General features: G+C 35.3%; 5 protein-coding genes across 8 annotated transcripts in view; 3 read left to right on the top strand and 2 right to left on the bottom strand.

Annotated features, from left to right (window-relative positions):
- Positions 1-7,950, top strand: part of MsrA (methionine sulfoxide reductase A) — an 11,534-nt gene extending 3,584 nt beyond the window's left edge. The window contains exons 2-5 of the mRNA XM_089730931.1: positions 1,885-2,045; positions 4,289-4,409; positions 5,405-5,541; positions 7,137-7,950. Coding sequence (XP_089587057.1) covers positions 1,885-2,045; positions 4,289-4,409; positions 5,405-5,541; positions 7,137-7,371 — 654 coding nt within the window. The 3' untranslated portion in view covers positions 7,372-7,950. The remainder of the gene's footprint in view (positions 1-1,884; positions 2,046-4,288; positions 4,410-5,404; positions 5,542-7,136) is intronic.
- Positions 7,951-13,919: 5,969 nt separating this feature from the next.
- On the bottom strand, positions 13,920-36,565 carry LOC114249274 (uncharacterized). The gene is made up of 2 exons (XM_028182780.2): positions 36,160-36,565; positions 13,920-15,066 (listed from the first exon to the last, which is right to left on the bottom strand). Exons 1-2 carry the CDS (start codon positions 36,315-36,317, stop codon positions 14,754-14,756), a joined length of 471 nt encoding a protein of 156 aa, XP_028038581.2. The 5' UTR covers positions 36,318-36,565; the 3' UTR covers positions 13,920-14,753.
- A 19,655-nt stretch (positions 36,566-56,220) lies between these two features.
- Ppt1 (Palmitoyl-protein thioesterase 1) lies at positions 56,221-61,102 on the top strand. 2 transcript variants are annotated; one of them, XM_089730922.1, is made up of 5 exons: positions 56,221-56,475; positions 56,702-56,939; positions 57,957-58,121; positions 59,635-59,911; positions 60,022-60,822. In XM_089730922.1, the coding sequence occupies exons 1-5, from the start codon at positions 56,394-56,396 to the stop codon at positions 60,043-60,045; spliced, it is 786 nt and encodes a 261-aa protein (XP_089587048.1). In that variant the 5' UTR covers positions 56,221-56,393; the 3' UTR covers positions 60,046-60,822. The 2 variants fall into 2 exon arrangements, with proteins under 2 accessions (XP_089587048.1, XP_028038589.2); XM_028182788.2 differs by lacking the exon at positions 60,022-60,822 and adding an exon at positions 60,875-61,102 and having other exon boundaries at positions 56,223-56,475.
- Positions 61,103-62,444: 1,342 nt separating this feature from the next.
- LOC114249258 (arylalkylamine N-acetyltransferase 1) lies at positions 62,445-66,460 on the bottom strand. The gene is made up of 6 exons (XM_028182755.2): positions 66,325-66,460; positions 65,589-65,754; positions 64,499-64,611; positions 64,344-64,436; positions 64,133-64,263; positions 62,445-63,147 (listed from the first exon to the last, which is right to left on the bottom strand). Exons 1-6 carry the CDS (start codon positions 66,433-66,435, stop codon positions 62,943-62,945), a joined length of 819 nt encoding a protein of 272 aa, XP_028038556.2. The 5' UTR covers positions 66,436-66,460; the 3' UTR covers positions 62,445-62,942.
- A 187-nt stretch (positions 66,461-66,647) lies between these two features.
- On the top strand, positions 66,648-68,990 carry LOC114249289 (uncharacterized). 3 transcript variants are annotated; one of them, XM_089730925.1, is made up of 2 exons: positions 66,648-67,352; positions 68,114-68,990. In XM_089730925.1, exon 2 carries the CDS (start codon positions 68,125-68,127, stop codon positions 68,668-68,670), a length of 546 nt encoding a protein of 181 aa, XP_089587051.1. In that variant the 5' UTR covers positions 66,648-67,352; positions 68,114-68,124; the 3' UTR covers positions 68,671-68,990. The 3 variants fall into 3 exon arrangements, with proteins under 3 accessions (XP_089587051.1, XP_089587050.1, XP_028038597.2); XM_089730924.1 differs by having other exon boundaries at positions 66,648-67,532; XM_028182796.2 differs by having other exon boundaries at positions 66,648-68,044.
- The last annotated feature ends 3,099 nt before the right edge of the window (positions 68,991-72,089 follow it).

The following is a 72,089-nucleotide window of genomic DNA, read 5'->3' as shown; positions in this document are numbered from 1 at the left end:
GGCTTCGCTTCGATTAGTTTCTCATTGCTCCTGTAGATAGCAGTAACATAAATTACCTATCCTATATTTTATTTTTAATGAAGGAGTTTGTAAAATTTCAGTAATCACGAATTGATAAAATTTAATCTATTTGTCTATGACAAATAAAGATTTGTATAATTTTTTATTTTTTTTATTTTCTGTGTTCAACATATATGTTTAGGGGCATTCGCTACTAGATTTCGCTGGTTTCCATACAAAAAAATATTTGTCTTAGAGTATCGCAGTTTCAGAGCCCTGACCACGAAGTCATAATTTATTGTAATAGGTACACATGAATATAAACAGCCATGTAATATATACTGGAGTATACTATATATATATATATATTGAAACGCAAGGGGACCCGTATGTAACTTTTAGTAATGACAATAACGATCTACGAAGTGTCTCATGTCGATTCTGCTTTTTTTGCCTACCTATTCTACTAATTCATATAGTATAGGGTCATAGGGTTATAATAGATTATATTATCCGAGCGAGTAGGTAAGCTCACGGGGCGCTAGCCTGAGGACGTTGCTAATACTAACCCTTCGCAGAATCTACCACCGAATCGTAAAAGCGACCCACTGAGAAGAAATTCTGCGGTAAACCGAAACAGAAGCACTTCAAAAAAGTTAAAAGCAAAATGCCTGCCGAACGCATTTTTAATTGATCGAATTTTTTCACCCAAAACTTTCAATAGCTTCTCATGTCTTCCGGCAATGTTCTAGAGAATTAAAACTTAGATCCAGCGCGTTGTAACAAAGATTACTTGCTTTTGTCAAACCACCGTAACAGACTTTTAAGTTCTCCTCACGTTCTTGCTGCCTTCATTTGCTGCTCATATTTATGATTTCTCAGTATAGACAATCCAACTGTCTACTTTAAGCCATGCAATGAATTAATAAGTATAACAGTTTATCATTCAACAGATGCAACACTGTATTGAAATAGAATTGTAAATTGAAGCGTAAATTACTTGTATTTGTTCAACGTGCAGTCATTTGATTTTATCAATGTTGTATAATAATTACGAAACGCACGGCGCATTCATTATGTGGACTTGATATCACAAAACTTAATAACTTATAGGGGGGGCATTGATGATCTTAAAGACGCAATATACGATTTTAGGAATCATCATTTCCTTATGAACTTTGTGCTATCATGATAAGAACGACAATTTTATGATTGAACGACAAATATTTCTTATCTGTTAGCATTATACAATTACCATTCTTCTCTATTCGTCATCTACGAATGATATGTGTATCGAATAAGTGACTTGTTCCATTGATACATTGAAAAACTGTCATTTAATAATATTTTCTTCGGTTGTCCCGAGTCGTGGACATAATTAGCACTGCCTTTAGGGTTTAATCTAAGTATAAACACTTATCTAAAATCTGGGACCATGAAGAAGAAAACTCAGATCAAACAGAATCAAGATACTGTTACTTTTATTTGTGTGGAAAATTAGACGGTAGTTGCACAATATCTAAATGTCAACGAATAACACCTGACTGAAGTCCGTGACCACGGAAAATCTAAAGAATTCGCAACGCTGGCAATAATAAAATCTTATTTAATGTAAATGACGGTAGGCAGCGGCTTAGCTCTGCCCCTGGCATTGCTGAGGTCCATGGGCGACGGTAACCACTCACCATCCCGTGGCCCGTACGATGTTCTGCCTACAATGGCAATAAAAAAAACATTTAAAAAAATCTTTGCAAGTTCAGTTTTTAATTGAACTATTCTTTTAAAATCGATTCAGATCTCGTGCGAACAAATTGCAACTTAGTATGAAAGAACAAACATATCGATAATTATATGCTATGAATGTATTATAATTTTGACCTTCAGAACACCCTTTTGCACGATGTGGACATTCCCACGAAGAAGGCGACTTTCGGTATGGGCTGCTTCTGGTCAAACGATTCTCTTTTCGGCGCCACGCTCGGTGTGATACGGACTCGTGTGGGATACGCCGGTGGCACGACCAAGAATCCGCATTACAGAAGCATGTAAGTTAATTTCAACATTGTATCCATTTACCTTAACCTATGGAAAAATAATTTACTTTTTTACCTTAACCCATAGAAAATAAATAAGTTTCCAGGAAATACCAATGGAATTTATTATAAGGACCTCTTGTGAGTTCGCACTGGTAGGTACTACCACCTTGCCTGCCGTGAAGCAGTAATGCGTTTCGGTTTAAAGGGTGGGGCAGCCGTTGTAACTATACTGAGACCTTAGAACTTATATTTCAAGGTGGGTGGCACACTTACGTTGTAGATGTCTATGGGCTTAACCGTAACCACTTAACATCAGATGAGCTGTGAGCTCGTCAACCCATCTAAGCAATAAAAAAAAATCTAACCCGATAGACGTTGACCTGGCCGATTCCTTTTCTCCATAAAACAGTTATTATTTTGGAATCGTCATACGATTTTAAATCTAATAGTTTAAAAATGGAGAAATGGTGTAAAGCTATAATGTACTGGTATCCGAGAGACAGAAAAAGAAACCGAGGTAGACCATTTAGGAGATGGGTGGACGACATTAAGGCAGTTGCGGGAAGCACATGGACCAGAACAGCTGAAAATAGAAGCCTAAGGAGGCAGTTGGAGGAGGCCTATGTCTATAATAGACAAACAGACAATAACTAATAACATCATAGAAAAAAAAAAAAAAAAAAAAAAAAAAAAAAAAAAAAAAAAAAAGCTTCCAAAAAAAAAAAATTTAATTAATATTAATACCACTACTTACTTAAAACATAGTAAAAAAAAAAAAAAAACAAATAATTAATGTATATGCAAAAAAAAAAAATTTTTATTGTCTGAATAAAGGCTTTATTATTATTATTATTAGTTTAAAAATAGCTATGGACGCTTTTTTCTAGAAAACCTGTTCTGTTTGAATAATAAATCAATTCTAGTTTAATAACCTATCTGTCTTATACATTCAAGAGTAGGTAATAACATAAATACATACTCCAAAACGCTCAAACATAAAAGTGTCAAAAACATCGTGTCAATATCTCAAATACCAAAATTTAAACACAGTAGATTTTTCAATTAGCGATAAAATTCGCTTTCGCTGCGCGTTAAATACATTATGAATTTTATTTTTATTTTTTATTGCTTAGATGGGTGGACGAGCTCACAGCCCTCCTGTTGTTAAGTGGTTACTGGAGCCCGTAGACATATAGAACGTAAATGCATCACCCACCTTGAGATATAAGTTCTAAGGTCTCATGGTTACAACGGCTGCGCCACCCTTCAAACCGAAACGCATTACTGCTTCACGGCAGAAATAGGCAGAGTACCTACCCGTGCGGACTCACAAGTACATCGCCAGATACGAATGCACCGGACGTCTTACACTTTAGGCCACGACGACTTCAAAAAAATTTAATATTTTAAAGTCATTAGTTTGTAAACTATATCTAGAGATTTATTTTTAAAATCCCTAGAGTTGTTTAAAAATGAGAAAATACCACAAACATTGCTGCTGTAATCTACAAATTACGTATTTCGCTCCTCGTTCGGCCTTGCCGGAGTCACGTGTAAAGTATAATCATCATAACACGTGTAAACAGCGAAAATAGACCCATCCGTCTAAACCAAAATAAAAAACGAAAAGTTGTTCTCAATAAGTTCATATTAATCATCCCATTTGTTAATTTCCGGGTTCTTCAATGAAATAAGAACATTAAATGAGTTTTTATCTATTTCTAATTGTTTTGAAATCTTCTTAGGTGTACCTTAGGGTATATCAAGAGTATATTATATCGCACGATTAGAAATGAAGTGTCCTAACTAAAAAAGACAAGACTACTAAAAGTAAAGTTATTTTACTCTAAAAAAGGACAAAGTATTCTTGCCGTAAATCAAGTGCTCACCTAAAAGGATAAAAATGGAAAAAATAAAAAAATTACAATTGTTCAATTACGTTTTTGGATTTTACCAAAAATTAAGAATTTTGGATTAAGTCACTTCAATCTTAAAGGTGCGATATCCTTTTTACTTTGATTCAGAATTAGTAGAAATCAAAATTGTATTCACCGGAAAATAGCGGTAACCCAAAATTTACAAAACTATTGTGGTATTATCCTTATCGGTCTGGTAAATGGTAGAATATAATTCCTTTCTTAAAACGGCCAAAGTCTCATCGCGTCATCTCCGACAGGTTTGATCAGTGATTCCGAATATTTATTTAACTAATAGTCAAGATAATATAGAGTTGTGTGTGTTAAAATTTCCAGCGGGGACCACACAGAAGTTATAGAGATCGATTATGATCCGAAAACTGTTACCTTTGAGGAGCTTCTCGAAATGTTCTGGGCTAACCACGAGTACGGACTAACCACCAAATTAAAGAGACAGGTAAATTACTGAAGACCTTAAAGTCAAGATTGGAAAGTTAAGAGTTCGGATAAGACACAATCAGAGAAAATTGTTGCTATATTTTCCTACAGAGTGTTGTTAGATAGACCTAAGACTGAAATTTTATAGTTCGGAACTTATATCTCTTAATATAATAAGTTTTTAATATTCACATAAGCCTGTTTTGATCTGAATACTCCATCGCCATGCCTTTTTGCGTGCGCTCCGGAAGTCTATGTACATAGATATTATGTACATATATTTAAACCACATTGTAGATAATTTAAGAAATTTCATATTCATTGTATATAGGATGTGTTGCCAACAATCATACTGGGCCGTAATTCAGCAGTCTATCCGAAAACTACTGAACTGAAAGATCTTGCCTGTAATTTAGAATAAAATATCTCAATTTTTCGACTTCATCTTTTTTTTCCTACTTCGACTTCATCCATTCGTCTTAAGTTACCGTTAGCCTTAAAATGCTAATGACAATAGACTCTGATGAGTAATTGCAACCAGGTGGGCTTGCTTGTTCATTACTCAAATAAATAAATAAGTTTTTATTGATTTTCCGCATAGACGGGTGGACACTCTTACGACCTATATGTTGTTAATTGGTTACAAAAACCAATAGATATCAATCGAATGCCATTGTAGTTTCTTCTTCAAATCTGTCTCAATTGTATAGAATTCATTACATTCGGATTTAAATTTTGTTACACGATGTCATTTCTTCATCATAACGCATCAGTGTGCTTAGTGAGAGCTTTTTAACGTTCTCGTTCTCGGAACAGCGCCCCTAGCGGCAAGCAAATCCATTCAAATTCAAATCCATACAAAGTTGAGTTAACTTTTACGCTATCGAAAACGTTAAAAAACTCGCACTCCGCATACAGATGCTAAGACGTAAACGTATACTAAAATAACATCCTACCTAATATCTCAGTTTAACGCTACGATATTATTAATTTTGTAAATTTAACGTATTACAGTATCAGTCAATGATTCTGTACCATGATGATGAACAACGTTTGGTGGCTGAAGCCTCGCACAGAGCCGTGCAGAGCCGCTGTAACGAGACCCTACGCACTGAGATAGCGAAGGCTGATGTCTTCTATCCAGCTGAAGAGTGAGTTCCTCTATACATAATAAATTGCTTCCGTATTTCTCACAGAAAGTCGCTTGAGTTTATTCAAATTACAATGACTAAAAGATATAGAAAAGGTCCTTCTGCAAACGAGATTTCGGGAGATTACTTAACGGTAAGCATCGGCTTGGCTCTGCCCCTGGCATTGCTGAAGTCCATGGGCGACGGCTACCACTCGCCATCAGTTGGGACGTATGCTCGTCTACCTGCAGGGGCAATAACATATTAATAAAAAGAAACCCACTGAGTTTGGTATGGCCCTTCTGAGAACCGGACGAGGTTTTCATTTGAAAATCTACACATACGTTACGAATGTGTCTAAGTGGATGTTTTGGTTTCAATAAATTCAACGAGCTAACAGCTCGTCTAGTGGTTTGTAGTTAAAGTAGCTCAAGCAAGGAAATGCCACGGGCACAGCTTAGTTGCTCATCCACCGAAATTCATTAGCAAATACCGATTTCAGAGGCCGCTTTTTTAAATACCAGGTTAAACTAAATTGCTTTTGCGCATCGAACCACTTAAACCCACTTAATATTCTATCCAAGACTTTACCTTAGTATCTCCAAATAAAACCTTTGACCTCCAAACGCGTTGGTCTAACAATATTAACGATGCCATTATGTATCCAAAGCAGGTTTCGCATATCAAATTCAATCAACACACCAAGGTAATCGTATTGCAAAGTGTTTAGCTACTAAGTCATAAATATAATCACATTACATTATTGTCGTAGGCCATGTTCATACTAATTTCACTACATTATTAATAATAATGTATGACTTTCTATTAGTATGATCATAACATAATGGCTTTTCAAAGAGACTGAACCAGAAGACAGATAGGCTTTTAGGAATTAAATATACATAAATAAACAGAATGTGTAAAGAAAGTAAACGTATCTGTTATTATATTGAAAAAAAAACGGAAAAGTCTAGAACAAAATTCTCTTCATCAATCATAATATGTATTTCCGGCTTCGCGAAAATTGCCGATTGGATATTTCTATCTACGGAGCATTCTTTTTTGTATCCACCTTATTCCACTAGGGATAGGCGCAGCGAATTTTTCTATTCCATTCTCTGCTGTCAGCCGTTATCTCAATACTCACTCCTCTCTCTCTCATATCATCATTCAGACACTCCTTCCATGTCTTCTTCGGTCGACCTCTTCCCCCTCTACCTTGTACTACAATTTCCATACATCTCCTAGTCAGATGCATCTCCTCTCTACGCACCACATGTCCATACCGCGCTAACCATTGAGGAGCATTGAATATGAAAAAAAACAATAGATAAAATATGTTGAGTTATTTTAGATAATAAAAATACACCACAGAGCCGTCCATAAAATGTTTTGGCACTAGATGATCGTGTGAAGGGTAAGGTTAAGAAAACCGTTATTTGTTTATTTATGATCAGCTACACGACTTTGGATGCATAATGGTGGACATTAACTATTGTAATGATTAAATTTAATTAAAAAAATTAAAAACATGAGGCCCGTAAATTCGTTTGGTCTTAAGCGCCGCCAAAAATTTTCTTTGGTTTTATTTATTCAACGAATTAATTCTTTGACAGCTACCATCAGAAATACAGACTTCAAGGCCACAAAGACTTCTGCCGCAGTATCGGGCTCGATTCCTCAAAGCTACAGACTTCTCATTTGGCCGCCAGACTCAACGGTTACCTGGTCGGTGTTGGAGGAATGAATCAATTCGACCAGGAACTACCGAAACTAGGCCTGAACGAGAAACAAGCTGAATATGTGAGAAGGGAGCTTGAACGCAACGAAGGCGGCGGTCTGGCTTGCTAATGAGATTACGAAACATGTGTAAAAAAAAAGAAAATGCTGTAACTAATAAATATTAAAAAGACGTATTTTTAAAATCTAATAACTATTACGTCTATTTCGTTAATGTTTAATTCAAAAAAAAACCTATATCAAATAAAAATAACTAGTATTAAATTTGATGCATGTTTGGATAGCACAAAAAATCATACACCGCAAATTGTATTCTAATATTAAATAATAATTTTAATAACACTATTCAGTGATCAGCGCCTGAAAATTTTAACATTTCTCGACACAGAGAAATATTTTCTTTTTGTTTTACGACTGGCGCATTTTTTTAATTACCGATTCTTATTGTTTTTCAACAAAATCATCTCAGCCTATTTTTATTTATTTATGGTTGCAAATAATTTAATATTAGATCAACAAGAAATTCTCACATTAAAAATCCAATTTGAACAAATTATTTTTCTTAGTAACACAATCTTTGAATCCATAACTCGAAACATCTCACACAATATGAAGCACTAATTTCTTGCGTTATTATAAGTTTCAATGTAAAATATAAGACTTATTTTAAATATACGATTATTATATGAATGTTTGTGATTTATTAACGACTGTATGTTCCGTGGCGGGTGCTCTGCGGAGGTTCTTAAGATTATCCGCTCATTTCATGTTTATCTTCTTTTGTGTTCCCACACCTAATCGCTGGTAGCCTAAGAAACTATTCCAACGACGCCCGGACGGGCTTACGGGTTCAACCTGAGAGAATTTCCTAACACTACCCCTAGCAAGAGCAGTTCTTCGCAGATCGGATCCACCACCGGATCGGAATCGCGACCCACTGAGAAGATCCAGTGAAAAACTCAATATGGATTAGTTCGCTCATCGAACTCTTATCCGACCGGTGCTTAAGGGTCCTAAAAGCACCGAGAGTGGATCCGAGCGATCCGACAAGACAAGTTTCGGGAGACTTTGCGTTACCCCGTCACGGTCGGATATATAATTAGCGGCGGCCACGATAAGAGGGTTTTCTTGTCGCGCCGCTTTGTTGAAGTAGGATTCTGACGCTTCCTTAAGATACTTACATATCATCCGTGAAAAGAGCTCAGTGGGTCGCCAGCGATTGGGGTATATCGTTAATAAACAGGCTAAAAAGTAGCGGGGAGAGAGCGAAGCCTTGCGGGATTCTGGTCGTGATATGTCGCGGAAGAGAGCGAGTTCCTTCGATTCGATACCGAAACAAATTATTCGACAAGAAGTCTGGTATGATAAGCACGCGACTGTCTGGCACCTCCATGCTATAACAGTTTGTAAAATTAAGCCGTTGTGCCAAGTTTTGTCGAACGCCTTCGCGATATGGTGGTACTTTTGTGAGTCCACGCAGGTAGCTACCATCACCCTGCCTATTTCGGTTTGAAGTGTGGGGCAGCTGCTATAACTATACTTGAGACCTTAGAACTTATATCTCATGGTGGGTGGCGCATTTACGTTGTAGATGTCTATGGGCTTCAGTAACCACTTAACACCAGGTGGGCTGTGAGCTCGTCCACACATCTAAGCAATAAATAAATAAAAATTATCTTATCGAAGAAGAGGGCTCCCGTGGGGATGGTTCTGCGTCTATTTAGCCCTACTAAGATGTGCTCTGTGAGGCGGTGCACTTGATGAATGCACGCGTGTTTCGCGCGGAATCCAAACTGTTCGTCGATCAGGATGCCTTTCGAGCTGATGAGGCCCCAGATGCGTTTGCGTAATTGTCTCAGGATGCCTTTCCAGCTGATGCGTTTGCGTAATTGTCGCTCGTATAAGTAATTTGCCTAACATTGCCATGAGGCTGATCGGGCGGTATGAGGACATAAAATCACCAAGAGTAGATGGGGAGATTCCGATAGGAGTTGGCAGAATCCGATTGGAATCTGGAGGATCCTATAGAAAGTTTTTGCCATTGTAGCGCCCACCACTGGAGCAGAGTTCATCCACAGTATCTAGAATCACTACCCACAATCGTACGTCATTGGAACTTACTACTTATTAAAAGGCTAGCATGTTTCGTTTTCGGACGAGTTACTGGTAGATTCGCGCCCGATTTTAAGACCCCTGTTGACTTCACTGAAAAATGAAGCGCGAATATCTTAACTAAGTCGTTTTATACGAGTAGTATGACAAACAAAGCTTTATTTGAAATTTTAATTAGATTTATAAAATGGCAGATGCTTGAAAATTTCGTTTTACCTCTGATTGCAGTGGTGAAAATCTTTTAGATGTATTCGAAGGTAGCGCTATATTTGTTTAGACAAAATCCAAAATCAAAGGTTTCTAACTCCTATACGAATTTGAAATGATATAAGAATGTAACATAACTTAATAATAAACTAGTAATATAATGATCATTTCACCATACTCTAAAGGTCGTACAAATCGGTGATGGGTTATTAATCTTGCTTCAAGGCTAATTGTATTTCGCAGGGCAAGACGCTACTGGCTTCATTAGCACTGAAATTGATTAGCACTGAAGCCACTGCGTGTTACATAAGTAATTTATTTATGGCGGCACGGAACAATAAATTGCAGCTAAGTGAAATTTTATCAATTATTCTTGTTATATTATGCGATACACGAGAATGGATAAATCAAGATGTCTCTCGCTAATATCTCATCGTTGATCAGTAGTCTCTTTGAAGAGGGTTCGTCACAACCCCAAGTTTTTCTTCTTGCTGTAGTCCTTCCTAAGTTTAAATACGTAGGGGGCACATAAATTTTGTTCAGGAGTCATTAGGAGTTTACACGGCTTGTAAGCTATCAGAAATACTATAGAAAGTTTAGAGATGCAATTCTCGAAGCCGATACAGATTTAAAGTTCCAAGTATCCGCAAATGGATAACATGCACCTAGTAGGTACTTAAATGTATATCTTAAGCCTTAAATATAAATACTTATCGTTTTAGAAACGTTTTTACATACTCAGATGCACATATACAGAACAATATTATGTAAAAAAAAATTAACAAACATGTGCATAGGCGTTTTTTTTTACATGTTTTAATGTTTTTTTCTGGAAATTCGAAGAACAAGTGACAGATCATTTTAAAGAAGGGTAAAGTGTACAATAACCTAAATATAAGGCTTTAAAATTTAACATTATTGTCAAAAGATATTCCAAAACAAATTAATATACACTAAAAACAATAATTATCGAAATCGGTTGGCGTAATATTGAGTTATTTGTCGCGCACGTCCTCTTAATGCAAATTTTAAGACTTATATGGTTTTCTCACGGATACCATTATTAGAACAGGACTAAATTGTAATGGGACCACACGAGAAGTGTCAGCTGTCTAATAAAAAAAGAATCATCAAAATCGATTAACCTAGTCAAAAGCTATGAGGTAACAAACATAAAAAAAAAACATATAGTCGGATTGAGAACCTCCTCCTTTTTTGAAGTCGCTTAAAAAGATAACATACGTAGTTCGAAACAAGTTGTACTATTCGTTATTCATAAAAAGTGTGTATCCTTATATGTGAGCGCTATCAATCAATCGATCAATCAGGTTTCTAAAACAGAACAAGATCGGGGAAGTCCGTGCAGACAGGAGCCTTGTTTGAGCACGATTTGAAAACATCCGCATGCAATGTACGATAAAAATCTTTACTTTTAATTGTCGATTTCCGATTAAGCTGAAGGTAATCGATTACTAACATTAGCTTAGGAGGTTTGTTCATCTGTTTCTCTTTACGACAAAATAAGGAGGAGAAAATGACTTCGCTTCCGTGGTGAATATATTATTTTTTATAAATGAAGCGAAAACTCCTGGACATTATGTGTGACAATGACATAATATGTACGTACAGATAGACCAAATGAAATCGCAAGGTTATTTTACCATTTATTTATTTTTCCATTTTATTTATTTTCAACCAGGATTAAATTTAAATACAATTTTGTAGAATATGCGCTGCGTTCCTTTAATATATAGATTTTAAGTTTAGACTTATCAGCAGGCACAGTACGGTTTATCAAATCCAAAACAATCAAGATCTAAAATTAGCTAATTAAAACTGAATATCTCTAGGTGCCTTTGTTTATCTGTAGGTATTCGCGCGTCATTTACCCGTTTGAGTTAAAACTTATTACATTTATTGTTAGCACTTCGGGAATGTTTTTGGCATAGTATCATCAACATTCGATAGATCGCGCGAATAAATTTAGATTACATTCTTTAGATTACCTACAGATTTATCGATAGAGATTCTGAGTTTCGCAATTCGGGTAAGATAACAATCAAAACTAGACTTTATAGCGCTTAAATCTTACGTATAATTTTAGATTAAAATTCTTTGGCCCTCTTCCGATCTCACAGCTTAGAGGGAAAATGTTTATCATTGTTGATTTTGAACCGAAAATTGTAGCTGAAATTGAGTATTAAATTTTTAACAATAATGGTGACGGAAAGTTTGGCAGATTGTCGTTAGTTTAAAAAAAAACTTTTATAAATTTTAATTGATATTTGAACAGCCTATGAAAACGAAAGTGCCAATGCCGACAATCAGAAAGTGTTAGAACCCGTCGGTTCTAGACTCTTTTCTACCTGCGTCTCTACCGAGGGCCAATCATGTACGGTTGGAAGGACGAGACATATCATACCATACAATTGACGCTTTAGGCTCGTATCTCGAGGTGCGTTGCAGAGTTCCCCAGGAAATATCTTTAAGCTTATCCTTGGGCCCGAGGTCTGCTCTCAACATCTGCAGACCGTCTAGTCCTACATACCCTATGTGTCTCTTAAACCCGGACACTTCGAAAGAGTTTCGACGTTCTGCCCGAAAATAAAATCTATTCTTCTATCTATGCTTATAAATTTTTTCTTTTCATCAACAGCTATAAATAAATAAATAAAATTTCCAAAGTTTGGAAAGTCCGTGTATTAATGCTTCTTTTGATACTTTCGAACTCACCGTCATCCAATTCACCTTGCATCAATAGTCCCAGCGCTGTACGTATGGGATAGTTTTGGTATTTTGAGGAAATTTTAAAGGAAAAAATATTTATGTTAATCTAGTGTTGATGTTCAGTCTTTACGTGATATTAGACACAGTTTAAGGGTCTGCTATCACGTATTTTCTCAACAAAAAGTATGGTTGTATGTAGCTTAAGTCTTCCAATGCGCATTTAATTAAAACAATTACTGTGTTGAAGATGAATCCGACAATCTGTTGGACGGTTTTTGATGTTCTTTTTGTGTTTGTTTATTCAGGTTCCTAGATAGCTTGGATTTACATGTAGAGGGAGTATTGGACGTTACGATCCGCTACAAGAAGTTCAGGATTTTTTCTCTATACTTTTACGAGAGAACGTCTGTATGGCCCGTTAGTTAAAAATAAAATAAAAAAATCAGTTTCTATTTGATAGCGATAATTACGGTACATATATTGAAATAAGCCCTTAGTCATTATTGTAAACAACGGAAGCTTGTGGAATGCGGTCATAGATATTTTCATTCCCAAAGAATTTACTGGAAACAGACGAGAATAGACGTATTTACCATATGTCTCAGTGAAATCCCACTTCCAAGCAGGGCATTTTAAAGGGCAGACAGTAAGTAGATAAAGTTGAATCTTCAAAGAAATCGACTGAATATGAATCGGTATAAGGCACCTTTTCATCTTATACCTTTAAACGAGCAATTCTTCTATATTAATATATATGTATATAATACGAATTTCGGATACGGCTCCAACAATTTTCATAAAATTTAGTATACGGCGGATTTCGGGGGCGATAAATCGATCTAGCTACGATTTATTTTCAGAAAATGTTGTTTTATTCGTGTTTTCAATAATCAACTCTTCCCGACATCTATTGGCGAATAATAATACTATTTTTCTTAATTGAGGGCAACTAATCGCTTTAAAGACACAACAAGATGGCGTTATCAAAAAAAAAACCATCATCTATTAGTTAATAATAAGCTACTAGTTTGCTCAAACCAAGTAATGTTTTAGTACTTTAATTTTGGTGAGCGCGCATACAACATTCGGAACTTTCTTACTAAAATTGTTTATTTATAATACACTTTATTTAACAGAAACGCCCGTGAAAAACGATGATTTTATAATAAACATGTATGTAATTGAAAATAATAAAACACGAATTTCATCTTAAACAACTCATTATTTTATTGACTTTTAAATAAATAACAAAATATCTTCCATTGCTCATCCTATCACATTCCGAATTCTAAGCTCTAGAACTTAAATCTTATATTTACATAGCTACTAACTTACAATAAAATTAGTCAAATGTTAGGTGAATCTTAACGATATAGTCCCTTTATCGACTACTTTTCTTTGAACTCACCTTGAAATATCGATAAGTTTTTCATGAGACCAATGGATCGTATTTTATTAATAAAAATACAGATATATTGAATAAAACGTGAGAATTAAAGTTAAACATTTTTTGTGCAGAATTACGTTGTTTTATGGTATAATTATGGTATATATATATATATATATATATATATTATACATATTCAGTTCAAATGTTTGAAAAAAAACTGTTGTCCATTGAATTTTATTTTATTTAACATAAAATTTTATTTACCAATAAAACAATTTGTTTTTTTAACTTAATAGGACAATCATAATATGCTTTTCGATTATTAAAATCTTAAAATTGAGATAAATTCCATATACATACAATTGTTAACTATAAAAGGTGTGTACGCAATAACCTATTTAAACTGCAGGTTAACATCGAAAATTATAAATTGTTAAAAATACATTTAACCTTAGAATCCTAAAATAAACTACATTAGTTACTCTACTTCAATCACAGTCTCTTTTAGGAAATATTAATATTATATTTATTAGCTGAATCACGTTGGGTTCAATGTATTTTGTTTTTTATTCATATATTTTTGTTCTTCTTACAATCGATCCCAAAATTGTTTGATAAATTAGGCACAAAATTTGTAGGTGCCGTTAATGTTTAGTTATGATGATATTACTTATTTTTTTGTTATATTTTAACTGCAAATATATTCTATTTTTGTCTAAATTTAAAATGATATGGTTTTGACTAACATTTTACGTGGACTTCAATTTCAAAGCCGTTCCCGTTCACGAGCAAATCAATTTTTCATAGAAATTAATTCTATTCGTCCTTAAAAATTTATGAAAGGATATTATTATACATTCCGACGTACGACCCGGACAATAGCACGTAAAATGAGAAGCCATCTCGCTGCGAATCATCAATATAAAAAATGCAATATTTTGTGCGTTTTTATGTAAACGACAACATATTTAGTCCAAATACTAAAAAATATCCCTGACGTGATATCGATCTAGCTAGCGAACTAGATTGCACAGCCTCCTCAATCAGATCTATCGCCTTACAGTATTCTCATGGAATCCGAATGCTTTATTATGTTCTGACCTAAGCAAATTAATTTTTTTGGTGATTCGCAGTAGTCGCTCGAGTCAGACGAATCCGTCAATAGGAACCTTGAGGCGGTCCTTCTGGTGCGTGTGTCCGAGTCGTACGTTAGCAGGATGTGGTTACTGCCCCTCCGAGAGCGGTAGGACAGTCTGTGTGGGGTGCTATTCTGGACGTCGGACATCGATCTGATGTGCCTCTTGAACTTCATTTCCTTTGTTAGCGGCGAGAACGTCAACTGAAGCTCGTTCTTTGGCTTCTCTACAGATCTGAAGAAAGAAAAAAATATTTCATTAGTACATGATTGAGGAGGCATGATTTAAACGAAACGAAATTCGCTTTTATGAAAATAAGCGCTAATGAAACAACCGCATCAAGTTTTATCGCAATCGGAGACCAAAAACACACATTGTGCAATGAGACTTAAACTGTATGTATAAGATTTATAGTAATAAGGGAAAATTAATGTTTAATCCATTAGACCAGTGAAATGCAGCCTGGTTCTGCTGTAAGTATTGTTGAAGATATGAAATAAATTCGCCACCTATCGTACATCGATGGTACTAACAGAAAAATCTCTGCAGTGTAAAAAATAGCTTTTTTTATTTATTGCTTAGATGGGTGGACGAGCTCACAGCCCACCTGGTGTTAAGTTGTTACTGGAGCCCATAGATATTTACAACGTAAATGCGCCACCCACCTTGAGATATAAGTTCTAAAGCGTCAGTATAATTACAACGGCTGCCCCACCCTTCAAGCCGAAGCGCATTACTGCTTCACGACAGAAATAGGGGGGGTGGTGGTACCTACCTGTGCGTACTCACATGAGGTCCTACCACCAGTAATTACGCAAATAATAATTTTGCGGGTTTGATTTTTATTAGACGATGATTTTCCTTCATCGTGGAAGTCGATCGTGAACATTTGCTAAGTACGTATTTGATTAGAAAAATTGGTACCCGCCTGCGGGATTGGAACACCGGTGCATCGTTAGATACGAATGCACCGGACGTCTTATCCTTTAGGCCACGACGACTTTAGCTGCACCAAGTTTCATCATAATCGGATGACTGGTTTAAAACTGAATTGAGGATAAGCATACAAAGTAACATTAATTGTGGTTTATAAAGAAAATACATTAAAAGATAAGACTCGTAAAACGCTTTGCTGTGACTATCGCTAAATACAAATGCTTGTTAAAACTGCTCTTTACTGAAATACTAACAAACAAACAAAGTCACAAATATTCTCAGTTCATATATTCATTGGGAAAAAAAAACATTTTTATTGGTTACTGGAATTTCAAGTTTGGAAACAAAAAAAAAAAAAAAATCGTTAACAATATTATTAAAAAAAACAAAAAGCAATTCTAGACGTTTCTACCAGTTTATTGGCATCCCCACAACGAAGGTTTTACTGTCGGAAAAGTTTATTTGTTGATACTTCATGATAAGGAACATACTTGATCCTACGTATACCAACATTTGTAGTTTCGCTTTATGATTGTCTTGGGTGGGAATTTTTTTCATTCGTAGATAAAATCGGTGTCACAAGACAGACAGAGCAAACATTTGGATCAACTATAAATAGGTTTGTTAGCGCACACACCTACTTTAATATTGTTTCCATTCTCCTTTCGTATACTTATCATTGTAATGACTCTGCAAAGTATTCAGACAATGAGAGTATGCCGCTAGTACTAAGCTAATAATTCTAATTATTCAAAATCATACCTTTCTCAGATAATACTTTAAATTAAGTGTAATATTGTTTTATACGAATAAGACAGCTAAATGAGGTCAATAACATTTAGATTATGTATTAGCCTCAGTGTTCAGAGATATAGTGTACGCAAGAACATATAATTCTATAGATTATTATGCTTTATATCAGTATCGATCGAACTTCACAACATGTTATTCTACAACGCGTTGTACCCACGCAAATACGCATTAAACTATTTAAATTTGAAATGATTACGTATAAATGGTCTGATACAGAGACTATTTATCCAATTTCGCGAGTCAAATTGTTTCTGGTTGTCAAATTATTTTTACGCAGCGGCATATCTTTTAACACTGCCTACTGGAGTTTGACACATTTATGTATGATTTATATTACACTAACGACCCACCCTCGCTTCGCTTCGGTAACTGTAATTTATTAATGATTTTTCCACTATTTAATAGATGTTATTATACATATAAACCTTCCTCTTCAATCACTCTATCTATTAAAAAAAACCGCATCAAAATCCGTTGCGTAGTTTTAAAGATTTAAGCATACATAGGGATGTAGGGACAGAGAAAGCGACTTTGTTTTAAACTATGTAGTGATGATGTTACTGCGAATCTTAAAGTAAGATTAAAGCTTCAAACGCATCGGTACAAAGCTTTTTAAAGTTTTCAGATATTGGTTCGCGAAGTTAGACAAGATGGTGGTATCTGCGTATTTAGAATAGTATCATGTGACGCATTGCCAATTATTGCGACATTGATTTTGGGGATTAGGAATTAGGTACGTAGTAGCTGTAACTTGAACTCGTATCTCCAGTTTATTGGACAAACAAATTATAATGATTACGATATCCCGATACAAACGAATTAAAGATTTATTATATGTATTCATGTTACATTAGAATTGTGGTTATGTAATGTCCGGCACAAATTGTAATACTGTAACGCTTTTTATTTGTTGTTCAAAATATGGCGCGAAATAGATTCTGACGTTTCTAGAGAAATGAGATTGAAGTTTCAATTTATGGTTGTCCTAACCTTCAAACTGGAATGCACGTCTTGTGACAGAAATAGGGAGAATACTGGTGCTATGTGTGCGGGCTCATAAAGGCCAGTATTTACGTAAATTATACGTTTTTGCGGGTTTCATTTTCTACCCAATATTAGTCGTTACTCCTTAGAGTTGTTCGTGAACACGTGCCATGTGCATATGTACAATCAATAAATTAATTACAACCTGTCTACGAAATTTTAAGTCGGACTAGTCGCACCCGTTACATTTCAAGGTGGGTGGCGCATTTACGTTGTAGATGTCTATGGGCTCCAGTAACCACTTAACACCAGGTGGGCTGTGAGCTCGTCTACCCATCTAAGCAATAAAAAACAAAAAAAAAACTTAAAACATTCGACGTATCTAGATAATGTCACCGCAATATGTAATTACAAATATTGTTCTCACATAAACACGAATTAATTCGCATAAAATGTGTCAAAATGGCTAAATATAAAAACGTATTTAGCGCTCAATAGAATGTTTGTTAAGCACGTGTTTTTTTTCCTACCTTAGCTGATAGCCTTGAGAGAATATTTCAGCGTCTCCTTGGCGTGTAGGTGAGCTCACGGGGCTCAAACCTTACGACACTAATCCTAGCAAGAGCAGTACTTCGCAGAATCTGCCACCGGATCGGAAACGCGACCCACTGAGAATATCCGGCGAGAAACTCAGCGGGCTGTGTCTATGGGTTAATTCACTCGTCAAGCTCTTCGTCGCGAGCGACGGGTTTGACGCGATTGTGGTACCTAAAAACACCGTTAATGGATCGTGAGGATCCGTAATGAAAGCACATGCAAGAACACCACATCCACAACGATTCTAAATTCAAATTCAAATTTACTATAGCTTAAAGCGATCGTTTCCTTTTTATTTAAAAAAAAATATAATAAGTAGAATGCCTTATCCGCAACTTGAGTACATATAAATCTTATAAATCTTTATTCTGACATATCTTTTGAAACATAACGTATAAACGAAGGGAAATACATTCTCCACAAATTTAAGTATCCAAACCTATTTTAAATTTTTATTTCAAGCTAAATATACAAATTATATGCCACAACAAATACATATAATGATAAATGTTTGATAAGGGATCTCCTTCATGACGTTTGCAACGTATAACTTTTTAATACGCTTTTATATTAGCTTCAGACCTATGTATGTTAGAGGTCACTAGAATAGGTAGGATAAAAAATAAAATAAAATAAAACCTACTAACTACCTACTAATCAGTGACAAAACGACGTCAAGCAAAATAATATATCTCTCATTCTGTAGCGAGAGTAAATTAGAATATTTCGAATGGACACGTGTGCCTGTGTACCGCCCTGTTTGTCGGACTTACTCAGTTTATCGTTAATCAATTGCGAAGAAAAGCTGTTCTGCATCATGTCAAAACGGAAAATTAAAGTACTGTCATTAAGTGATAAACTTAAAATAGTGAATGCGTTTGAATCCGGAAAATCGCGAAATGTAATTCAGAGGGAGCATTAGCGAAAAACTCGGGTTAGTGAGAAACCTCTATAAGCGAGAATGAGATTGTGCTCCCTTGAACTCTAGCTTATCCAGGTTTGACGTATATCTTTTTGTTTTGTTTCAGTATTATAACGACGTAAATACAAAAAGAGCACGTGCGGAATAAACCACTTCTGCAGTGGTAATATCAATTAAATTTAAAAGCCGGCTAATGTTAAATATTTAAATATGTATATCTGTTATTAATATGCAACGCGACTTAGTTACCTAATCTTTGTTATTCTTCGTAACTCAAGATTTCAAATACTGGACTATCAATTATGAAACATTATTAAAAACAATTTTTTGATTGACTCGATGATGCAATAGTTAGTGGAGACTGTTGCACCAAGGTCTGTGGGTTCATTTCCCACATCAGGAAAACATTCATGTGATGGAACAGGATTATTTTCTTTTTGTCTGTGTGTAGATATGTATCTCTCTAGATATGTATCTATATCTATAGTAATATATAAATCTGCAGTGGTTTTTACGTATACTGCGTTATAACTACTGAACCATGCATCCGATTGACTTGAAACTTGGTATCCATGTAGAAAATACATGTATTTAATGGATAGGCTAATATTTATGAGTGTTGGACTCCCTAATAATAATGACAATAAATTTAAACGCATATAAGAATTTATGTCAGTTTCTGTTACCCATAACACATCATCTATAACACACACAAAGGTGATTTATACTCTAAAGACAAAAGTGAAAGTCTCATTTTAATTTCTATCATGGCGCTCTTACTTTTAATGCCGAACCAGCTGACCGTTTCGCGGCAGAATTAATTCGATTGGTAGCACCTAGTTTTTTTAATCAATGCCCTGCCATATGTAACATCACCCTATTTATGCGGGTTTGATTTTATTAAACAATGTTATTCTTTCATCATTAATCCATGGTGAACGTGTAAGTTAGTTTGATATAGTTACCAGCTTGGACTCGTGTTAAATTAAACTATTTACCGGAATAGTTCCAGTTATTTCGATATTCATTTGTTTTTTTTTTTTTTTATGATTGAATTATTACTGGTGGCCCGGAGGCCTTTCCAGTTTCACCAGGACAGGTTATTCATTTGTGTTATTTGACGACAGATAGCGTAACTCATATGGTAACCGCATGTAATTAATCTCTTACAAAAAATAGAATCTGTCTGAATGATTAGATCCTATCAAATGCGCGTTATTCTATAATATATTCTCCATTAATCTATTCCACAAAATTAGCACCAGAAATCGAAACTATACGACAGTATTTATAGATCCGTGAATCAAACTAAAAATGTTGTTTTTTAATTATTGAAAACCGAGAATGTTCTCGATCTGTATCCAAACAGAACGTTGGTCGGTCGAAATGACAGACGACAAGGTCTATGCTGTAAAATACTTACTGAAATTTTTTCTTTCATCAAAATGACACAAAATACAAATAGATTCTCCACGGTGTAAACGAGACGAGTAAACATTTTTGAAGTGTTATCACTTAAAAAGTAATTTGACAAATCTATATATTAATACGTGAAGCAAAAACTTTGTATCCCTTTTTACGAAAATTGCGCGGACGGTGGAGTATGAAATTTTCCACACTTATAGAAAATATAGAGAAGAAGTGCAGAATGCTAATATTTTTTTTAAATAATGCATAAAAGATACATTAAATCAATAAAGAAAACATTACACACACTACATACCATGTATTTGACGCACACACGCATGCATACTATTTATTGTCAAACTTTTGTTCTTGACATCTGTTGTCAAATTGAGAATAGATTAAATATTGTTTGTCTTTGTTAATATTTTTTATAGTGTGGTCTTTGCGAAATTTGTGATTATAGAAGTATCAAATACAATCATAATAGTGTACAAACTTACAATCCCAATTAATTATAGTCGAATTTCGATTACTGCGGGACCTCTAGTATAATATAAAAATGTGCGTAAACAAAGGAAAGGAATACAACGATTTACTTTCAATTTAAATATTATTAGTTTTTAAATATTTAAGATTAAAATTATTAATTTTATACATATCAAAGGTTTATTTAAAAATTTGTGTTTTTATTAAATTATTCACAGTAGGATAATGAAATTTAATGTTCGACTCGCAAAAATCTTTGAAACCACCTCACGTCATTTTGGATCCTCCCGATCCACTAACGGTGCTTTTAGGTACCTCAAGCACCGGTCATCGTTCTCGTCGAACCCGTCGCTTGCGACGAAGGGCTCGACGAGTAAATTAGCCCTCAGACACAGCCCACTGAAATTCTCGCCGGATCTTCTCAGTGTGTCGCGTTTTCGACCCGGTGGTATATTCTGCGAAGCACGGCTCTTGCTAGGGTTCGTGTTAGCAACGTCGTCAGGTTTGAGCCCCGTGAGCTCACCTACTAGTTAAGGTTACGCTGATATAGTCCCTCAAGGCTCTCAGCTTAGGTAGAAAAAAAAAAGAAACCACCAATAAATGACCGGCATTCACTCATATGTGAAGCGCCCTTCGATACCACTACCGACGACAAAAACTGTTACAGTATTCGTAACGTCGGAAATAATAAATTGACACTAATAAGCCCGAGATCAAATCGTAAAAGTATATGTGGGAATAACCGAGCGGATTGTTCGGCAGACCGAAGTTCCGAATGTTATTGTTCCGAACCTGTATATTATATGCAAGCTTATCTTGAAAATGTCCTAAGCGAGATTCCGGCATCTGACAAATATCTTGTGTTTTATGTTGGCTTCCTGCCACATATGCACATACTCGTAGTTTTAATTATATCTACGGCTCGCGAAAACCAAAGGAAACTGCTTTCGTTGGCTATTCTTGAACTTCTCGGGACAGATAATGTGTTTTCCAATCAGGTTTCTTTTTCTGCCTAAGCTAAAACCATTAAAGTTTGTGAAAACGGGTATCTTCTTTAGTAAATGCAGACAGTATCTGCGAGGTTTAACTTGAGCAAGATGCACTGTGCCAACCAATAGCGATAGGCTTTGCCGTGCTTCCACTATCGGTGCTGTTTGGCAATTACCATTACCCTTGTGCTCTAGGACCGTAAAAGTATTTTGATGTGTAGCATTCTTTTATATCGTTCTAGACTATTCTAGAAGGATAGGTTGTCTAGTGATTTATTTTGATTACGAAACCTATAACTAGAAAGCACTGCGTTAATGTCGTTAGCTTGAGGGCAAAGTCAATAAATCGAAGTCAAAAAGTTCACATTACTACCATAACAAAATAACCGGTAACCGTTCTCGTCGAACTCGCCGAATGGTTGAAGGGTTCGCCATGAAAATCAACTCACAGACACAGCCCACTGAATTTCTCACAAGATCTTTTCAGTGGGTCGTGATTTGATCGTGGTAGATTCAAAAGCACTGCTCTTCCTAGGTCTAGTGTCGGCAAAGTTGCCAGACTGAGCCCCGTGAGTTCACCTACACGTCCGGTGAAGGTAGAATAACCCCTCGAGGTTACTGGGATAGGTAGAAAAAAAAACTTTTGTATCGATTGCCCTAGACAGGCCTAGACGATAGAAATTCATAGCCACTCAAAGATGGTAGTTAAAAACGATTGACTATCGAAATTACTATCAATTCAATGCGTTTTGTTTTTAAAAGCAATTCCGAATTAATTTAGTTTTTAGATTTAATAAGATTAATACATAAACTATTTATTTATGAGTAAAACAAAAAAGACAACAATAAATTTAATCTTTGAGTTTTAATATTTCGAACGCGGATAATCTAAACTTAAGCAGTGTACTCGCAAAGCACTTGTTAAGCACCTATGTACATCGTAATCGTTCTTAGTTATCTCACATTTCCTCGAACCATAACTTAAAGAACACGTAGATGTAAAAGAATTCTAAGTGCGGTTGGTATCTGTAAATTTGTATATTTGTCAATGGTTTAGGTTACAGCCTATTTTAGGTATAGTATAGTTTATTTTTTTTCAATTTGGCAGTTGGGTTGTTCGCAATGCGAAAATAATAATATGAATCCATTAAAAATGTAGTTTGTTTTTATTTGCGCATAAACATTATTATCTAAGGGAATTTTTAATGTATACATCTTAGAACAATGAAATTTGCATTGAAATTGAATTTCTTGAGCGAAAAAATTATAAATAAGATTCTGTTTATTCAAAGATAAAAAAGTAAATGGTATTCGTAATGTAATAATATGACAAAACTAACAATTTGGGCGAAATGTAAGAGACACTAACAAAAAAGATAAAAAACAATGTAAAAATTAACCAAAATAGATCTTATTGAAATTAAAAAGATTATTCAGTAACTTAGTGTTTTTGTAAATTTTATGTGTTATTTTAGAATATAGTAATATCTGGTTATTTTTTTACTTATTTTGATTTTGAATGACGTCACAACTAATGAAGTATTGTTCAGCTAATCTTTGTAAAGTTAATGCCATAATTTTGAATGATAACAAATGTCCTAATAATAGTTTCGTGATTATGTTTAAAAAATATTTTTGAGACTCTCTTAGGCTCTGGTATATTTTAAATCTTATAACCGCGGATATAAGGACAATAATTAACCCCAATATAACATGTATCTTTGTTGATCAAAATCTATTTTATTGAGGAGTAGTACTTTTCTTCTAGAAAATAATAATTAAGTACCATGTTTACTTGACTTATATTTGCTTGACTGACGTAATTCTTTGTGAATCACTTAAGTGTGAGCAACCAAGATGACTCATCTATTTATTTCAGTTCATTACAATAATTATGAAGTCCTATAAATAATTCCGTTTTATTTCTTAAATAAATTATTTATACAAATGCGAGAACATGATAACGTTTGATTGACCCACACGCTGGGAGTAAATCGCTTCCAATCTCAAAGCCACAGAAGAGACATGATAGCTGTTGGCCTTCTTGCGATATAAGATGTTTAACAAGTTCAATTACCATTAATTTTAATAATTAATGTCAAAATAGTGCAGAAACGAATTTACAATCACTAAATGTGGTTTCGTCTTTATCAACCTACTCGACAAAACAAAATATAATATAAACAAATGGTTTGTTAAAATAACATTGATTCTTACATTTATGTCACCAAGTATCACGGTCAGGTCAATGACCCGTCTATGAGTAAATTCGTAGTCAATTATGATGATAAAAAAATCGATACTGGATTTCATTGTTCGTTGACACATATGAATGTAACTGTGTCTGTTCAATATTACCCAATTCTAAATTATCCGAGATCGATCAGTATACATTTTAAGTTTTTATTAAAGTCTATAAAAGTACCTACCGGTAGAAAATTTTGTACAAATTCAGGTAGCATTTTAGGAACATTGCACCACAATTTGAAATACTTCGCAACAATCATAGTTTGTTATTAGCTCAGAAGTTCTTGCGCAGGTTAAATTACAAATATATATTTAAATACTGATCGAAGATCGCAATTATCTTACAATTTAAGAAAATCATCAGCATAAATTATTTGGTTATTTCCAATAAAATTGGAATATAAATTGTTTCGATGTAACAGTCGCTAGTGGACCAGCTGGGTTTTTTTAAGCAATCTTGGTACGTTCTCCAGAAATTTCGGACAGAGGTCGATTCATTGCTTGACGTTTTGGTAAAAGATATTTATCATTTAAATGGAATATATTGTCAACTAAAAAATATAGTTTTTTTTAAGGAAGGTTTAGTCTTGGCCGGAGAAACTTTCCAGTTTTACCAGGACAGGTGGACGGACCTAGGACTCATCTGCGATGGAGCACAATACGCTGTATACATCCCGAATTATTATAATAAACTAGAGGTCCCGCAGTAGTCGAAATTCGACTATAATTAATTTGAATTGTAAGTTTGTACACTATTATGATTGTATTTTATACCCACAAATTTCGCCAAGGCTACTCTATAAAAAAATATTAATAAAGACAAACAATATTTAATCTATTCTCAATTTGACCACAGACGTCAAGAACAAAAGCTTGACAATAAATAGTATGCATTCGTGTGTGCGTCAAATACTTGGTATGTAGTGTGTGTAATGTTTTCTTTATTGATTTAAAGTATCTTTTACGCATTAATTAAAAAAAATATTAGCATTGTGCACTTCTTCTCTATATTCTCTATAAGTGTGGAAAATTTCATACTCCTCCGTCCGCGTAATTCGTCAAAAGGGATACAAAGTTTTTGCTTCACGTATTAATATATACATAGATACTTTGACAGACATAATGTGTCCATTACGTTGATGTCACACATGTGGCTATTCTGGGCAATCGTTTGCATATAATATGAACATAATCTCTTTCACTTTCTTTATTTTTTTTTCAAATCGGTAGAGTATAATTTATGCTAAATAGCAGACAGACACTTTTTTATTAGCTTAGTAAATTTCGTGAGCAAAATTGTAATTATAATTGGGATATCATTTTAACTGGTATTAATATCTACCTATTATTATTTATATATTAATACGTGAAGCAATCTCTTTTTACGAAAATTACGCGGACGGAGGAGTATGAAATTTTGCACACTTATAGAGAATATAGAGAAGAAGTGCACAATGCTAATATTTTTTTTAAGTAATGCATAAAAAATACATTAAATCAATAAAGAAAACATTACACACACTACATACCATGATTTAACGCACACACGCATGCATACTATTTATTGTCAAACTTTTGTTCTTGGCGTCTGTTGTCAAATTGAGAATAGATTAAATTTTGTTTGTCTTTGTTAATATTTTTTATAGTGGCGAAATTTGTAATTATAGAAGTATAAAATACAATCATAATAGTGTACAAACTTACAATTCCAATTAATTATAGTCGAATTTCGACTACTGCGGGACCTCTAGTTATTATAAGATTTTCAATGAAATCGATTGAAAAAATTATATTAATATGTCAATATCGAAACGGGAAACCTATCTTTATATCTGCGGCTACACTTGGGATATAAATCCAAATAGATAATCTTTATTACCAAATTGAGTAAAAAATGCAATAAATTAGTCGCCCTCCAAAACCCCATTTTATCTTTTTATCATGACCTCTCACAGTGGTATGTATGTGAACATACACCACATCATTAAACGTGCATACATTTTATAATTGTACCGCGTGGTCATGAAATCCCTCACCTGGATTTGATTTTCATCTAAATTTCAGCCCTGTGCCGGTGTGTTAGCGTACACTTTCCTTTGCGCGACACTATCGATTGAAAGCAGATAATTTTGCACGTGACATGGATAACAAAAGTGTATTATTGTATCATTAAAAGTACGTTTGTACCATTTGGACTTACTTTCGTTTGAGGTCACACGAGTCCGTTTACGCGTTTGATTGCAGTGGCCGCAACAACTGCGTAATAGATTCTAATAATCTATTCTAACAAAATATGTCTATTTATATCTTTAACATTATATTCAGATCCTATGTTAATCTATATATTAATAGGTGAAGCAAAAACTTTGTACCCTTTTTTATGAAAATTGCACTGACGGAGGAGTATGAAATTTCCCACACTTATAGTGAATATAGAAAAGAAGTGCCGAATGCTAATATTTTTTTAATTTTACTTAAAAAATACATTAAATCAATAAAAAAAACTTTACACACCATTATTTTACCATGTGTTTGGCACACACACGCATATGTACTCTTTTTTTTATTTTAAAATCTGTGGTCTCATTAAAAATACCATACCGCACCCGTTTTTAATGAGACTACTTGATAATAAAACTTTTTAGGCATTCAGAGTTTCTTTTGTGTGTGGTCCTTAAATTATGTGGTTGTCATTTCAGATTGCCATACTACGAAATCCGAAATTCTATCATTATTCAGATCATCGACAACAAGATCACATTTTTACGATGCTTTAAGAAACTGTTAAGTAATTATCTTCAGACTTATATCTGTCAAAACCGGATCGTGTGATCGAGAAACTGTAATAGGTTATTTTTAGAGACCCGTTGAATCTCAGCAACCGACCCGCCCACTACTCCAGCGTTTGCTTTCAAAACTGGCTTAGTTATAGTTTGTATGTGGCCTCTGCGGGTGTGGCACAATAACATTCAACACGCGACCTTAACGCTAAAACGTTCAACTACCCTTAAACATCTACAGGCTAGGCGTGTTATAAAACTTTAATAAAGCAATAGAGCGAACGAAAAAATTGTTAGAAGCATTTCGTGTTTTAATAACTTTTCCTTTACTGCCATAGACTTAATTTAACTGACGATAAAATCTAGTAGTTGTTTTTTTATCGTGGAGTTGAGGGTACTAATATGCGATCCTAGTCACCTCTAGCTAGTTACTTCCCGTAATAGCAGTATCCGTTTTTACCTGCTTACTTCCCAAATACTTCCTACGCCCCGCCCAAAAGATTAATAATCTTAGAGCGAAAGTCCACGCGCTTAATTTCTTAATCTATACTAATATATAAATCTACAGTGGTTTTTACGGATGTTCCGTTATAACTACTGAACCTGCATCCGATTGACTTGAACCTTGGTATCCATGTAGAAAATACATGTACTTAATGGATAGGCTAATATTTATATGAGCGTTGGACTGGGTTAATGATGAGAATCGTTGTGGGGGTGAGAAATAATAATGTTAATTTTAAATGCCCAGCGAAGCGGGTGGGTACAGCTAGTTACTTATATATCTCTATCTTCGAATCTTCTATGTAAACTAATCTATTTATTCCTTTACCATAGTAGTTGTCCGTTATCATTTGTTAGACATGTGTTTACTTGAAAAAATAGGGCTTGACCCCCACATAGTAACATCACTTGATTCGAATACACCGGATCTCACCCATTAGGTCACGGACGCTTACTGATTAAGTATACTAACGTTCTCAGAGTTATCGAAATCCGACCAAAATCAGTGACACAACAAGCTTTATGTTGGTTTGTTGTATTCAATTTTCTTTTTAATACTCATTCATGAACTTGGTACTTATGTATGTTTGTATGTAACTGAATTTTTATATGTCAAGATGTCCTATTAGCTAGGGAACTTGGACACTTATTAAAGACCGATGCTAATTTAATAATTTTAAAATTTCGTTCTAATATCGTATCGCAAGTATAAACTGGATTAAAAAAAAGATGAAAATTATTACTTCGGTCTCCTATTTTAGCCAGTTTTTTTAGTTTTTAAATTACAAGTAGGTATGTCGTTTGAAATTTTGACAAAAAACTGTTTACCCAGAAAAATGTATGTTGATAAAATTAAAGCTGTATAACGTTATATAAGCATACACCAATATACACCTATAAACATACACCAAACTTAACAAAAATTGATTTACCAACAGATGGCAAAATAGTACATTAACAATACTTTATACTTTACTTAACATGGTAAACAGTTCGGAAGTCGTTCTAGAAATTATGTACAGGAACTTTTTTCTGTATCAAAAGCAAATCATAATTTAGCAAAAAGTAGGTATCTATCTAGTAATTTGGATGAAATGTGATGTACGAAATATTATACTTGCCAAATTCTTATGGAGAATGGTGACAAAAGGCCTCGTATTGAAAGTCAAACTTGATTTATTGTAAAAGGCACGGCGTAATGGACTGAGTCGGTTGAAAAAATATTAGTTCAACACTATTTTCAAAAGGCTATCATCACTAATGTAATATATGAGTTACAGAGTGCAATATAAAGCGTTTCGAAATTGATAGTTAGTAATAGTGATGGGAAACAATGTCAATTATTATTGTTCTTTGACTAAGTACTAATTTGATTATTTATCATTGGTTATTGGGATTTTATTAGTTTGCATATTTTTATATATAAGCTATTACATGTTATTACGAGTTCAGGGCCCACTTTGTAATAGTTTAGTAGGTCTAAGAGCCCATAGATATCACAGCTTGATAACGGCCCTCCTGCCTGAGACAAGATAATAAGTTCAGGTAATATGGTATAAAATAAGTAAGTACGATACTACTTATGTAGGTAACATTAGCTGTATTTCTAGTCCAAAAACTTTTTAAACGAATGTGTTAGAGATAATTAGTTTTAATTGTATGATAAAATTTTATCGGACATAATGATTAAATAACATTGAAGATAAAACCTAAATATTTACTGAATACTAAGCCAATAGTAAAACAACAGTATTTGTATTATCTTTTTGGATGTAACCATAATAACAAATAAACAATAGTAACAAATTGACGAAGTCTACTGTTTACCCACCTAGCTGTGACCTCGGATATGATCACGAAGGTGACCTTTGAATAATGACACTTCGTGTTTGCTTAGACACACATTTCTAGATTCGCTATCATACCGTCACAAATCGATTGAGCCTTATATGTATTTGTTGAAAGTTTATAATAAATATGTACTTTACTTTATTATGAAATAAGTTATAATTGGTTTACTTATTTTTGAGATACTAATGTGGATATATACTATACCTATTGGAGCTTTTTTGCTTTCTTTTTTCCATACATATCCGCTGGGGCTATTACAACTACGCCCGGATGGGTGGGCGAAAACATGAGAGAATTAACGCTGGGGAATCCGTCTACGGATACCCGGTCGAGGGGGGGTAACGGACCGAGTTATGTCGAACTCCGGCGCCTCCAGAGAAGAAGAGGGAGACGAGGATAGCCAAGGTTCTCCACCTCCCCCAATTCCTCAGAAGAGACCTAACCTAAGCCCTAGCGCAAGCGTATTGGAATAAATGATGGTCGTTGAGCTTAAAAGAAATACAATATGAAATCAATCAAATAAACTTTTATCAATTCATATTCTGTCTGACTTTTCTATCAGTGCACACAACATAAAAGACAATTTTTTTTAATGTATGTAACCATATAATAAAATATACAATAATACACTTTGTGAATTGAATATTTAATTTAAAAGAATAAAGCACTAAGTAAAGTGCTGGTCTGATAAAAAAACTTTTCTATAAGAAAGAAAATATTTACGAATTTGTCGAAATTTTCATAACCATGTACGTAATAATCCAACGTGTAACGGACGTGACGTCAGCTGTCATGCCCTGCCGCCAGCCAAGCCGCCAAGCCATGTTAACACGCCTCCTTCCGCCACAGCCACAGCCACAGCCACAGCCACCGCCGCCGCCAGCCAAAGCCAACGAAGGGGGGATAGTGTTAATAAAACAAGCCGTGCCAGCCATTTCTACCTGCTTTCTGCATTCTCGCACAAATAAAAGAACTTGTCGTTAGGCTGCTGGTTTTTATTGTCACATCATTTGCAACAAACGTTTTGACCTTTACTTCAAGTTGGGAACACGCGTTTTAATCCAACTACAGATCGTAAAGTTTTATTAGTTGCCAAAATCAACCCAATTTACATTTTAATGGGCCATAAGATTATCGCAAGATCAAGCTGTTTCAAAGGACGTACTTAATTTTATTGACAGACTAACACAACGTGCATCTGACGTCGAATACTTGACATAATCAGGTGGAAAGTAGAAGTCTGCGACGATTAATTAATTGAGAAAAGTTATATAATTAATTATAAACATTGTTAAATGTAGCTGCTAAAATACACAAGTCTATTTGTTACTAATAAAGATTAGATCGATAGTCATGACGGAAATTATGATTTTTTCGAGGTACATTCAAATTCAATATCAAATAAGGCTTTGGCTTTTTTTTTGTCTCTGCTGGAAACTAAAGAAATTTGAGTTGGGCCGTGTTCTTAGCTAGTGACGTCATCTGTTTGGCAAATGCGAGGGTAATCAGTGGGAGGTTTAAGTTACGAATTAAGGTGAAGACTCTACCTACGGACGAGAAATATAAGTTTTTTATCCGTGGTGTTGTGTCACATATGTAGTATGAAATCTTCTGAAATCTAATCAAACAGAAAATAATCTTGCATAATCCTCTAATCCACACTAAGAGCATAAACTAGCTTTCATCTCGCACGTACTACGGCTTATGCTTAATGTATCATGGACGGAGACCAGTGTTCAACAGTGGGATGAAAGGTGGTCTATATTATTTCCTCGGGTATTCTCACATTGAATTTCGTAGAAATCGGTTTTGACATGAAAACAAACAGATACAGTAACTTTGGCGTATTATTAATATCCTTTGCTGTACAAAATTCCATCATCGAACAGTATATAAAGCCATAAATCTTTAAATGGCGGCACCATTGCAACATCTTGATAGAATATTTTTATTTTCAAAATCTCTGTCTATCTGTAAAAAAGTATTGATGAAAAAATGGGTTCAGTAGTATGCGAAAACAAACAAAGAGACAGGCAGAAATGAACATTAATATCGCCGGCTCATGTTTATTGCTCTCTTTAGTCACCGCTTTATATTTTTCTTCAATGTCTTCAGACACATCGGATTACAGTACAATTTCAGTGTATATAATGAAGAAGGTATTTTTGTTGATGTGAATGTTTGTACGTTGGTATGTTTGTTGGTATAATTGAATTACTTTCGCAGAAATATACAAACAAACTTATATTTGTAAATGTTATATTAATTTTTTTATTACACTTTATGCAAATTAATGAGCATCGGTGGACTTCACGCCTAAAGCATTCTCTACCAAGGGTACGATCAGGAAAACAGTATAGCAGTTATGTGTATTATGTAAAAAGATCGTATCTATAACACTTATAAACAGATCTACACATTGTTGGGTAGTTTATAGATTATAGCACCTTTTTTACGCCGTGAAAACGCATTCCATCCATTCTGAATTACAGATATATGATAGTTGAAACGACGGCGAACTTCTAGTGCAAAACAAAACAATGAAACATCGTTAAACAAACAAATTCATCAGTTCGAAGCACGCGATAAAAATGCAAATAAACCAATGTAAGGTACAAACATATTGTTTCTGTTTACATTCCGTGACTTTAACTGTTAGTACTGATACATTATGACGACAATCGCATTGTTACCTTTTGATATCATAAAATACGAATAGGATAATATATAATATACATATATTGTAGAATAAGGATCGCAGAAGCATTTTCAATCCGGAAATTTTGATGTCAAAAATGCATGTCGCTCTGGTCGCCCTATTACGGATAAAATGGATGCCATTTTTGAAAAAGTGGAGTAAGATCGGCATATCAGTAGTTACGACGTAGCTGAAGAACTGGGAATTGACCACGAAACAGTTTAGGCGCATTTGAAAAAACTGGATACACAAAAAAGCTCGATATTTGGGTACCTCACGAGCTCATTGAAAGAAACCTAATGAACCGTGTACTCATTTGCGATTCCTTATTACGACGTGATGAAACCGAACCATTTTTGAAGAAGCTGATGAAAAGTGGATTACGTACGACAAGAACGTGTGAAAACGGTCGTGGTCAAAGGCCGGTCAGCCTTCACAGACTGTGGCGAAACCCGGATTAACTCGCAACAAGGTGATGCTGTGTGTGTGGTGGGATTGGAAGGGCATTATTCATTATGAGCTGTTACCACCAGGCAGGACCATCGATTCTGAAATCTACTGCGAATAACTGATGAGATTAAAGCAAGAAATTGAGAGAAAGTGGCCGGAATGAATCAAAATAAGGGGTGTGGTTTTTCATCATGATAACGCTAGACCTCACACATCTTTAGTCACTAAGCAAAAATTATGAGAGCTTGGCTGGGAGGTGTTAATGCATCCGCCGTATAGTCCTGACCTTGCACCTTTAGATTTCCACCTGTTTCGGTCTCTTCAGAATTCTTTAGGCAGTGTCAGGATAACATCACGAGAAGACTGCCAAAACCAATTGTCGCGGTATTTTGATCAGAAGCTCCAAAATTTATATAGCAATGGGCTCATGTCCCTACCTACAGGATGACAAAAAGCTATTGAACAAAGTGGTACCTACATACTTTAATTAAATGTAAATAAAGTATATACCTATAATAATAATATGCAATAAAATATAAATGCAATAAAAATTAAAACGCAATAAAAATGAAACCCGCAAAATTATAATTTGCGTAATTACTGGTGGTAGGACCTCTTGTGAGTCCTCACGGGTAGGTACCACCGCCCCGCCTATTTCTGCCGTGAAGCAGTAATGCGTTTCGGTTTGAAGGGTGGGCCAGCCGTTGTGACTATACTGAGACCTTAGAACTATATATCAAGGTGTGTGGCGCATTTGCGTTGTGGATGTCTATGGGCTCCAGTAACCACTTAGCACCAGGTGGGCTGTGAGCTCGTCCACACATCTAAGAAATAAAAAAAAACAAAAAATATATATATTAAAAAACGTTGTAAATTTTCTTAAAAAATGCGAAGAAACTTTTTCCCCAATCTATTATAATATGTACTTAAGTGAACTGTATTTAAAACGTTTTTGTTGTTAGTTATTAATTATACTTAGATGGTACTTGTCATTAGAAGTGGTGATAAATCACGAAAACTACTTTATTTACAACTAACTTCGTGGTCTGGTACAAGAACTAACCACTGTCTATCTATGTTTTTGTTTTTTTTTTCATCTAAATTGTGGTAGAATTGTTATCTCGACAGCAACCCAAAAGAGTCGATTTCTATTTATTCAATATAACTACATATATGGTTAAAGTTGATAGCCCATATTTGAAGGTCCCGATTCAAAAATTTGGCCTGCGTTGTGAGTTCCGAATAAATGCTTCCGTAACATAGTAGTAAATTATACTTTGATCACGAACATTTCCGACAGAGTCTATAGCTATTACGCTATTATCTAATGTTGTTTTTAGATAAGCTGTGGTTAAATTGTTAGTAGACAAAATTTGAATCAAACGAACAATGAGAAAATGTTTTACGAATCAATAAAAACGTGGTCTTTTTACTAATGTGGATAACCACTTGACACTTAACGCTCGTGAGCTCGACTATCCGTATATGGCAATAAAAGGAGACGAATGGGCTTAAATTGCTTGCTAATATGAACTGTATATATAAAAGTCCATGTGTATGTGTATACGAAAGGAGCGTTGCTTCCACGTCATTTGTTAACGGGGAACTTCGCCATCCACCGCAACATACACCTTTCAGGTAAGTATTTTGTAACTAGAATCTCAAAATAATTGGAACCAAATTATATCTTACAACTAAAGTTTGTTTGTCAAACTTAAAGCCAGGATGTTTTGGTCGGTACATCCCTATTTATTTATTATATCTATATATTTTATAAGTCGATTATGTGTACCCGATTGACTCTGAAACTATGACTAATTCAGATTAAATTGTCAGATAATCTTCCGATGTGTCTAGTGGGTGATCCTGTGAAGTTTGATAGAGAGAGAGATAGAATTAAAGTCAAATCAAAGATCGGCCAGCAAAACGGGCCAGATTCGACTTATGCACGCATATTCGTAAGTGTTTCAAAGTAAGCCTTTTACACATTTAACAGATTTGGATGATACTTCGTCCTTTTTACCGCGAACATTGAAACCGGATGAATGATCCGTCAAGTTTCCGACAGTATGCGGGTTCTAGTGAAAGATATAGAATACCTTGACCTTTGAAGAGCGTGTCAGAAACCTGACTGACCGGCACGGAAGTACAACTTGCGCCTTTGTAAAATTTTCATTGATGATAATAGCTCATGAGCTAACGAATGTATTTAATTTGAATTATCTTACAGAAACTATATTATCGCTGTCCATTAACATAACAAGACCTAGTTGATTAGAGATAAAGAATTCTTAGAATGATTATTCTAAACACTTTCAAGTACTAGATAACCGATATCCAATAGGCCGTAATGTTTGATTATTGATTTCAACAAATACAATTTTATCGATTTATCGTAATTTTACGATATACAACAATGTTACTTTTTATTCTTATTCATCATATGCACGTATTTAGCTTTTGGTTCCTTATAAATTTATTCACACAAATCAAGGATTGTTTGGTTTAAAATTAATAATAGTTCGGACTACCCCAGATGGGGCAATACTAACGTCTTACCTACTTTGACATGAAGCAGTAATCCCGTCAGTTTTGGGCACAGCCATTATGCAATAAAATTGAGACATTGGTCCTCATTTTTCAAGGTAACAAATAACTACCGTCGCCCTAGACTTCCTTTCGGATCCTCCCGATCCCCTCTACGCTTATAGGCATTCCAAGCATCGATCACCATTCTCATCGAAGATTTCAACTTGCAACTTAATCCACAGACTCAACCCATTGAGGCTTTGGCCGATTATTTTTAATGGGTCGCAATTCCGATTCTATGGTAGATTCAGCAAAGTCCTGCTCTTGCTAGGGCAAACGTGAGCAAAATTATTTCAGGCTCGCGAGCTTACCCATCGTTCACTATTAGGCCAGAATATTTGGGCCGAGCCTATTAAGTAGGTAGGTAACTAGGTAGGCAAAAAAGCTTCAGGGTGGGGAGTTTACGGGGTGCATCAATTAACGCCAGGACTCTGGTAACCAATTGACACCAGGGCCAGTGAGTCCATTGAGCAATCTAGACCAATATTTTTTATCTCATAATAATGCCATCAGTTCAAATAAATAGAAATTAGTAATTGAGGACATCACGAAACGAATTTAGACTACAGGTATGTAAAAATGTGTAGTCCTATTTAAATTCAATCAGTTTGAACATTAGTTGTCGATAGAACTAAATTTTCTTATCAACATAAAATTTTTAATGACTTTCGTTAAAGAATATATTCGAATTGAATGTCGAAACATAAAGTACGTACGTAAATATTAGGAGCTGACCTTTTTGTAAACTCGATGAAAACTAAATGCTACGACGCTGATGTCATTCTTAAGAAATTCGTATTAAGCCTTGTCTGGTGCAACTCTTATCACTTGATAATATAATGAAGTGTGGTTACCCAAGATTTAATAAGTACCACGTTGCGTCCAAGCGAACTCAGTATTTTTCTTGGATTCTTTAAACTAAGTCGAATACGAGTATTTAAAGTCGAATGCCAAATGCGGTTTGTTACGAAATTGTTTTGTTACAGTTGTTTGTTCGAAAACATTACTTCCAGCAGCGATATTTGTAGATGTAGGTACAAAAATAAAGTTTTTTTATTTCAAATTTTTCCTTACCTCCCCTTCAAATAGTCCGATATTTGACTGACCTTCCAGAATATCTGGAAAAGTAACATGAGAACTGTATGGTTGACCCATGTGTACAGTTTATGGCAGGTCTCCATCGCGCTCCCCTCACTAACTTTTTTCCACTCACTTTTCGTAAATTCACTCATCAGCCCGGACCGTATCCCGATACCAGTAGCGCGGTCCACGAATTTAAATAAGACCGTCCAAAATCGTGCTCCGGCTAGTAAACGAAAGGGTAGTTTGACTTATCAATAGAACGGCTCGAACGAAAATAGCGATAAAATTCTCTGACGAGTAACACGATAAATATGACCGTTCTCGGGCGCCGGTGCACGCGAACTGATGCGATGGTGGCCCTGAGAATTCCACTACAGCACGGAACGGCACGTCGAATGACGAAAGATGACTCAGTTCGGAGATTATTAAGTGTATTTGTATTTTTATTTTTTTTTTTTTAGTAATGGAATTTTAAACAACCATTTACTAATGAGTTCGGAGATATCAGACCTCTTTCGGTACAGGATCGTTGGTTCGTGTCTTAACGACTCTTTCATCGGGTGTTGATATTTTTGAACATTCAGCTGCAAGTACTGGTTAATATATTGCAGCGTGCACGGAATGGGATGTTATATCGATTATCTGTTTGGTTCAATGTACACAGCTATTTTTAGAATTCTGTTTAATGTGTTATCCAAGTCACTACTCCACAGTACACATTAATACTGATTACAGTAAATATTTTCGGAGTCTATGATTTTCCCTCTATTATTTGTTCTTTTGATTATAAATAGAACCTAATTAATGTTCTATAAATGATAAATCCGAAAAAATAAATCAACTCTGGACGAAATGTGCTATCTGATTTCCTCAAGGGCTTATTAATGATAAAGTTACGTAAGCTTACAAACTTTAAAACAAAGAAAAATGAAACGTTTCCATAACGAACTTGGGGTGCTAAATTTTCTTTTTGTGTTGTATTTTTATTGCTAAGATAGGTGAACGAACACCATCACCACCACCTGGTGTCGCCGCCCATCTTGCCACATGAGTTCTAAGTCCCCGTTTTTACAGTTGCACTCCCTACTCTTCAATCAGAAATGCATTATTGCATCCCAGCAGAAGTAGGTCGGGTAGTGGTACCTACCTACCCGTGCGAGCTCAAATTAAGACCCGCGAAATATTTCTTCTAAAGTTCAAATTTTTTATTCCCTCAATTTTAGGCTAGCGTGTCGCAGTACCTATTGCTTTATCAATGTTGTATGACGTAACATAGAAAAAGATGGTAAATTATTTCTGTTTAAATTTATGCTCCAATATAAGTATTATAAATACTCGTATGCAGTTGAAGCCTTTAACTTCAGGAAACAATACTGCATCCTACACTTCTCAATATTAACTTGTTAAATTTAATTTGCCTCCAATTATCATTTCCTTTATGATATGACTACAAATTTCCCCGTGTTTTTCGGAATTTCATTAATAATTAAGCTTTCTTTCTTTCTTACTAATCAATTGATTGAAAATAGTTTTAATGTTCATTTCAAATGTATGGCCTATATTTTTTTCTATTGTTATTCTGTGTCAAGTGCCAGAGGCTAGGCGCAAGGTACCCATTTGTGTGTCCACGACATTTTTATAAAGCTTTCTATAAGGTTATTGACTGTTTCACTTCATTTACACCTGTTTAGATACATTTATAATTTATATTGTTAAACTACATATTTGTTAATATTATAAACTATTCCACCACGGACTGTTTGCAGCGGGACGCTTGCAAGTACATACATACCTAAATGACTTTTGTCTATTTTCTTTTGTCTCTCTGTTCATTGTATTTTTTTTTATTATAAAAAAAAAGAACACAATATTCCTAACCTAAAAGTACATGTCACTATCTGCAACATGCTTCGTCAGATTACAGAAATAAAGTTATCAGCAACATGCTTCGTCAAAAGCAAAGAAAAAAAGCTTCGTTCATTGTACCGCAGTCTGTAGTGTTCTCTTTAAAAAATATCTTTGATGTAATTTTCTATTCCTATCAAAAAAGTCATTGCAGTGGATTGTAGGATTTGTTTGATTTTTTTCCTAGATAATCGCTGGTAGCCTTATGGGGTTATTCTAGCTCCGCCGGTTTAGTAGGCGAAATGACGAGGCTCAGCTTTCTCGGCAGATAAATTGTTAACACACTTGTTTTTTTTTTTAAACCATTTCATGTTGTTTAGTGAATCAGTTTCAACTCTATAAAGTTTGGTATTGAATATAATATAATAATAATTTAAGAATGTTACAAAATAAAAGTACTTTAAAATTACGTTAGAGCCGAGGTAGCGTTTTTGATTATATATTTTTAACTCTTTCATAACAAGGCGTTATAAAAGAAGAAATATAAATTTCCAGAATGATAAAAACACATTTTTGTTGCGACACACCTGTAATAACGATTCATTATATAACAATGAATGTATATATAAAACTACAAATAAATTAGTATATCTATAATGCTTTTTTTTTTGCTTAGATGGGTCGACGAGCTCACAGCCCACCTGGTGCTAAGTGGTTACTGGAGCCCATAGACATCTATGACGTAAATGCGCCACCCACATTGAGATAAGTTCTAAGGTCTCAAGTATAGTTACAACGGCTACCCCACCCTTCAAACCGAAACGCATTACTGCTTCACGGCAGAAATAGGCGGGGTGGTGGTATCTACCCATGCGGACTCACGAGAGGTCCTACCACCAATAACGAATAAAAATGTATAAATAAAACATTTTAAAATGAATTAGTATATCTGTAATACTTTAAATAAAACATTTTATATCTATGTGATGCTCTATCTATCTGAGGCTTTTTTGAGTGTTATTCCAACGAGAATAGGAGAATAGGGAGACCTAATATAAAACCGTATCGCCGAAATATTTTAACATAAATATAAATTACATACTTTATTTACTTTGTTTTTCTTCTGACTTTCGTCGTTCGTGTTTGAAGGTTAAATCTCTGAATTTCAATGTATTCTTGCAAAAGTGTTCTTTATTTGTAAGGTATACAAAACATTTGTTGGAATTATGGTGTTTTTCCGTCATGACCTACATATGTATGCAAGTGTAGTGTTCGCCCACGCGGCCCGCATGCACGTAAACTCTCTCTAAGTCATTCAGTGCCGATTCTGCGGGATAATGATCGGATCACTGTGATATATGAGGTATTGTTGTATATCGTCACGGAATCTAAATTAGAACCAATACGCTAGCATCTTAAGGTAGCATCAAAACGCTACTTCTACAGAGCGGCGCGACACGATAACCCTCTTATCATGACCGCCGCTATTTACATATCCGATCAAGGCGACGGGGTAACGCAAAGATGCCGTCGACGGAAATATGTCTTGTCGGAGCCTCTGGATCTTTAATTGCGACGAGCGGATTAACCCACCAAGTTTCTCGCCGGATTTTCTCAGTGAGTAGTGAATCCGATCCGGTGGTAGATTCTGCGAAGCACTACTCTTGGTAGGGCTAGTGTTAGCGAATTCTCTCAGATTGAGCCCGTGAGCTCACCTACCCGTCCGCGCGCATCATGAATATCCCCCTTAGGCCGTTTTTTGTTGTTATTTTTTTGCTTAGATCGGTAAACGAGCTCACGGTTAAGTGGTTACCGGAGTATATGGACATCAACAATGCAAATGCGTCAAATGCCGGCACTAACATTGAGACTTGTATTATAAATCTCAGATTTTAAGATTAAGTCTCAGTAAGAAACGCATTACTGCTTCACAGCAGAAATAAGCGGGGTGGCAAAACCTGCCCGTGTGCCCGGCTCACAAGACGCTGCGCCCCACCAGTAAATCATGAATATTCATTTTCAAAATATTTTTGTCTATGACTTAAAAATAATATGTAGTTTTTGTTTTTGTTTTCTAAAAAAAAAGCTCTCGCACACGTTGCCCATAAAAACTGAGCCGTTAAATTTTATTAGTCAATCGTAGATTTTTTTAGAGAGATCAATAGTTTACTACTAGTCGAAAATGAGTTCTAAATATAATTTTAAGGCACCCACCCACATTGGTTTTTATTTATAGTCTGAACGAATCGCACGGGCTTTATTGTAACGAAACGATAATTTGCGCCACATGGCACGCATTATATTTGTTGGAGAGATGTAAAATTTATAGCATCATAAATATATTGAACTTGTCATATTTTATAACGACGTACATATTTATATAATAATTTAAATTTTAGTGGAATTTGAAATGTATTTTTAGCGAAAAAAGACTTCAACATTCATCGTCATTTCATTAACAAATAATCTTTACAGTACTATCAAGATTAATCTTACTTTTACATTGTGAACTTAGCTTTTGTTCTATTTTTGTATGATAATTGATATGTACCTAACTCAAATATTTTTTCATGTTTTTCTTGTTAACATTATATCTTTTCATGAAATTTCTTAAAACCTTTTTTCCTTATTATTCATCTCGAACAGTTAATTTAAAGGCCTTGCGGTCTGATATAATTATGTTGTCAATCCATGCCGAGCATGTCAATTTATGTCTATGAACTCCGGCGTTCATCTAGTACTATCTGAGCCGCTACTAATAAAATAAAAAGGCCCATGTTTCCAGCATATACATTCAAATGAGAATAAATAGTTTAAAATCTATTTAATATTAAGTGAAGCAAAAACTTGTACCCCTTTTAACGAAAATTGCGCGGACGAAGGAGTACGAAATATCCCATACTTATAGATAATTTTTATTCTAGATTCATCGAATTAGAAGGTGCATACTAGCAGTGCTTCGCAGGATCTACCACAGGATCGGAGAAACTCAGTGGGCTGTGTCTATGGGTTAATTCGTTCGACGAGCCCTTCGTCGCAAGCGACGGGTTCGGTGAGGACGGTGACCGGTGCTTGTGGTACCTAAAAGCACCGTTAATGGATCGGGAGGATCCGTAATGACGTGCTTTGGGCGACGTCGACGGTTTACCATTCGGTCTACAGGATCGGGTATGTAGTTTCCAGCGGCCTCGACAAGAAGGTTCTCATGTCGGCGTATGCAAGCGATCCTATTCCATACAAACATGAGCTAACTTTTACGCTATAGAGAACGTTAAAAAACTCGTATTAAGCACACCGAATGTAGAAAAAAAACTACCTGAGGGTATGCGTAGGGGATAGAGTTCGTTAACATTTAACAATCCAGCGCCTTTGGTAGGTGATCGGGTAAGACCGTTTTTTATAAACATTGTCCTATTGTTAAATTCTATTCAGTATTCAGGTCTCCGAATCGTTAATGAATATTCGTAGCATTAAATATATTCAAACGGCACGAGAGACTCGTTAACATTGTAGGTAGTAAGGTAAGTAAGTAGGAAGATCTTCCACCGAGCGGGTGATATTGCTCGATAGACCGACGGTCCGAATATTTTTGTTCGGAGCTTGTATATATGCAAGCTTATCTTGAAAATATTGTAAGCGATATTCAGACATTTGTCAAATATCTTGTGTTGTATGATGGCTACCCGCCACATACCTGAGTATTTTAATCCGCTCTGGTGAAAAAAAGAATTACCGCTTTAAATAAATTATTTTGAGAAAGTTCCCGAAATATTAATATTTTCCGTTGTTGACGACACACACTAAACACTGCCGAGGACGGATTATATGGAAATTATACTAACTAGAAGAGGCATAGGTTGCGTACCTTTGTTTTTCTAATATCAAGTCTTCGTGGCTTGATGTAAACGTGTCGAACGACTGTATGCCAAAACCAGCAGGCAAGGACCAATTTTTTTAAATGAAATACGTACTTTACTATGTTTTTGTTTAACCTGGTATTATGTAGTTACCGGAGCCAATAGACATTTACAACGTAAATACCGCCACCCACCATGAGATCTGAGTTCGAAGATCTCAGTTACAACGGCTACCCTACCCTTCAAACCGAAACGCATTACTGTTTCACGGCAGAAATAGCCAGGGTAGTGGTACCTACCCTTGCGAACTCACAAGAGTTCCTACCACTAGTAATTACGCTAATTATAATTTTGCAGGTTTGATTTTTATTACACGATGTTATTCCTTCACCGTGGAAGTCAATCGTGAACATTTGTCAAGTACGTATTTCATTAGAAAAATTGGTACCTGCCTACGGGATTCGAACACCGTTTGCATCGCTAGATACGAATGCACCGGACGTCTTATCCTTTAGGCCGCGACGACTTCTTGTTACTTGTCTTAGTTATAGTAGCTACAATCAAAATTTGATGAAGATGATCATTAGATTCTTCGACCTTCATTTTCCTTAAACCTTGGAGTCTCAAAACTGAAGTAGCATATAGTGCAAAGTTATATTAGAATTTACAACCTAACAACGGGTGGGAATGTATACCTATCGTATAATTACAACAATTATCATGCGATAAGTACAAGGGGTGCGTTTCATTTATGATAATTATTGTTACGTTTACATTCTGCTACTATATGTATGGAGTTGTTAGCGAAACGAGAATTAATGTTCTCGTTGTTGATGCTCCTACGATAATAGTGATAATAAAACTAGTCACCGGGGCTGAGGTAATGGTTATTTGCGTTTTTCGTCAATCATAAAATCGTTTTTAACAAATATTCTCAACTATGTTTCACTTATAATCACTAATACTCGATCTTGAGGATCGATCTAAATTTTTTTTTAATTTTTTTTTATTAGGCTCACGATACACATCGCAAGCTAAAGATACATAAAAACACTAATAAAAATAAACAAAATCTAGCTTGCAACTTAAGTTATGTGCGCACGACAAAACAAGACATACCTATAGTGCTGAAATTGTATAACAACGTTCCTTACAATTACGACAAAACAACACGATAACGAAAACTAATATAAGGTATAATGTAAAAAAAATATATATTCATATAATTGATTATATTAATAAATTTATTTGAGTGCATTGGTGAACTTGTTCTCTAAGACACTCTTTACTATTCAGTCAAGAACGATGCAAAAAATGCATTTGTTGATAAATGAAAGTAAAAAATATATATATACAATATAATTCAATACATAGGATATTATGAAGCGTTCTTTTGGAAATCGATACGACCTAGATATCAATCGGACACGTGAAAAAACAACGTTAAAGATGTGTGATCTTCATCGGAAAGACAAAAACTGATATGATTATCCGAAAATGTATGTTATTATCTACTTACATATGATTATGTATCAGACTCGTATCTAGCTCAAATTATTTATTATAAGTCCACCCATCGACACAGCCCACTACTGAGTTTCTCGCCGGATCTGCTCAGTGGGTCCTAATTCCGATCCGGCGGTATCTGTAAAGCACTGCTTTTGCTAGGGCTAGTATTAGCATATTTTTTTTATTGCGTAGATGGGTGGACGTGCTCACAGTCTACCTGGTGTTAAGTGGTCACTGGAGCCCATAGACATCTACAAGATAAATGCGCCACCCACCTTGAGATATAAGTTCTAAAGTCTCAGTATGGTTACAATGGCTGCCCCACCCTTACAACTACACGGCAGAAATAGGCAGGGTCACAAGAGGACCTACCACCAGTAAATTCTCTTAGGGTGAACCCGTGAGCTAACTTACCCGTCCACGCGTAGCTGGATTATCTCCTTAGATCAGCGAATTGCGGTAGGATGAAAAAGACCATAGGTACATTTTGTGTTACAGTGAATAATTTATCAATTTAAAAAAAAAATCAGGCTTATAAACTGCTTGTAAATGATGTACACGTAACATACTTATTAAAGCAAGTGAATTTTGAACGATATAGAAATAAAACCCGTAATTAATTTACAGTTTGAAATTTGTAATACAAAATTAATTAAGGTCATTAAACTTTTTACGTACATTACTTATTTGTTAGGCGCGATGATGACGGATAAATGCCAGTGCAAACCATTTCAAAAATTACTGCGCAAAAATTTAAACCAAACAAATGTGTTTTCGTTCTTTTGCGCGCAATTAGAAGAAAAAGAAACAAATCGATGACCCATAATGATGTCTTATTCACTGAAGTTTAACGACACTGTGCCAGCCCAATGAGGAAGTAATTGTCGCTTGGCTACGATCTCCGGTTAACGTTGTGATTCAATGAATATGCTGCAAATGATAATATCGTGTGCTTGTAAATTTATTCATTAAGATCCCCTTCATATTGCGATGCGCTAAAAAAGAGAATAACAAGGATGACCTCGTATTTTATTTTATAACTAGCGGCCTGCTCCGGCTCCGCTCGGGTCTTTAAGAAAATTTTCAACGATATTTGACGTTTTATTTTTTTAAATAAAATAAAACTTATTGCGGCATAACTATAATAGTTAGACATATGCTGTCGCGACACTTTTTGTAAATAATAATATGTTCTACAAAGTCGTGGTACATCATTTTATTCTATTATCAATAGTTTTCGCAGGGCACGCGATGTAAAGAATATTTTAGGTAATTTTTTTACACATTGGGTTACATTATTGGAGTTTTAGTAAAGATCCCTATTTTTTTTAAAAAGGTTATAATAGCCTATGTCACTCGGAAATAGTGTAGCTTCCAAACAATGAAAGAATTTTTCAAATCGGTTCAGTAGTTTCGAAGCTTATTCAATACAAACAAACAAATCTTTCCTCTTTATAATATTAGTATAGAAATGCGCAAAAAAATGGTTTTTTTGTCGTATCACTCTTTTCGGAGCGGTCGTGATCATCATTCAGTATCATTGCTGTGGACAGATGTTATGTGCCTCACGAGCAATCGCCACTTATCCCAGTTTGTGGTGAGTCTGGTACACTTTTGTAAATAATCGCCAACTGCTGGCTTGACTTGTTCGGTCCATCGCACACGTAGTCTGGTGCCTTCCACTTCGCCCTGAACCAGTAGGCGCTCTATGGAGTCACTTCCTCTTTATTTCATTCATATATTTATTTCATCTTTCACCTAGTACCAAAAAATAAGATACTAGTTTAAAGCTGTGACTTTCAAATGATCTAATACTATGAATTGATTATACTTAATTACGGTTAATTGCCTTGATAAGTAAATTGTTAAACTAATTACGTAATCATTAAAATTGTTTGTTATCTTCCAAGAATTATGTTGGGATAGTTAACACTGATTGTCTTACTCAATTTATGACTATGATTTTAGTTTTTTTTTTTTATTATCAGAAATTATTCTCCCATCTCTTGTTATAATTTAGACGTTTATAGTGACACATCAGGTTTATATGTATATTATTTTTAACGTACTATCTGTAAGCCCCCGTGGCTTAAAGGGTAAGTAAGACGCCTGATCTACACATATCGAGCGACTATGCCAACGTTTAAATCCTTCAGACACATTAAGTTAGATTTGGATGTCGCCTAAAGTGTATTACCGAAGACTAGAAATCACTGCGTTATTGTCACCATCCTCTCTGAGATATATGATCAAATCTCACTTAAATTACACAACGGCTATCCCACTCTTGGAACCGTATAGTATGATTGGTTTGCGGCAGAAATGGGCAGGATGGTTGTACGTACCCGCGCGGGCTTGCAATACACCCCCTACCAGTAAACTACTACCAGTAAATGCCAGTTGGCGATTGTAGTACGCTCGTATATTACTCACACAACGCGGTTGCTTGTTCTCCACTAAATCCCTTTGCCGTTTTCCCCGACATCCACAGGAAGAGATGGGATGGTCCTATCCTAGGACGAACGCCACACAGCCAGAAACATAATCCATATAATTAACCATCATCCTTTTGGTTTTACAATCATAAATATTAAGGTATATTTCTTAGGTCATATTTACTTTCAATCAATACTTTATTACAACCCGATTATATCGACTTGATAACGTAATAGTACTTTTTGTGGCGCCTTAGTAACGATCGTTATTTGCCGATGAATATTACACAACAGTGAAAGAATAATTTTGTTCCGATCTAAGTGTGTTAGAAAGTTTCTATTTATTCTAATACGCTTAGTTATATTGTACAATTAGTTACGTGAATCAGAATATTGTACGATTAAAATAAGCTATGACATCACATTGCTTTTCGTGATCAATATTTGATAAGCCTCTTTTGCCACCGCACGACACACTAAAACAATTAAATTTCACACTTACACACACACAAGTATTAAACGCGAATTACCTAATTACCAGCGCCATAACGCTCATCCGTTTTTTAGATTGAATACTATTTTTAATTATTATTAAGATAAAAATGAGAATAAGCAATAAATTACGGACGCTGTTAAGCAATCAAATTGAAAGATCGACCTCATGTTCCAACAGTGACGTCATTGTATCTATTAGTGATTATTCACTCATCCATCGTGGCTAAAAAAATTGCTCCTTCGTATTTCAATAATTGGCCTATTAATATATTAATTCGATCCATCTAAAGTTCTAGAAAGACTAATAGATGTAATTTCGGGCATTAAGAAAAAACAACATAATATGCCGAATTTAAGTAGTTCAACTAACTATTGGAATGCGTCAAAATTAAATATTGATATTAGCTCGATTTCGATCAGCTAAGAATTCAGGTTTACGTGTTCTGCGCATTATTTTTCAATATATTTCTAATTATTTTGCTATAAAATCGAGTGTCTTCAATAAGATTTAGAAATAAAACACAGTTTTTATTAAGTTAATTTTACACTGAAATTCAAAACGACAAAAAACAACGCGGAGGTGAACTTCTGAACGTGTTTCTGAGGCCAATATTCTCGATGACGTCATCTCGATAACACCAAACAGTACCTATCAAACCTGTTTCGGTCTTCTTAAGGAAAACAAAGTGCATTCTCAATAGAGTAATATTTTATTCTAGTTTTTGTAATAATATCTTGCCTTAAAATAAATACGAGAAAAGGATTCTTGTCTCTAGAAAATTATATTTCATAATTTAAAGTTTTGCATCCAAATCTCACTTTCGGTTCTTGAGAAGCAATAGTCGTATTTTAAAACAACATACCTAAATAAAGTACGTAATGACAAAACATGAAATGTTCTCGTGAAACTATTAACCAAGAAATTTAATTTCTCAATATGGTTGTCCAAAAGTAAATTTATTTCAAATTATTACGTGTATTGTTTGTCTTTGAAATGACAGCAAAATTTCTCGTATTTATCCCAATTTCACTGAGTTTCAAACTAATAACCGTAGAAATTGATACATGATTTTTTTCCTGTACAAATGAACTTTTAAACATCCTTAGATGTGTATTATCTATGTAAACATCACCTAGTTCACCTTTAAAGCAGCTGTCATTTGGTTATTCGTCTGTAGCATGACAACGCAGAGTAAGTAACACTAGACTGTATAGGTTAGGACTAGTTTTTAAAATGAATATAATGTTTGATCACACCCAGATTTCAGGTACGTACATTACTCGTATTAACATATCGCCGAGCCTTTCGTATTTTTGTTTACAAAATAAATTTAGTAGCAAAAAATAAAGTTTTTTTTATAGCCACATTAAAATGGCAGACGTAGCGTCATTCGCGAAATGTTGATACGATAATTATTATTGCCGTGCACTAAGGAATTACCTTCAAATTTAATTTTGTTTCTTTTTTTATTCTCTCACACATTTGGTATGACTCTTTTGGTGATTTGTTTCACGACAAATTGTGTTGTATATGTATGTTTTCGTCACTCTTAGCACAGGAATAAAAACGTAACTCGGAACTTTAAAAAAAAGAAATCACAAATAACTGCATATTTTTATGGGTTTTTAATCATATGTTAAATAAAGGATAGCTCGGAATTGGAGAACTTTAAAAAAAGAAACACAAATAACCGCATATTTTTATTGGTTTCTACTTAAAAAGGAACAGTGAAAAATGATTGCGTATGAAACTGGTGGTACAACTAGTTTAATATTGCTTACATTAATTTAAGTGTCATTGTCCGATAGTACAGGCCCCTCGCCCAATCCTTCCTGGGTCTTTTATTAAATCTAATTTTGTCTATTTGATATCATTCCATGTATACGGACGGTAACACAGCGATTACGCAATAAGTACCGATCACCTGCCTAGTCGAGTGCGAGTTAAGTACACGAGCACCGAGTGACCCTCACTAGATGCTAATAGGCGTAGGTTTTTATAGCGGTCGAGAGAATCGAATTTAATTTTGAAAAATACATCAAATTGATATTCTCGCATGTGTATAGATAAGAGAAATGATTTTGTAAGATATTTACGGATTTTCTGTTCGCTTTCCGTATGTACCATTAAACAATTTTCATAGCTTTTACGATAGGTAATGTTATTTTTAGGTCTTCGAAACAAACATTTCTGAAAATTCTGAAATTATAGCCGTTTTTTTTTATAACATCTGAAATCAAAATTAAGTGATATTTCAGATAGATATACACCGATACAAAAGATAGATCTTAATTGTTATTTCCTTTCAAATTTATATTCTTACCATTTCATCTTTCTTCCTGACTATTAACATTCACACCTACTAACATTCATAACCATAGATCTTTACATTTCGCAGTTTCAAATGCACTAATCCTGTTAATATTAAATTATTGCATATTATTTCACACAAAAAACTTTGGTACATTAAGTGCAGACGCACCCGATGATTCATTAGATTGCTGCTAATGAAATAAAAAATCGTTCGCACAATCTGCGTCTTACATTAACTGTACTGCTATTAACTGCGTATTTTTTATTAAAGGTAATTTATCATTGTGATTTAATACCTATGAGCTTTGTTGATTATAGTATTAGACACCATGACCTTTCTTACAAATCAGAAGATGACTTATTTAAATCCTTATTAATAATAAAAAGAGAATACAGCTGTTATGTTGCTTGATAGTGGAAGGTACGTGCTAGTTTATTTTCATTTTTTTTATTTATTGCTTAGATGGTTGGACGAGCTCACGGCCCACCTGATGTCAAGCTGTTACCCACCGGAGCCCATAGACCCCTACGACGTAAGTGGCGCCACCTACCTCGAGATATGAGTTCTTAGATCTCAGTTTTTAGAGTACAACGGCTGCTTCGTCGTTCAAACCGAAACGCATTACTGCTTCACGGCAGAAATAGACAGGGTGGTGGTACCTACCCGTGTGGACTCCCAAGAGGTCCTACCACCAGTAATTACGCAAATTATAAGTTTGCGGGTTTCATTTTTATTACACGATGTTATTCCTTCACCGTGGAAGTCAATCGTGAACTATAGTCAAGTACGTATTTCATTGAAAAAATTGGTACCCGCCAGCGGGATTCGAACACCGATGCATCGCTTGATACGATTTGCACCGGACGTCTTATCCTTTAGGCCACGATGACTTAATTATCTATGGATACGTACTTAGGGATAGTCAGTTTTGGCCTCAGTTGTGTGAGCTCACGGACTGCTCAAACTACAGCCATAAGACATGAGATTGGAGGCACAATTGTGTCTGATAGATTAGATTAGTGTGAATTTTGGGGCTTTAATGTGTCCGGATACTAATCGAAATTCGACCATAATCACTGATACCACAAGACACATTATAGATTAGATTTATTCGATGTATTTATTACATTTATACTTTTCTGAAATTTAACTTTTGAGAAAAAAAATAAAGATTATTTACAAAACAATATTGAAATCACTAAGACTCGTGATTGGCGAATAACCAAAAAAAAAAAAGAAAAACAATTGACAAACAAAGAAGAAAAAGGTAATTAAATGTTTATATTTGCTTATTTCAATTTTTATAGTTAACACGATTCTTTACTTTCATAGAGGAAGTCGTTTGTGAACGTGAGCTAAGTAAATACGGATTTTCTATAAAAATTGTGACGTATCTGTGATTTAAACACACTATTTCGAAGATTTTATTCATAAAGACTTTACATTTAAAAGATTTTTGGATTTAAATTTTTTACGTAATGATCACCTAACGATTGAATTTAATGTACATATTTGACATCTGTTTTTTTTAAAATAGTTGATCAATATCCTGGCCCCGTCGATGATACGTCGAGGATTACAACATAATAACCCATGATTGAATGTATTGTGCCTTTATTGCGTATTAACATTGCGAATAGCATGCTTACTGATAAAAAAAATCTATTCGTTTCTCATAGACCTAAAATATACCAAGCTTAAATTTAAATTCGAAACAACAATTCGCTTTTAGAGTTTCATCTTTACAACATTAAAGCTAATAAATTCAGCAAAAGACGTCGACGTAAAAACACAAAAAGCAATGATAATCGAACTGTCAGTCTAAAAAAAAACAGTTAAATATTTAAGTTATTTATACTTTCAAATGTTGAACAAAACTAATGGTATGTATGTAAGTACGTATGTACATACGTTAAAAACGTTGTGGAAAACGTGACAAATGTACGTACCGCCTACGAGACAGGTGAGCGCGTCCGAATAAGATAAAGTAAATTGATCGCCCGGTATATTGGAATTCATAAAAATACACATTTTTATTACTGAATTTATTTCTGAAACGGTTCAAATAGATTTATGTACATTTTTTTTATAGAACGAGTACGTGAGCTTACGCAGCTCTAACCTGACGACGTTGCTAACACTAGCCCTAGCAAGACCAGTGCTTCGCAGGATCTACCACCGGATCGGAAACGCGACTCACTGAGAAGATCTGGCGAGAAACTCAGTGGCTGTGTCGGTGGGTTAATTTACTCGCCGAACCCTTCGTCGCAAGCGACGGGTTCGACGAGAACGATGACCGGTGCTTGAGGTACCTAGATAGTTTCGTAATATTTCGTTCACAATTTACTTCTTCGTCGACTCCGAGAAATAGTTAAACGTGCTAACTAGCCCATAAGCACAGCCCCATGAATTTCTCGCAGTCGCAATTTCGATCCGGTAGTAGATTTACCGAAGCCCTGCTCTTGCTAGGGCTAGTGTTAGTAATTATCTCAGGTTGAGCTCGTGAGCTCATCTATCGTGCGAAGTTGGAATAGCCTTTAGATAACCGACGACTAGGAAGAGATAAAAAAACAATTTGCAAGCAACGAAGGTGCGCGAAGAGATTGAAACGAAACATTTTAGTTTAAAATGGCTTTATTTTATGATAATAACAAGTCACAAGTAAATAAAACTAGGTATACAACTTAATCTTATGCTTTGGAACGAAGTTCCTTATGGGACGATGCGGAGGGGTATCCTAACCAGGAAAAAACGTCCGTAACGTAAGACTTTTATTAGTAATGCACACAGTGTACGACTTAACTTTGTAATAACGTACAAAAAATAACATATTTTTTTATCATTCATTGACCACGATCTCAGAGCGTTCGTTTGCGCAATACACTAACTCTTATGCAAACAACCTTGAATGAAGTGTACCACAATAAGTTCGCACGTTACCGAATGACCGTAGGTCGTTGCGAAACCTCCAGTTTTATTTTCTTTATACCTCAAATAGAAATTAAAATTAATATTTTTATAATAAGGAACTTCGTTCCTACCCGGTGTCCCACGATACCACACATCGTTTTTTTATTTTTATAATTTCCCACGTTCCATTTACATGTCAAATCAAAAATAGCCAAGTGAAACGGGCGTCAGGATTCTTAACGTAGGTATGTCAACGGAGCTACTACGAGTATTCATTATTTTGGTTACATTTAGAACATTACATAACATTACGAATGTCATTCAGTAATAAATGTATTTAAGATTCATAGTGTTTTTTGTGTCAAGTGTGCTACTGTGCCAGGAGGACTCGAATCGTCCGAAGTTTACAATTTTATCTTAGAAAATACGTACGTAACACGTGCACGGAAACAATGAAGGAATAACATTGTGTAATAACAATTGAAATCTGGCGATATAAATTGTGCCCGATTAGTTACCACGTGCTGCTATTAAAACATTATGCTCGGCATAGTTGAGGCATTCACGTTATTATGTCTATGGTTTGCTCACCGGAAACAATTAATCAAAGGGTTTTCCTCCATATCTCCCTCAGTAGCTTCCATTTATTTAAAATGGTTGTCAATGTAGGCATCAGATAAATCAACATTTAGCCCAGCGAAGTGAATTTCACACGAAAACGATTGAGATCTACAATAAGAGTGCACTAATTGGTTAATCTCACGGATCGGTCCGCAAAAACACATCGTGTGAAACGAATTCAATGAAAGAGAACATCAAATGAATTTAAATACGTAAATATTCGTCCATAATGTTGTAATACGTCTGTCTACATTGTCGATGTCATTGGAAATAAACTCATATACATCTCAAATATTAAGTGTATCATCTATGCTCATATATAGTACATAAATAATGGAATTAAGAGGCGCCATAGATAGAGGTTTAAATTTAGAAATTCATATTCTTACCCTGTTAAGAAATTTGGATGTTTGAAAATATATTGTTTTAGTTTTATATTTTTTGGTACATTTGGAAATGCTCTCAGGAATAGCTTACGTTGTTCCTGTCAACTCCTATAATTTACCAGTGGCTCATATGCCACTGACGCAATAAATAAATATTAGAAAGTTCCTTTAGTCGTCGTGGCCTAACGGATAAGACGTCCGGTGCATTCGTGTTGAGCGATGCACCGGTGTTCGAATCCCGCAGGCGGGTACCAATTTTTCAAATGAAATACGTACTCAACAAATGTTCACGATTGACTTCCACGGTGAAGGAATAACATCGTGTAATAAAAATGAAACCCGCAAAATTATAATTTGCGTAATTACTGGTGGTAGGACCTCTTGTGAGTCCGCGCGGGTGGGTACCACCACCCTGCCTATTTCTGCCGTGAAGCAGTAATGCGTTTCGGTTTGAAGGGTGGGGCAGCCGTCGTTACTATACTTGAGACCTTAGAACTTGTATCTCAAGGTGGGTGGCGCATTTACGTTGTGGATGTCTATGGGCTCCAGTAACCACTTAACATCAGGTGGGCTGTGAGCTCGTCCACCCATCTAAGCAATAAAAAAAAAAAAATAAAAAAAATTTTATCCCCTGAGTATTTTGGATAACTTTTTTTATTTTATTGCTTAAATTGGTGGATCAGCACACGGCCTACCTGATGTTAAGTGGTTACCGGAGCTTATAGATATCTACAACGTAAATGCCGCCGCCCACCTTGAGACATGAGTTGTAAGGTCTCACTTTTAACAGTACAACGGCTGCCCCGTACTTCATACCGAAACGCATTACTGCTTCACGGCAGAAATAGGCAGGCTAGTGGTAACTACTAGTGCGGACCCACAAGTCGTTCTATCATCAGTAAATCATTTTTGTTACACAATAAGTATCCGCTAATCCAGTAAAAAGCGCTCATCAGTTGTTCAAATGATATTCCTAAGAACGAACTAGATATTATCTTTATCTTTAGATAAGATGAAATTTTTGATAGAATAATTTACCTTAACTTGAAAATTTTCCCACGTATCAAGAACCGATAGTTATATAATAATTTAAATTAATTTCGTTTAATATTGTAGATCACATCATTTCAAAAAAAAACATTTTAATTTTTAACATTTCAGTTTTATTTAAACGTGTCTTTGTAGCTTTGAAACCCTATTTGCCTATTATGATATTAATAAGTACGAAGTTCTTATGTAAAAAATCAATTGCTATTAACTGTCACAAAATAACATTTACTCTTAAAATCAAACTTCACTACACTATATTGTTTTACTTTAATTTAATGTATTGTTTTATTGCTATTATAATTATTTGAAAATCCACGCATCCATCAATCATCATCGTCATGCTGCTAATGTAAGTAAATTGAAAAATCGTTTAGGCGGGATGCTGAATTCTGCGATTATCTCGTTGCGGGCAACTATCTTTTCCGGTGCAATCCGAGTGCCTAAGCACTCACAGCGGCCGTACATATGTTTTTCTGTACATCTGAGATAATTGAGTACGATTTAGAATTTCAAAAGTTAGATGGAAAATTAAAGGGAAGGGAAATGCCACGGAATAGATAAATAAGGTTATTTATCTATTCCGTGGGAAATGCAATAAACAAAATTTACTTCGTTCACAATAGTGACACTGGACGTGCAAATCCATCAGACTGTCTATTTCTGTCGCGAACAATAGAGAATTCGACCCGAAAAAACGCAGCTGCACCCACCAACTTTGAGGTACGACATTAATATTACATTTAACTTCTTTTAAGATTTTAGCTTTTAAAAAATTGTATATTGACAGCTTAGTTTGTGAAACAGCATAAAAATTAGAGTAGAATTAGAACAAAACAGAGAATAATTCTTCTTGGGTTCTTCTAAAAAATCCATTGAAGTCACAATAAATTCCCGCTATTTAATGGAGAACGTTTCTTTTAGTAAAGGTTGGTTATCTGACAAAAGCTGACTCAAAAGACATATAGCCTATAGCCGCAAAAACTATAGAAAGAGCAGTCATTTGTTGACTTGGACAGGCAAAAGTAACTTGTCCCATACAGCCAATTGTTTTAATGCGGTAGGCAGCGGCCTGGCTCTGCCCCTAGCATTGCTGAAGCCCATGAGTGACGGTAAACACTCATCATCAGGTGGACCCTATGTTCGTCTGCCTACAAGGGCAATAAACAAAAACAAAAAAAACTGTAATGCTGAAGTCATATTTTTAGTTCAAGAAAAAAAAACAAAAGAAGCAGCCTTTCAGTAAATGTTTGAGATAAGAAGTAACAGACAGTAAAAAAAAATATTATGAAAATACACAATTACGAAATAAAATGATATTGTTATCTTTTGGTTTTCGGAATTCTAAATTTTAGTATAAAAATGTTTAAAATAATTAAGGGCAAATCATAGAACTAATAGGACTAATAATACTAAACCCCTGCACCTGAGCACATGCTAGGTTTCCCGACTCCACATAATATGTGCTAGGGCAAGAAATAATTATTTAAAATTCAATTAAATTAAATAAACTCTCGTTCAAATGCCGAAAGTTTAATGAGGCTTAAATAGATTTTTTGGTCCATTCCCCAATATTTATTTTCTTTCGCCTATTTAAAGACTACGTGTTTAAAAGGCTTCATTATTACATGTTAATACCTTAAGTTACACTAAATTAGCAATTAGCATGGCACGTCTCTTCATGTCCTCCCAAAAGACTAGGTTTTTGTAACTACCTTTTTTAGTCATTCTAATAATTATTTTCGATCTTTCATCAGGTTTACAAGCTAAATGGGATTTTACGAAATGTGACAGATTTTAACCAATTTGACAGAATACAAAATATTGAAATAATAAATCTGTCTAATAAAAAATGTAAGCTGTTTGCAGACGAGCATACGGCCAATCTGATGGTGAGTGGTTAACGTTGCTCACGGACGTCAGTAATGCCGTGGGCAGCGACAAGCCACTGCCTACCATTATATTATACTCTCCACAAGCCTCGTTTGAAAAAAGACATTTAACCATACTTGAGACTTTAGAACTTATCTCAAGGTGGGTGGCGCATTTACGTTGTAGATGTCTATGGGCTCCAGTAACCACTTAACACCGGGTGGGCTGTAAGCTCGTCCAGCCATCTGAACAATAAAAAATAAAAAAATGTTACAGCGAAATCAAATTTCGAATTGTGTTCATATATGTACATATAAAGGAAAACCTTTATTAATTAAAACTCTTTAGTTTTTAAAGGATTTTTCTTTAGTATCATTCAATGTCATGGAGTAAAGTCTGTTATTGAATAAAAGGGGAGTTCAGTATTGTAGAGTTTATTAATACTGTTTACTGTTAAATTTTTAATATTAATTTTAAAAGAGATCGAGGGATTTAGTTTTTTTTTCTTATTACATTACAGAAAACACATATTATGCCTTTAAATCGAAAAAGAGAAATTTAAATTGGCAAAATAAATTAATTCACATAGCATCGCTAAGATTTTTCAATATCGTTAAGCCAAAACCACCATATATCTCGATTGAATTCATTTATCTGTATAGGCAAAAGAAATCTAGCCCATACGAACTAGAATTGGTGACAGTGAAAGCTTGCTGTTAAATTTTGACAGTTGACAGCTGTATTTGATTTAAAGTTTATTTTTGTTTGTTTACAACTTCCAAGCTTATCGACAGAACAAAGTTTATAAATAACTGCTGGTCAAATGTCAAATCAGATTAGACGTTCCTTTTCTTCACCGACTGCGATAGTGTTCTCCTTAAACCAGTTACACCAGTGTACAATTTAACACATAAATTACAAAAACGAAACAAAATGAGGTTGTGGTTAATTCCATTGTTATTAATAAAATTAATAAGCGCAACGCCTACACCCATCGTCTTGTGGCACGGCATGGGTATGTATTAAAAACGTTTTAAATTCAATTAAAATATAATATGATATAACATTGGAAAAATTTAAGAATCAAGTAGTAATGCCAAGTATGTTTAGGGTAACAACGAAAGTAGGTTAACGAGTTCAAAGTTTTATAATGAACCTCTTATTTTGCTTGTTAATAAGAATAAGTTTGAGAAAAAGAAAAAAAAGAAAAATATAATGTATTTCTTTAATTATCTGTTTAGGTGACACATGCTGCATGTCCTTTAGTCTTGGTTCCTTCAAAATATTCCTAGAGAAGAACATACCTGGTGTTTATGTTCTGTCTCTCCAAATTGGCAATAATACTGTTGAAGATTTTGAAAATGGATATTTCATGAACCCGAATCTCCAAGTTGAATATGTATGTGAGAAGTTAGCGGCCGATCCAAAACTATCAAACGGATTCAATGTCATGGGTTTCTCACAGGGATGTCAGTTTATGTGAGTGATACATAAAAAAATATACAAATATTTAACAACATCATTATTTAACTGGTTCATACTATGTTTTTCACATTTAATGAGTTCCTGATGTGTACTGTAGTCAGTAGTGAAAGCCCCTCAGACACAGCCCGCTGAGTTTTTCGCCGGATCTTCTCAGTGGGTCGCGTTTCCGATCCGGTGGTAGATTTTGCAAAGGACTGCTCTTGCTAGGGCCAGTGTTAGCAACGTCGTCAGGTTTGAGCTCCATGAGCTCACCTACTAGTTAAGGTTCCACTGAAATAGCCTCTCAAGGCTATCGGCTTAGGTAGGAAAAAAAAAGTGAAAGTTGAAAACAATTTGTAAACAAGGTGAATAAGAGGTATATCTGCAATCTGAAAATTAATCAATAAACCGGAAGAGAAAGCTGATACTATGTCATGTTTCTGCACTTATTTATGCATTGATTATGAAATTAATATTCCCCAAACCCAATATAGGTGTTTCTGTGTGACGGGTACCGGCAACACACATACTCGACAGTAACAAGTCATTCCCAGAACCTGAACAATAAATATTGCTAACAAATATATTTCTAACATCCCAAATAACATGGCCTCTTTTGTTCATATGTAATTAACCACTTGTCTATGTATACATCTACTTGTTAACTGATTTCATTTTGTTATATAGGATAAAAATGATTGTTCCATTGTGCAGACAATCATGCAAACAGATTATGATTGATTTAGTTGTTATACGTACAGATGTATTAACATACAATATATATATGAACAAGACTATTTGTCTTCTATATTTTATATTTGTCAACCAAACAACTATCAATAGCTCATAAAATAAACATTATCATCAGCTCATAAAATTACATATATACGCACCTCTGTGAACTCTTACAAATAAAATTTAAATTTACAATGATTTTACCAAAGCCTTACTTAAAACAGAAAAGCATTGAAAGCTCTAGTACAACTGAAAACTGTTCAGTAACTAATAAATTCGAAATGTTTTTGTTTTTAGTCGAGCTGTAGTACAAAGATGTGGTCATAAACTACCACAAATTAAAAACATGGTGTCTCTCGGAGGTCAGCACCAAGGCATCTATGGCATACCTCATTGTGGTGCCTTGAGACACGAAACATGTGATGATGTGAGGAAGCTACTCAATTACGCTGCATATAACAGGTTTGAATCGGATTCAATCGGATCGAAATGGGAAAGCTTGTGGGATTGAATTGATTTTTTTTATTCTTTCAAGCAAAAACTAATGGACTGGATTTTGATGAAACTTTACAATTTAAAAGCTTTAAAATCGGAATAGCACTTGTGCTATTCATAAAGTTCGATCATGGTATGACAGGTTGCCTGCGACAAGATTTAAGTAATTTACGTTTTTCATACAATAAGTGATAGTCACAGCAATAATCGAATGAAATACTAAAGAGAAAATCTCTGAGAAATTGTTTGAGATGATCTTCTTATCATCACACCGTCCGACGTCGCAGCAGAGTTAATCCATACTATCTGGAACCCCTGCGTCTATTCGTGTGTTTCCAGAGATATTTTTGTCACGTACCATTTGGATTCCCTCCCCTCCCTTCTGCGGTGTTTCTAGGGCTTTATGACATGTTGCGCTTTAAATGAGGTTTGAGGAGAGTTTCCAGCTCTATGGACATCGCAGTTTGAGTGCCTTAACCCACCTTGAGAAATGAGGTTCGGCATTAATTGTATTAGAGCGATTGTCATTCCTCTTCGGAACACAAGACTGCTTCGCAGAAATAGGCGGGACCGATACCTCTGTTATGTCCAATTAAGAGTAAATAAAATATATTTTTTACAAAATATGTCAACAGCAGTCATTGTAATACATTATAATATATATTTGTCGTTCTTTGAAAAGACAACGAGACAAAGTAAATCTTATTGTAAATTTTAAAGTGTCCTTTCCTTATACCTATCCTCACCCATAGAATAACAACAAGACAATACAAACAATAGGGCTATTTATAAGTTGGCAAACGCACATCAAAACTAAACATGTCATCGTATGTCATGAATTCTAATTTTATGACTGTGTGTGTGCAAACAACAGCTCTAAATATGTCTAAGACACTTAAAAAACGTATTTAGGTACTTTGCATATGAAAAAGCGTCCGAGAAAGAGTCTCCAAAAAATCCTTTATAAGATAAAATCGAAGTCACTTAAGAAACGTTTGTACGAAACTTGGTCTCCTACGTTAAAAAAAGCAACTGCGATGGGAATAATGATTACGACGATTAAGCTCGAATCTACTGGTATCCCATCTATATATATAAAAATGAATTGCTGTTCGTTAGTCTCGCTAAAACTCGAGAACGGCTCGAGAACCGATTTGGCTAATTTTGGTCTTGAATTATTTGTGGAAGTCCAGAGAAGTTTTTAAAGGTAGATAAATATGAAAATTCTCGGAATTAAATAAAAATAGCAATATTGTTTTTCCTTTGATGTATCCCCCGTCGGACGGATTCCTTTTGTTTGTTTTAAGTTTATTTTATACAAAAGTTTAGGTCTTTTATTTATCGGTTGAGGCACTACGAAGTCTGCCGGGTCAGCTAGTAATCGATAAAAATCGATTTCAGTCTAATCAGTTAGGCTAACCTCTTTGGTATATACTTGTGTTATGATCTGTCAAATAAGGACTCTCTTATGACATTTTAGCTGGGTACAAAATTCACTGGTTCAAGCGACATATTGGCACGATCCTTTAGACGAGCGGACATATGAGGCAAACAGCGTATTTCTAGCGGACATCAACAACGTGAGGACCGTCAACAAGACGTATATACAGAACTTGAATAATCTAGAAAGATTCGTGCTGGTGATGTTCGATAATGATAGCATAGTGCAGCCGAAGGAGACGGAATGGTTCGGTTTTTACGCTCCGGGACAGGCCGAGAAATTGGTATCGTTAAGGGAATCTAAGATTTATTTGCAGGTTTGTATAGTTTAATTTTCTTTGATTACCCCCATTCTCGAATTCGGCTGCGAAAAGCGTAGATATGTTTATGTTAAAATTAAAATATATATTATTGTTTGTATTTTCAGAGACGTCAGATAAAACTGTTATAAAACCCGTTAAAAAAAATACAAGAACAACATCGTATAATAAAATCATAGAGATTGCTTAGTTTCTGGAGGCTCATAGAATTCTCTATGGTCTGCTAACATAGATCCTATTTCTGCCGCCAATCATTGGTACAATTATGGCAATTATTCTAATATAACTATAATTTTTTAATTTCAATTACAAAATGGATAGAGATTCATTCCTCAATACGAACTTTGTATATCAATATCAGGTCAGTTTTAAAGACACTAAAAAACCAAATTCATATAATTCACGTATGTGTTGGACATTTAAATCCGCCCGAAGCTGAAAGGTTATCAAAAGTGTTCATTAAGCATAATATTTATAATTTATACATAATATGACTCGACTGTTTGCCGATGTTTTTAATATATAAATATATATCACTCTCTGGTACCCGTAATATAGAGAATCTTGGTTTGAGGCATACATATCACTCTCTGTAATATAAAGAATCTTAGCTTGGGGTCAGGGAACCGTTTGTGATTCTTCTATGATTATATATAAATAATTACTAGATATCAAATACATAAATAGTCCTGACAGCTTAGATGGAGATTTGTAATGAAGATCACGACAGCCATTAATAAAATTCGATTAAGTCCTTTCTCATGTTGCAAAGGGAGGAGGCCCAAACGGAATCTACAAGGGTACGTTTGGGCTCCCAGGAATATATTTGAAACACAATGGGCCGTGGACTCAATCATATCCATAAAATAATACTCGTTAAAAAATAGTTGAATAAAAAAATTTAGAAACTACCAAGATGTTTTTTTAAAAGAAAATACAATTCATTATATGTCACGACAGGATCGACTCGGCCTCAAGAAAATGGATAAAGCGGGAAAATTAATTTTCTTATCAACGCCCGGCGACCATCTACGTTTCACAGAAGAATGGATGATCAAAAACATAATTAAACCTTATCTTTCTAGTTAATTTTTTATTTATGCTCTAAGAGTTCACGCGATGACGCGCCCTCAATTAAATACTCTGCTTATCTTGTTAAGAACCTGATGAATAAAGGAATAAATTTTATTGGTGTTAAAACTTTTATTATACACTATGTTTATCCACGCGATGGCTTTGTCCATTGAAACATTTGGAGAATCTCACTGAAGATCATTGTAGTAATGTCATTATCTGTAGCGGACAAGATTTAAGGAGTGTATATCTATACTATATAATATTATAAAGAGGAAAGATTTGTTTGTTTGTTTGTTTCGAATAGGCTCCGAAACTACTGGACCGATTTGAAAAATTCTTTTTCCATTAGAAGCCGACATTGTCCCTGATGAACATAGGCTACTTTTTAAAAAAAATAAATTATTTAATTTTTTTGGTTTCATGTGTGTTTTAATGTTTCCGAAGCGAAGCGAGGGCGGGTCGCTAGTTATTATAATGTTTTTACATCACTTTTGGAATTCGTTTTAAACATGACAAAAAACATGGACATTTTCCTCACAAATCAGTTTTACACGTCATCAGCATCATCAGCCCACAGCCTCCCACTGCTGGACATAAACTTCTCCTAATTGACACCACTGAGCTCGGTCTTCGGTTCTCCCCATCCATCTCTTGCCGGCTACCCTTCGAAGGTTATCGCGTTACCTAACCAGAGGGCGTTCCACGTAACGTTTACCACTGAGCGGTCTCCATTCGACAACCCATCTACCCCAGCAATTGTCAGCCCTACTGCATATATCAGCCCACCAAATAGCTGTATAGCTGCGTCAATAGATTATACACTGCCTATTTCTGAAATGAAGGAGTAATGCTCTTCGGTTTGAAGGGTGGGGCAGCCGTTGGAACTATACTGAGACCTTAGAACTCATATCTCAAGGTACCGGTATTTACGTAAGGTAAGGCGGTATTTACGTTGTAGATGTCTATGGGATCCGATGACCACTTAACACCAGGTGGGCTGTGACCTCGTCCACCCATCTATGCAATAAATAAAAAGGTGATTTCCACCCAAACCACCGCGGATTTTTTGTATGTAAATATGTACATACGTAAAAAAAGTTTTCACGTGACGCAAAGTAAATAATCTTCGCTATGCTATTTGTTCAATAGGCTTCTACTTAAAAACATCAATGTAACATTAATATGTTATATCTGTTAGATGTTGCCTTCTAATTTAATGATCAATAAATTGTGGTTAATGTGTTAGTGTTGTTCCAATTCATAATGTCTCAAGCAAAAGATCCAATTAAGTTACATTAGATACTATTTAAATATAATAAGTAATAACTCAAACCTCAAACGACTTATTTATAACCATTAACATAAAAGGTCAAGAAATGAATGAATGGTAAAGATTTATGAAAATTGTACTGTTAAAACTAATACCTTAAAACTCTTGTCTTATGATGGGTGGCGGCCTTTATGTTGTAAATGTCTATGGGCTCTGTTAACTTAACATCAGCTGGGCCGTGAGCATACATATAAATAAAATTGGAGTGTCTGTTTGTAATATTGAAATAACCGCTTTTTACTACATGCATAGGAATATTATATACGGTTCATACACCAAAATAACATTTTTTACAATTTTTGTCTGTCTGTCGGTTGGTCCGGCTAATCTCTGGAACGGCTGGACCGATTTTGACGAGACTTTCACTGATAGGTAGCTGATGATATAAGGAGTAACTTAGGCTACTTTTTAGACTAGCTTCGCGCCGCAGCGTTACCCGTAGTACGACAATAACCGCGGGTAACATCGCGGGACTCAATAATAAAATTTAATATTACCGAAGCGAAGCGAGGGCGCGTCGCTAGTTTAAGCAATAAAAATAAGGTTGGTAATAACCTATAAAAAGTTGAAACTGTTATATTGCATTTTAAATGACAAAAAACGGCACAGCAAAAGTAAATATCACTCAATAAGGTTTTCAAGATCTATCTGTTTCTGTTTGAACGTGTCTCTGTCGACGTCGGCGTTTGTGCCCACGCTGGTGTACACCCTTACGTAGCGGTTGTGTTCCGATGATCTCTTGATGAACGGAGCGTTGGCTCCACGTAATTTGTGAAGGGGAAACTTCACCATGAACTGCAGCATGCACCTTTCAGCTATTTTGTAACTGGAATTTTTAAAATAATCCGAACCAAATTATATCATACAACTAAGCATTTACAATAGGGTTTGTTGTTGTCAATCTTAGCCGATAGAATATTGTGATTTCCTTATAGACTCCCGAGGTGGCTAAACCGATTTCGATGCCATTTTCAAGAAAGCTTCGCATTGGCCTAGCGGGTGATCCCGTGAAATTTGGTAGCATTCGGATCAAAGTCAAACCGAAGATCGACCAGCAAATCGGGCCGGGTTTGCGAAACTCTAACAAAACTTTTTTCTCTATCTATACTGGTAATCCAAAGGAGTTATATCAGCTTCACCGAGCGTGTAGGCGAGCTCACGGGGCTCAGCTTGGCGAATTTGCTAACACTAGCTCTACCATGCCCGGTGCTTCGCTGAAACTACCTCGGATCGGAATCGCGACCCATTGAGAAGATCCGGCGAGAAACTCAGTGGGCTGTGTCTGTGGGTTAATTTACTCGCCGAGCTCGTTACTTTTTTTTTTCCTACCTAAGCTGGTAGCCTGGAGCGGCTATTCCAGCGTAACCGGGGCTAGTAGGTGAGCTCACGGGGCTCAAACCTGACGACGATGCTAACACGAACTCTAGCAAGAGCCGTGCTTCGCAGAATCTACCACCGGAGCTCGTCACATTCGACGGGCTTGATGAGAACGGTCGACGGTACTTGAATGCCTAAAAGAACCAATAGTGGATCCGGAGGATTCGAAATTACGGTAACAAAAGTCGTCCATTTCTTTCACAACAATTTTACATTAGCATAGGATTCGCTGCAAACTCGGTTTTTTTATGTTTGAAGGATTACTGGTGGCCCGGAGGCGTTTTCAGTTTCACCAGGACCGGTGGGCGAATAAAAGCTCAGCCAGGAGGGGTGGGATTTGCTAACAGCTGCTCGAGCGCCTCCGAAGGAGACCTAACAACTCAAGAGAAGCTGCTTCGCGAATGAATCTACTACGGGATCGGAATCTTGCTTACTCGTATGGGTTGATGCAATCCATTCGAACTATATTGTATCCTTGATCGTGAGCTAATTCTTTAGATTTTTCTGCTAGCATCACGGCTAACCCTTGTCTTCTATATTCTGGGATAACTGTCAACATTTTAATCTGAAAATAATTAAATTACCCGGACAGCTACAATATTTGTATTTTAAGTCATTTGAGGATAACTATATGTTTTTTTTTACCTCGAACACTTTTTGCTGTTTAAATATATCCCACAAGTTTGGCGTTTCTTGTAGTTTTGCAATGAAGTACAAGAAATCTTTCGTGTTTGGATCCTAAAAAATTAATATAACTATTGTCACTGAATTTACCAATGGAAAATTCAAAAAATACGTGCCTGGCGATAAAATGCGTAATGTCTTAAATTCTTCGGATCTACGGGACTGCTTGCAAAATTCACGCAGACCCCTGCAATCGAGCCATTATCATCCTTTGCGAATAATGTGTTCCCTGCAACAATAGTAGACTGACTAGACTGGTGTTAGGGAGCGCTGTGATCCCGGAAATACGAATAATGTTATTGCAGAGGACTATTTTTACTGGTGGTGGGACCTCTTGTGAGTCCGCGCGGGTAGGTACCACCGCCCTGCCTATTTCTGCCGCGAAGCAGTAATACGTTTCGGCTTGAAGGATGGGGCAGCCGTTGTAACTATACTTCAGACCTTAGAACTTATATCTCAAGGTGGGTGGCGCATTTATGGGCTCCAGTAACCACTTAACACCAGGTGGGCTGTGAGCTCGTCCACCCATCTAAGCAATAAAAAAACTTTTTTGTGATATACCTAATCGACCTCATAATTCATGGTGGGTTAGCGCATCTAGTAGCATTCACGTCGAAAAATATATAGGATCTGACTTAACTCCAGGTGGACAAGGAGTTAACGACGAATTAATAATGCACCACAAGGAAGATTGCCGAATTACCACGTAGGTACATTAGAACCTGACCTTCAAATTCATAAAGAAGGCTGTTTTATCTTTCTAATCAAAACACATTATTTCTTCGCGACAGAAATAGGCTGATTAGTACTAGGGTTGGCACAGCTCCCCATTCATATTAGTACAAAGATCGATTGATAGGATGACAGCTTGTGTATACGAAGCTTTATATATGTATTTCTTCTAATTTACGGCCGGTCAGATTTAGATTAAATTCCTCCGAATTTATGTCTGAATTCTGGTAACCGCATAACATTACGTTAATGTGTGACATTCAATTTGATTAGCCTCAAACTGGGAAATAATATAGGTTAACTTTTGCTTCACCGCTGGGCTCGGCTTTCCGGCCAAGCGTTATAAAGTCCACGCGCGCGAAAATTCGGCCAGAAAGTATAAATGCTATTTAATAAGCACAGGGATCTAAATACAAACGAAACGTATTTATGAATTCGGATTACTATTTGTATAAAACTGTATGAAATTCTAACCCTGCTTCAATAAACCGATTAAATATTCGTCAAGGGCACGATCGTTGTTCACGTTCATATTTCTTGAAATCACCAGCACGTGCTCGCTCAAGAAATGCCGTTTGATCGCGTCAACTGCCGCCTCATGGTCTTCAGATGTTACTTGGCAAACGGAAAAATTTTCTGGCTGCAAATATTTGGTCTTCATTTAGTATCATTGCTGTGGGCAGATGTTATGCAATCGCCACTTCACCCGGTTTGTGATGAGCCTGGTACACTTATGCAAACAACTGCCGATTTTTTTATTATTTTGTTGCTACGATGGGTGGACGGGCTCACAGCCCACCTGATGTTAAGTGGTCGCCGAAGCCCATAGACATCTACAACGTAAATGCGCCACCCACCTTGAGATATAAGTTGTAAGGTCTCAGTATAGTTACAACGGCTGCCCCACCCTTCAAACCGAAACGCATTGCTGCTTCACGGTAGAAATAGGCGGGGTAGTGGTATGGTGGTGCCTACTGGTGCGGACTCACAAGAGGTCCTACCACCACATGACGTGGTCGGTGGTCCATTGCATGGGCAACCTTCCACGCGGTCTAGTGCCTTCTACTTTGCCCTGAACGACAAGGCGCTCTATGGACCTTGAGAGTAGATAAGAGTGATACGACAAAGGAAAAAATATTTGGTAAACAATGAAGTACTCGGTATTGAATAAATTATCAACAATAAAAGCAATTCGTTAAACAATACCAACTTTGTCTTGGTGAATCAAATCTTTGATTCCAAATACGCATTTCCTTATTTGTGAGTAAAAATATGTTTTCTTGGTTAGATACCGTAAGCACTTTGTTCTTAGCGAAAACATAACTAAAATTTTTCAAACGTTAAATGCAAATTTTGTTTTCTAGGTTGACGTGTGACATACTTCTCTGTCGCTTAGTTTTCTTTTTTAATATTTGACAGTTATTTATTTTCAGCTAAGTAAAATAAAGAAAAATTGGGGATGTAAATAAAAAACACTATTGCTCTTTCAAAATTTGGTCCAACATTTCCTTTAAATAGAGTCGTGAATAAATTACAATATAAATGCATGTAAAAATAGAAATAACTAAAAGTGCTATTTTAATGCAGCATTGCAATTGATATTTTATCAGGTCGTATTCATTATTTTAAAGTAAATCTCCAGCTGAGTCTATTTGATGTTTTCTGAGCCGAACACATATTACAATTTTGCTCATTGTATAAATAGAACTTAAAATTTTCAATTAATTTTTTGTTGATAATTTAATATCTTATTTCGAACTACAAACAAAATATACAATAAATATTGCCATATACATTAAATCTAAATGTAGTTCTACCAAAAATGGGTTTTGCTCATAATTTTCTCAAAATTAATTCTGAATGCTTTCATTACATTTGCTGTCTATGTCCGACGCGAAAAAACAATCTATATCGGTTTGAAGGGTGGAACACAACACGAGACTGTCTATGAACGTCTATGTAACCATTTTTTGTGATGTAGGAAGGATTACTAATGGTTCGAAGGCCTTTCCAATTTCAGCAGGACAGGTGGGCGAACAAAGGCTCAGCCAAGAGGGGTGGGATTTGCTAACAGCTGCCCGAGCACTTCCGAAGATCCCTCTAACAATACAAAAGCAGCTGCTTCGCGAATGAATCTACTACTGGATCGCAAGAGAACGGAAGGATCGGAACCGTTGAGAAGATCCGACGGGAAACTTAGCGGGCTGATGGATGGGTTCTGCATAACCAATTGATTCGGTAAACGTACTGAATAAAAAAAAAACTTGATTATGTACCTACTTATTCACAAGTGCTGATTGAAACACATAAAGATCCCACATACACTAAATGAGCGTGACCAATTTAAAATTTAATTGAATTTTTGTAATTACGAATTTTAGAATGATAATATGAAGATACTGGTACACGTTTTGTTATGTGAGTAACAATTTTTATCCAAAGCTATTTTCATCTTAGATTTAAAAATGTTTTCTTGGTGCCCTAGTGGGCGCGAACAAAGCATCAGCACAGCAGAAAGACCAACATTTTCGACCAGTTCCTGTTGCCAGTGATGACATACGGCATTAAATTGCTATCACTCATAATGAACCTTATCAAATGATTCAAAGTCACTCTAAGAGCAAGGAAGAAAGCTATGCCCATGAATCGAAATAGAAGTAAGAGCATTCGCAGAAGAACCTTGAAAGGTGGTATTTCGCAAAGGATTGCAAGAGTGGATTGGCAATGCGCCGGCCATATTGCTCGTAAAGTAAACTACCGCTTGGCTAAAAATTTCTAATCAGCGTAATCTAAGTAAACGTAATCTAGTTAAAGCTGAATACAGACAGTACAGGACTGATCATTTTGCCCAATCTTGGAGACCTATGGTCAAGATCTCTTTTTGCTGATGATGATGATGATGATATGCTTCGGTAAAGAAATAACACTAGGTGGGCTGTCAGTTAGTAATAACATCTATATAAAAAGAAGCAAATATTTAATTTCCATTTTTTCTCCAGGTGTGGGATATATGCTCAACTGGATCACGGGAATCGATTTCATAGACCTGTCAGACCTCGAACCTGAATACACACGGCAGGATACGCAACGAAATCGAATTTCAGAAGAGGCTCAAACGAAGCGAGCCCAGCGCCGATATCTCTTAGCCACACAAACATTAAACACCAAATTAAGCCTACGGAGTAGCCCGGACGAGGACGACAAAGACGTCAACTTAAAAGAGAAAATATCAACTCTTGTACAACAAACGCTACACGACACTGAGAGGAAAATTAAATCTGTTCAGAACATGAAAGAACACTTCAAGGATGAACCGCCCTACAGAATCGGTTTTGTACTGAGCATGGTAAAGAAAACTAGGGATGTGCTAAACGAGTTATTTAATGTCGCGGTCAAGCACCGAGATGAATGGAAGGCGTTGGAGCAAATGAAAATATTCGAACTAATTGTTCATACGAATGTTGACACAAATAATTTAGTGAGGCAGCTTATCGACATTCATGTTAAATACATGAATTCAACCAACACGAAACTGAGGAGAGTATTGCTTATCTAATTGACGAGCACAGCGCATCGGCAATTAAAAAAAATACTTATTTATGCTTTTAATTCACTTACAATCTGTACTATGTATATTGTGGGTATAAATTTATTGTATAACTCACTTTACTGTAAAGGTTAGTGTACTCTGATAGATCACTCTGAATATTGTCAATGATGATATAAGTACCTGCTTTCTTTTTCAGAATTTCTCTACATAAAAACCATTTAGATATTTCTTATTAGAACGCTTATTATTAATGTTATGTTACAGTGTTAATGTTGTTCAATGTTAAATATGTTATGATGTGCAATAAAGTATTCCCTGTCTCTCTCTTTCTCTCTCTCTCTACAATATTTTCTTTCTAATTGTAGGCGTTTTCTTTTGACGAAAGATTGTAATCTAAGAATTTATAAGAATGAATAAAACGAGTTAGCTTTGTCTTTATTCTGTTATAAGTTTCCCACTTACTTTGTTTCATACTGTTAATATACCGGACGTCAATAATAAGTAGTTAAAAACTTAATATCGTGAAACTTAAAAATTTGTTAAGTGGATCGGATCTCAATCCAATTCAAATTATAATTCAATCGCTATTTTTGAGAAAGCTCCACTTTCCTTATCATGAAAAATATCTACTTATTTGCTTTTTGAACAAATAATTTATGTATGTACAACCTTCGATCAACAATTGTTGATTGAAGTGTACAACCTAAGAATTTACTCTTATGTTACGAAACAACAATCTCATTCTACCTGCAGTACAAAACCTTGTATGTATATTCAGTAGACAATGGATACACATGTTTCCCGCGTTGTGTAAATCTTAAACAAGAAGGCGCATCCCATCTTTTCCAGGCGGTAATTATTTGTGTGCGGGAACACCTGCAACTGATGAGGTCGGCGGTAGTGCATTAGTTGATGACGTCACGCCTCGGCGATGACGTCAGGGTTGGAAGAATCTCTTTTACTAGAGATTAAACTAGATTTAAAAATGATGCAACTTATATAAACAGTTTAAGAAGTAGAATTTCCGAAGCAAAGAAACAATTCTTAAAAGTTTGAGAGCTTCCACAAATATTCGTAGGTACCTAAATCTTATTATTGAAAAATTTGTAGGTACTATTATTAGGCTTTTCATAAAATGAATACAATTTCATGACAATAATCACAAATGTGAAAGTGAAAACATGTTTCTTTGTTACGTTTTTACGTCTTAACTATTTACCTAATCATCATGAATTTTGTTTTGCCCGTTCTCAGGTCACATCAAAAAGACACAAGACACCTTTCATCTACAAAAAAGTATAAAAAGTATTCTCGAAAGTTAAATGTTTTTCTCATGAACGCGAGTGAATCCGTGTGTACGACATAATTTTTAACGAATGACATCAGATTTAACTGTAAAATAGGAGCGATAGGTAAAAAGTAACAGCGAGCTAGACAATGCATTTTTTAAATTAAAAAGTATTTGTTTTAAAAAGTATTTATTTAAAGTTTTAAAATTTGGTGAATTAACACCAAATTTTAAACATCCTAAAAAAACCTTTGATACAGCTTTAAGAACAAAAAATTTCATGTTCTTGTATTTAGTATATTGATTGCTATTGTCCATAATATTATTCATTTTTACTGACAATGAATCCATCATTACCGTAGCCGAAATCGGCATAAAAATATCGTCATTATTTATCGAGGAGCTCGTCGATTCTACCCCCGAATGACGTCACATTTTACGTTCAGCCGAGTTTTGTATAAGTTTGGCGCCGTAAATAAATTAAAAACTGTCCGTGTGCCTATTACACAAACACATCTTATGGATTTTCGTACCGACCGAATACCCGAAGCGCTTGTATCGCATAAAACAAAAGAGCATCACAATGGAAAATAACGAAAACTTTTTTGACCAGAACAATGCTGTGTAGGTAAATGTGAAATATACATATTTTGGGTACAGGGCTGCCTGGGGGAAAATTATAACCATAAAGAGAAACTGTTTGAAATTCAATGAGCAATATCCAACGAAATTGTCTACAAAGTTGTAGTACCTACCTAGTACCTATTTGCGTGAAAGTAGGAAGTGTTTTGCGGGCTTACTTAATCATATCTACACACTACACAAAAAAATCAAAGTGTAAATTCATAAACGAATCTATACATAGCGTATCTAATGTTTATGGTTATTTGCCGCACTACTCTGTCAATTGACCAATTAACAAGTCTTACATTATATCCACATATAAAATAGAAATTTTGGATTAAATATGATGCAGAGACTGGTTGGCGCCATCAGAGAGGTACGTTTCGAGTGATTATTTGAGCGACAATATTCACTCTTATTTATAGTAGAGAGTGCTAGGCTAGCTTTAAGGTAGCTCAGTCACCAATTCTCTTGAATACCGTCTTAAACAGTTGCTGACATGCGTAAAATCAAAGAAACATCAAACCGTTAACTTTAACTATTTTTAGTTTAAATAGTGATGTGGCGCCGACAAAAAAATAAAAAGTAATTAGTACGAGTATGTCCACCGTCCTTCCTATTTCTGTCGCGAAGTAGTCGTGCATTCCGAAAGGGTGGGCCAGTCGATATATGAAGAAGTTGAGATCTTCTCTCTAGAGCTAGCTGGCGGCATACACATGGCAAGCAGCTCGTTCATATGTCACAGTCCCTTAACCAATTCGACTATTACCATTTGATTCTTATCTCATTTTCTTTAATGTATTTCTTATTTCTACATAGACAAACTACAAATAGTCACAGACTAAACTCATTAGTTTAATTTTCCATGAAATCAAATCCAAAAAAGTTTGTATCGATATTTCGTACAAGTTACAAGTGTACAATTTGAAATCAATTACAAATTTTTAATGTCTTAGAAGGCAAATCAATTCGACATTATTTTTTATTTCATAGAACCTAACTAAATTATAGAATAAGCTTCTTAATCTAGATTTATCATTGCCCAACCCTAGTGCCACGTTGTATCCGCATTCTGAAGGAACAGCGCGGCGGCATTGTGAATGCTAAATTGATCATTGTTTCGGCAGTTGCTTTAAAATATGAAAACACCGGCCGGACCACAGCCCCGACTTATCTGGTCGTTACATACAGCATGTTCCATTACTATTGCCGAAAACAAATTTTACGTTTAATGCGTTCCAAAATTTATTACCCTTTGGACATGCATGGTGTGTATAATTTCTCATTTTTATTTCTAGCACTGACCCCTCCATAAATTTTACTTTGAAATAAGGTCTAAAGATAGACAATGATAAAAAAAAGTTTTTTTATCCTATCTATCGCCGGTAGCTCAAGGGGCTATTGTAACTACGCACGGATGGGTAGGTGAGCTCACAGGCGGAACCTAAGAGAATTTGCTAACACTAACCCTAGCAAGAGCAGTGCTTCGCAGAGTCTAGCACCCTATCGAGAT

Source organism: Bombyx mandarina, chromosome 11 (genome assembly GCF_030267445.1).
Source record: "Bombyx mandarina strain Sakado chromosome 11, ASM3026744v2".
NCBI lineage: Eukaryota > Metazoa > Arthropoda > Insecta > Lepidoptera > Bombycidae > Bombyx > Bombyx mandarina.
This window is presented reverse-complemented; position numbering and strand designations above follow the sequence as displayed.

Bases quoted from the DNA above. Each gene is read 5' to 3' on its own strand.
- LOC114249289 (XM_028182796.2), top strand. From the start codon at position 68,002: ATGATGATGATGATGATATGCTTCGGTAAAGAAATAACACTAG. The intron at 68,045-68,113 runs GTGGGCTGTCAG...TTTTTTCTCCAG, and splicing joins CGGTAAAGAAATAACACTAG to GTGTGGGATATATGCTCAAC.
- Ppt1 (XM_028182788.2), top strand. From the start codon at position 56,394: ATGAGGTTGTGGTTAATTCCATTGTTATTAATAAAATTAATAAGCGCA. The intron at 56,940-57,956 runs GTGAGTGATACA...TTTTGTTTTTAG, and splicing joins TCACAGGGATGTCAGTTTAT to TCGAGCTGTAGTACAAAGAT. The intron at 59,912-60,874 runs GTTTGTATAGTT...ATGTCACGACAG, and splicing joins AATCTAAGATTTATTTGCAG to GATCGACTCGGCCTCAAGAA.
- LOC114249258 (XM_028182755.2), bottom strand. From the start codon at position 66,435: ATGTTTTCGCTAAGAACAAAGTGCTTACGGTATCTAACCAAGAAAACA. The intron at 64,264-64,343 runs GTAAAAAAAAAC...AATTATTTTCAG, and splicing joins AACAGCAAAAAGTGTTCGAG to ATTAAAATGTTGACAGTTAT. The intron at 63,148-64,132 runs GTAAGCAAGATT...TAAAAATTCCAG, and splicing joins GATTGCATCAACCCATACGA to TTACAAAATAGCTGAAAGGT.
- LOC114249274 (XM_028182780.2), bottom strand. From the start codon at position 36,317: ATGAGTGAATTTACGAAAAGTGAGTGGAAAAAAGTTAGTGAGGGGAGC. The intron at 15,067-36,159 runs GTAAGGAAAAAT...TTCTTTCTTCAG, and splicing joins TCGGACTATTTGAAGGGGAG to ATCTGTAGAGAAGCCAAAGA.